The sequence below is a fragment of the Bufo gargarizans genome, chromosome 3 (assembly GCF_014858855.1).
Source record: "Bufo gargarizans isolate SCDJY-AF-19 chromosome 3, ASM1485885v1, whole genome shotgun sequence".
Taxonomy (NCBI): Eukaryota; Metazoa; Chordata; class Amphibia; order Anura; family Bufonidae; genus Bufo; species Bufo gargarizans.
Window position 1 is genome coordinate 96895977 of NC_058082.1, and position 72089 is coordinate 96968065.

At 44.3% G+C, this 72089-nt stretch overlaps 1 protein-coding gene across 1 annotated transcript; it reads right to left on the reverse strand.

Annotated features, from left to right (window-relative positions):
• Window positions 1–7733: 7733 nt before the first annotated feature.
• Window positions 7734–41265, reverse strand: TMEM106C (transmembrane protein 106C). Its single transcript, XM_044285714.1, has 8 exons — window positions 41133–41265; window positions 38690–38904; window positions 27255–27318; window positions 22924–23083; window positions 15198–15338; window positions 13035–13084; window positions 9875–9928; window positions 7734–8443 (listed from the first exon to the last, which is right to left on the reverse strand). The coding sequence occupies exons 2-8, from the start codon at window positions 38886–38888 to the stop codon at window positions 8329–8331; spliced, it is 783 nt and encodes a 260-aa protein (XP_044141649.1). The 5' UTR covers window positions 38889–38904; window positions 41133–41265; the 3' UTR covers window positions 7734–8328.
• Between the last annotated feature and the right edge of the window lie 30824 nt (window positions 41266–72089).

The window sequence follows — 72089 nt, forward strand, 5'->3', positions numbered from 1 at the left end:
AAGTTCTCTTAATACCCGGGAAATTAAAAATAGAGTGCGCTTACATATATACAGTACATTGTGCGGTGCAGGTGCCCGGATGTCCAGCTCCAAGAGCTGGTCCAGGTCAGTTCTGACACAAAAATAAAGCTCCCACCTTTCTGTTTTGGTGCAGATGTTTTAAGGGGCTGGCTGTGTACAATAGGGACACTGGGGTACCTAAAAGGTACATAAAGTATTTTGGTAAGTGCATGCCATTTTCATTTACAAGGTATTACCATAAAACCTCTTTAATGTCCAAAATTAAAATAAGATGGCAGAATGCTGCAATTACAGAAAGTTAAAAAGGTGATGTCCGGGTTACAGGTCATTAATGTCAAATTGGTGGGGGTCTGACACCCCACACCAACACCAATCAGTTGTTTCTGGCAGCTGCGGTGTTGGAAACTATACAGTGTACCGAGCTGGACGCAGAAGCCTCTGTACACTGTCCAGTGGCCATGGCAGGGCACTGCTACTCAGCTTCCATTCAAGTGAATGAGAGCATAGCAGTGGAAACTACACAGTGTATGGAGCCTTCTCCTTCTGCTCTGTACATTGTATAGTTTCTGGCATCACAACAGCCAAAACAGCTGATTTGTGAGGGTGTCAGGTGTCGGACACCCACCAATCTAAGCCTGAGGAGAGGACATCAATAACTGTAGCCCAGACATCCCCTTTAAACATACCACACAAGAAAAGCCCATGCTGAGTGTACACAGTGTTGCTGTGACATTGACCATTGATACACTTACTGATGACTAACACTGACATGTCAAGTGGCTTCAAAATAACTAAAATGAGGTAAGATCCTATAGGCGGATAGATAAACTATGTTACCTTCAAGCTAGAAACAGCTGAATAAGTGCTATACTGACCGGCGAGGCTTTTGAAGGATGCATTTGAATCCAAACAACAGAAGAGACATTTGCAGCATTGAGCATAGTGGTTATAAGTATTACATTCCTTGTCCACAATGTAGAGACTGCAGAGTCTGAGTGCCTGTATAACCACCGACATACCCACAGCAATAGGTACATTAATGCCCTGGCTTCCCCTTACTCTTTAGCCTGTGTCCAATGTAACCAATTTTGTTTCTTGCATCAATGCATCCAACTACTTATACTTGTTGAAAGAGAGAGATAGTCAGCCAGGAAATATTCATTTTGAAAACAGACTGGAATGCTATAAAAAACAAAAATAGTCATATACTCACCTTACCGATCCCCCCTGTTCCATTACTGATGCTGCTTCCCATGTCCTGCGCCTCTCTACTTCTTGCTCCCTCTCTAAATGGACATGTGAATTCTGCAGCCAATCACTGGCCGCATTGCTGACCAACTTACAGCAACTGATTGGCTGCAGCCGTCAATGTCCATGTCAAATGGAAGCTGGAAGCGAGCTCGCAGTCATACTCTCTTTAAAGGGCTGTTCCAGGATTGTACTACTGTCGGGCTATCTTCAGAATAGGCCACCAATATCAGATTGGCAGGAGCCAAATACCATGCACCCCCAGCGACCAACTGTTTCAGAGCGGCTCTGTTGCTGGAATTACACAGCTCTGGCTATTGTGTAGAGGATGGAACTGGTAACTGCAGCGAGGTTCCCTTTGAAGTGAATGGGAGCAGTGCTCCACACCAGGCATGCTCAACCTGCGGCCCTCCAGCTGTTTTAAAACTACAACTCCCACAATGCCCTGCTGTAAGCGGATAGCTGTAGGCTGTTCAGGCATGCTGGGAGTTGTACTTTTGTAACAGCTGAAGGGCCGCAGGTTGAGCATGCCTGCTCTACACAATGAACCGCTGTGTAGTTCTGGCGCTAGAAATAAACAGCTGATTGGTGGGGGTGCGGGCAGTCAGACCTCGCTCAGCGGAGTGATGGCCGTTCCTAAAGATCAATAGTATATAGTAAAATCCTGGAATGCCCCTTAAATTAGTGTTACCCACTTCTTGCCAATATAGCAGATGTAGGTCAACAAGAAGTAGGGGACAGATGGAAGCAAGTGTGATTCTGGGGTCACACTACAGTATTTGTAGCAAGGACCTGGGAAACTAGAGGATGTGTAAAAGGAGCTCTAGACACAAAATCATAGGACATTTTTTAATCAAGACAAAGGGGGTCATTTATTATACTGAAATATGCCTATATTAGGTGCATTTTAGGTGCAGATGGCGGTGCAACGGTTGCGCCACTATCTGCAACTTTTCCCTGCTCATGCCAGGTCTAAAACTGTGGGCGTGGGACGGGCTGGAAGGCCCATCTGATTCACCATTTTCTACACCCGTTTTAGACGTAGAAAACGTTCTAAATGTAAGGCCTCTTTCACACGACCGTTTTTTTTTTCCGTTTTGCGGGCCGTTTTTTGCGGTCCGTATACGGTCCGTATACGGAACCATTCATTTCAATGGTTCCGCAAAAAAAACGGAATGTACTCCGTGTGCATTCCGTTTCCGTATTTCCGTTTTTCCGTTCCGTTTAAAGATAGAACATGTCCTATATTTGGCCGCAAATCACGTTCCGTGGCTCCATTAAAGTCTATGGGTCCGCAAAAAAACGGAATGCATACGGAAATGCATCCGTATGTCTTCCGTATCCGTTCCGTTTTTTGCGGAACCATCTATTGAAAATGTTATGCCCAGCCCAATTTTTAATATGAAATTACTGTATACTGTATTTGCCATACGGAAAAACGGAACGGAACAACGGAACGGAAACGGAACCACAACGGAAGCAAAAAACGGAACAACGGATCCGTGAAAAACGGACCGCAAAACACTGAAATGGACATACTGTCGTGTGAAAGAGGCCTAAGACAGCTCAGAAGCTGGCGCTGGATGTGCCGAAGTTATGTAGAGGCCGCCACCTCTTCATATCTTCGGTGGATCCTCCACCGGCGTAAGGGGCTTTATTAAGACCGGCGACTAAAACACCAGTCTTAATAAATGTCCCCCTACAACTTTATTTTAGATGCACATGAAAAATACAAAATAGGTTGCAAATGTGGACACAACTCTTTAGAAGTAGAATAAACACTTTCACAACGTATTTAAAAAGGATCTGTCACCTTTCCTGACGTGTCTGTTGTAGTAACTACTTGCATTCCTCATGTCATCTATTCTTACAACTATGTTGTCATTAATTTATTATTTCTGCTGAGGTTTATGAATGAATTGCCAGCAGTCTGTAATAAAAGTACAACTGGGTGTTATCAGTTGGAGGGGGTGATGGGGGGGAGAGAAGTGTCCCTGTAAAGTCTGACACTATCCAATCAGTATTGCCAGTGTCAGACTGTGCAGGGACACGCCCCCAACTGGTAACACCCAGTTGTACCTTTATTGCAGACTGCTGGCAATTCATTCATACACTTCTAGTAGGAATAATAGAGGAATGCCACATAATCGAGTCATAAGAATAGATGTTCCAGAAATGTAATTACCTGGGAAATGCAAGTAGTTACACATCAGGAAAAGTGACCGGTCCTCCTTAAAATAAAGAATTAAGCACTTTTCAACACTATAAAGCCGGCCAGTATTTTTGTCTTTGCTAATTACTTAAATCTTACAATTCTTTACATTTTGTACAGTCTATGACCTAGATATGCTTTACCTATACTAGCAATAGATAAAAGTCAAATAAATAATACAATGTATATTTTTTTTGATTTGCGTTTTCTTTACTACATTGAAGGTATAATTATCACTATGCCTGAGCGAAAGTAAAACTCTCTCAAGAGCTAGTTCCTTTTTGTTGAAACTATGGTTTTATACAGTAAATTGTGTCCATTGGTCCGAACACAATTTATAGATTGCACAAAAAGCAGTGCAATCTGCAGGCAGCATATTATAGAGCAGGAGAAGCTGAGCAGATTTACCGTATATATAGTTTTGTGGGAAAAGATTCAGTAAAACCTGTAATTTATGCATTTCTATCCTTGCTTTTTCCACTTCCTGTGAACAGCTATCGGTACAGGAGGGAGGTGTTACCAGTGACTGGCCTCTATCTCTATACGCATGCTTTCAATTAACTGATGATCTATCCTCTGGATAGATCATCAGCTTCTGATCGGCCGAGGTCCGACACCCGGGACCCCCGCCGATCAGCTGTTTGAGAAGGCAGCAGCGCCGCGGCCTTCTCACTGTTTACCGCCGGGCCGCCCGCCCACTGACGTCACGACTTGTATCAATTAGAGTGGGCGGGGCTAAGCTCTGTTCACTTGAATGGAGCTTAGCCGCGCCCACTCTAATTGATACAAGTCGTGACGTCAGTGGGCGGGCGGCCCGGCGGTAAACAGTGAGAAGGCCGCGGCGCTGCTGGAGCGCTGCTGCCTTCTCAAACAGCTGATCGGCGGGGGTCCCGGGTGTCGGACCCCCGCCGATCAGAAGCTGATGATCTATCCAGAGGATAGATCATCAGTTGAATAAAAGTGCAGAACCCCTTTAAATCCAAGAATGATCTGCAGAAGATCATTCTAGGATTTATCTCTGGGACTGTGAGCCAGGGTCCGACATTGCTTGCATCCATAGATCCCTCTGAGACCTTTTCTCCTACTGATTGGGTACACCTATTTAGGTAAGGCTACTTTAAGATCTGCGTTATTGCTAGATCCGTCAGGGGATCAGCAAAAACGGATCAGTTCAATATACAACCGTCTGCATCCGTTCAGAATAAATCCGGTTGTATCATTTCCAAAATAAGACGGATCAGTCACTAAAACCACTGTAAGGCTTCATGCACACGACTGTGCCGGTTTTTGCGGATCCACAAAAAACGGAAGCCGCCTGTGTGCCTTCTGCAATTTTCCAGAACAGAAGGCAGTCAATATAAATGCCTATTCTTGTCCGCAAAGCGCGGACAAGAATAGGACAGGTTATATTTTTTTTGCGGTGCTGCGGAACGGAGCAACGGATGCAGACTGCACACGGAGTGCTGTCCGCATCTTTTGCGGCCCCATTAAAGTGAATGGGTCTGCATCCGAGACGCCAAAACGGCGGCTTAGATGCGGACCCAAACAACGGCCGTGTGTATGAGGCCTTAGTCAACGGGGAGGATCCTTTTTTCTTTTCTGTCCGAAAAAACAGATCCGCCTCCATTGACTTGCATTGCGTTTCATGACTGATCCACCCTGCACAGTATCCCATAACGCACACAAAGACGCTGCTTGCATTTGTGTGCGCACCATGGAAAGGAAACAAATCGGATTGCATTCTGATGCACTCCGTTCAAGTTCGTTCAGTTTTGTCCCCATTAAAAAATAAATAGGGAGAAAACGGAAGCGTTTTACTGTGGTTTTGAGATCCTGTGACAGATCTCATAACAGTTCAGCAAAACGCAGATGTGAAAGTAGCCTAACGTAGAGCTGCTCCGCTATGGACATCCCATGCATACTTATACACACAATGCTATCAATCACAACACCTCCTTCCTGTACCGATACGTGTCCACAGGAGGTGAAAAAAAAAACCATATCAATGTAGAAATTAAAGGTTTTATTGAATATTTTCCCACAAAACAATAATCAACCTGCTCGTCTCCCCCTGCTCTATAACATGGCGGCTGCAGATTGCACTGCATTTTATGGCGACAGGTCCACTTTAAAGACTATGGACACCTGGGCATCAAATATTTTTGGAATTGCGCACGCACACACATGCATTTTGCCAATTGGGTTTTTAATAAAAAATTCTCTTGTGTGGTTTCTACAGCTGGCACGTATATACATCCTGCAGCCAGCTGCAGAAAGCAGTTTTGTGATCAATCCTTCAGACTGGCTGCATAACAACTCGGCTTGGGTCTCCAGTACTTCTCTAACCTCTCCCGAACAATCTGACGTCGATTTATGACCAGGCCAGCCAGTTTGAAAGATGTATCACAGAATGGCTTTCTGCAGCTGGCAGTGTGGTGTGTATACATGCAAGCTGCACAAATCAAAGTACATCCAATTTGAAAAATATTTTATAATACATGCTACATTTCAATAATAAAAAATGATGCTAAATTGTTCATAGTCTTTAAAAACCATTTAAAGGGGTTTATGGGAATTTAAGGCTAATGGACTATTCTCAGGATAGGCCATCAATATCTGATGGGCAGAGGTCCAACACCCCAGACCTTCACAGTAGAATTACCAATTCCATCCAACACACAACAGACAGAACTGTGCAATTGTGTGCTGACTTTTAGCTACGGAGCTACTGTAAAAGGGTGATCAGCGGGAGTGCAGGTTGTGGGACCCCAACAATCCGATATTGATGGCCTAGTCTGAGAATAGGCCATCAATCCTGGAAACCCCTTTAAAGATAAAGTAAACATAACTGTCAGCACAAAGGTTAATACCACACATTCAGTGAGACTCCTACATTTTACATCGTAGACAAAGAAACATAATACTTCATGGGAACAAAATATTGCAGCAATAAGTACCTGTAGCTTTTATGGTTCAAGTACTGTGGCAGTTAAATTTTATTTAGCTTGGGACACAATGTGCTATTTATTGTGCTAAACAACGTGGCACTATGGGTCCAATTTAACCCATTAAGGTCAGGACGATGTATTACAGTAGCCATACATTTTTTAGGTTTCAGTTCACATAGCCCTATGAGGGCTTGTATTTTGTAATGGCACCATTTTATCCTGCCTAGGCTATAACAATACAGTGCTTACAGTGGTGCCACATTTATAGTTTCTCTTGTGTTTTAATACTTTGCCATGTACATCTTTGGGGGCATTTTTTTTTTATTGTATTGTACTCATTTTGAGCGAGAAATAATTTTTTCAATTGGTCTTTATTAAAAATGTTGAACCCCTATCCCTGTGCAGCCTTGAGTTTCTCTCCCTCTGCATTTTCACTCTGTCCCGTCAGGCAGCTCAGGTGATGGCTCCTTATCCCGGATCTCTGACCTCCTAAACACTCATTATAGCTCAATTTTTATCTTACTGATAAGAATGTGGTTTAAATAAGTGTTTATGACCTTTTAGTCATTTAGAGATAAGGTTTATTAGATGATCAGCAGAAAGTGAAAGTACCATTCACACAGCTAGACAAGCAGTTAACCCTTTGTGCTAGAATAGTTCAATACTTTAATAAAGATCAATTGAAAAAAATGTTTAGCCCAAAATGAGTAAAATGCTATAAACAAAACATGCCCCCAAAAGGTGTACATAGCCTTTAAAAAATTAAAATAAAACTTTGGAAAAAAATGTTTTGGGTTTTTTTTTTTGCTTCGCCATAGTCTGACTTTTTTATGACAATTATGATTTGGGATAAATATGTTTACATTTTTATGGTACTGGCATTTTAAAACACGCCGATGCAAATTATCTTTATTTTTTGTTGGTTTATTTTTATTTTGGGGTAAGGGTGATTGAATTTTTAATTTTTAATTTTTTTTAAACATAATTTAAAGAGGTTCTGCAGTTTGTTTAAACTGATGATCTATCCTCTGGATAGATCATCAGCATCTGATCGGCGGGGGTCCGGCACCCGGGACCCACACCGATCACCTGTTTGAGAAGGCAGCGGAACTCCAGGAGTACCACGGCCTTCTCTTGGTTTCCCTCATGTTCACTCGAATGGAGCTTAGCCGCGCCCAGGCCATTGATACTAGTCGTGACGTCACTGGGCCTGCGGTAAACAGTGAGAAGGCTGCGGCGCTCCTGGAGCGCCGCTGCCTTCTTAAACAGCTGATCGGTGTGGGTCCAGGGTGTCAGACCCCCGCCGATCAGATGCTGATGATCTATCCAGAGGATAGATCATCAGTTTAAACAAACTGCAGAACCCCTTTAACTTGCTTATCCCAAAGACTGTAATGAATTAACATTGCAGCCTATGGGAGTTGCACTATGTTCCTATGGACTGGCTCCTCTAATCACCATGCATCAGAACAGTTTGTGCCCCAGACACACACCGTACCAGGGAAAGCAGCTTAATATGCCAATCACAGACATCAGCCATGGGTATCTGCGGTTTAAAACAGCAGAAAACCAGTGGAAAGGCGCCTGATGCACTCAGGAGAGAGAGTCATTTTGAAACATCGGACTTCCGCTGTGCATGTATGGCGGATGTCCTGAAAAGCTTAATGAAATAAGATTTAAAACTGCGAATGTTCTGGTCTTTAATTACTACAAAACATTTTACAATTAATTAAAATAAAGACAAAGAAGGGGAGCACCAGTGCAAAAAAAGTGCCAGTGCAGATTCCAGTACTTTGTAATGTAAACATGAGTGCCAGGCTGGTGCAGATGTAGATTTATCATTTCTGTAGATGACTCACAGGGGCAAGACAGCATATTGCCGATTATGCTTTAGTTACTTTATAAAGCATGGTGGTCGGTGAATATTGTTGAATTTGCACCACAATCGATGTATTGGTAAGTCTCCAAGGAGCTTTGCGAGGTGTGCCCGACGTAAGAAAATTTCACCGATGTTCTGCAAGAGGGAAAGGACAAATTAGAAATCCAGTTTAAAAATGTTTCACCTCTGCACCACTCATAGTACATTTATAAAAATTGACATTTTTGGGAAGGTTCAGCCATACACAGAATGGTCTCGTCAACACTATTTGACAGCTATTGGCCTGTATGCAATACCGGGTCTGATCCTTACTTAAAAGGGTTGTCTGGAATTTGTTCTTTCCCCCTAAAACATTTTAAAAGGAGAGGGGGGGGCGTATCTATGCCTTTTTTTTTTTTGCTGTATTTTATGCCGCCCTTGCCAAGACTACTTTATGGGAGTGTGGTGAGGGTGCAGTGAGGCAGCCAATTCAACTGGCATAAGTAAGGACCGAACTCTACGGCAGCTTAGAGCGGCTGTAGATTTCATTCCGGCACACAGAGAGCCAGAGGAGACTGGCGTCTCGTCATAAATTACATTCCTCCTCCGGCAGTGCAGGAGCCATCAAGGCCGGCATGTGCTCAGATGTCTACATACTAGAACCTAATAAAAGCAGTACTGTCCCGTTCGATGGATATGGATACTATACAACGCTTTGGATTTGCCGCACCAAAATCTGCAGCTATTTAGTCATGTGTAAACCCAGGTTTAAAGGGCACAGAATGGCAAGATAAGGGCCCTTCTACAAGATCAGAAAGGATAAATACTCATTCCCGATCATTGCCCCATATTAAACATGCCACCATTCACTTGACAAACGAGCAAATACCCATTTGACTGGTGGTTGCATCTTTCATGCAGCTGCAAAATTGTCATTTATTGGCAACACACTGGCATGGTGCTGACAATTTGCAAACTGAATGGGGAAGGAATGATCATACTAATGACCATCCGTCCAACATTCGAGGTGCATAAGCCCATATACAACTGCTGATTGACTTGCATCTCGTCGATCTGGGCTGAATCTGGCCTCTGTAAAAGGAACCAAAAAACTTAAATCTCAGGGCCAGGATCAAAGAAACAATTATGAGGCTGATTATAGAACAATAAAAACCTACTATATCCTCATCAAGTAGTATTCAAAACTTAGAATCTATGAGCTCATAGACACTAAAAAACTACAGAACTCCAAAAACAATGAAAGAATTAAAATCTATTATAATTTTTTTTTTTATAAATACATAATATAACAATTGAAAAAACATCAGGAGAAATAAGAAAATAGGCTAGATGGAAAAGCCAATACAGGAAAATAGCTGGGACATCCACAAAATAATAACACTTCCATACTAAGATAAAACATGATAATATAGTGGTCTAATACTTGAACTGGATAATAGCAGTAGCATGGTAGCATTTTTAGGTTCCCTACACATACAAACTCTTTGTACATTCCAATAATCTGCCAAATACTTCAATATTAAGAAATACATAAAATACAAGTAAAACTAAATTAGCTGTACATACCGCACAAAAACAACAATGTTGTGCACTTTAACTGTGGGCAGTGTGCAGAAGTTACTGAAACAAAAGAAGCAAAAAAGGAAATTAAACAAGGAATATCCCTTCCCCTTACAAACATAATTATAGGCCCCTATTTATCAAAAGCAGTGATGAGCAGGGTGCTCTAGTGCAGACAGAAATCAGTCCTCACCTCTCCTGTGTTCTATCCTATCCCTTAGGCCAGTTTCACACCAGTTTCTGAAAGCTGCGGCAGGCTGTTTCCTGCCAGAGCTCTCTGGATCCGGCGTTGCCACAAGCTGCTGATTATATTGGGGACCGGTGGAAATCTGGCCGCAACCCAGCAAATATGCCAAGAATCGGTCAGACTAAAGCCGCTGCGCACAGTGCGATCTGCCAGGTTGTGGCCGGATCTTCGCCAGTCCTATTCTAGTTAATGGGGCCAGCGAGCATTCAGGCAGCTTCCAGCAATACCGGAACCAGAGAGCTCCAGCAGGCTGCTGGCAGATGCCGGAAACTGCCTGCCAGAGCTCTAAACACTAGTGTGAAACTAGCCTTGTACTAGGTATCTTCATGCTGCTCCAAGACCCTTAGCTACAATGCTTGAAACTGTGCTGCACATGCTCAGTAGTGAAGACCAGAGGGAGGACATTCACCTCAGTCATCTCAGAAAGGCAGCATTAAAAGGCATCGTCTGGGAATAAGTTACTTTTCACAGGTTACCACAGACTGCCTCTGCTATGGTTAAAAATCCTACTTCCCTACCCCCCGTCGCTCAGGTCCTGCGAGTTGGCTCCCGTGTATATCCATCTTCCGGTCTGTGGCTTGTTTACTTTCTCCACTGCAAGTGCAAAGTCATCTGCTCACTGCAGCCAATGGCTGGCTTCAGTAGTGACGTGCCTCTTTTGGGAAGAAAAGGATGCCAATGAGCTTTTAACAAGCTCTGCCTCTAATGCCATTAGATGTAAGGCAGCTATGCTATAAGTCAATGTTTGACCCTTTAAATAGGCTTGAGACATGACTCTGAGGGCGCTTTCCATGCAAGGAGAGATTGTAACCCCCAAATCCTCACCTAGGCATCTCACCCAGTTAAGCCAGTACTCTCTGCACTGGTGAGGGGCAATTAGCCCCAAAACAGCTGTCTGCAGATGGGGTGCTGGCTTATTTAATATCCTAGTCCTGTCTCAAGGCCTATTTAAAGGGTCGAACATTGACTTATAGGATTGCTGCCTTACTACTGGTGGCATTAGAGGCAGAGCTTGTTGAGAGCTCATTTGCATCCCTTCTGTGCCTCTTTTGGACACAGCTGAATCCAGTCATTGGCTGCAGCGGAGCAGGTATACATGCCCATGCCAGGGAGGAAGTAAACAAGCCGCAGATCAGAAGACAGACACACAGGAGCCAGTGCGCAGGACTGGAGCTGCAGGGAGCAGGTAAGTATGCATCTTGGCACCAGCAAGACAACCCCTTTAGGACAAGCACTGAATATAGCAGCTACACTTTTCACAAGTTTCTTCCATTCCCATATAATTCTCTGCATTTCCAGGACATACATATGCATCTATTCTAACTTTTTCTAAGGACAAATTCATAGATTTCTTAACACTTAAGTGTTTTCCAGTTTCCGTACAGGAATTAAAAAAAAAAAAAAAATCAGAAATTGCATTCCAATAAATATGTTTTGTGCTCCAGTAGCCCGATTACTTACATGATAGTAAGAAAAAGCCTGTTACCATTTTACTACTGTAAATTTGTGATTACTAAATTATTGGCCATTCATGAAGGAGTTGGGGTGTGATAAAATACAGGAATCAGAAGTCAGAATTTTGCACTGTAAAATAATTAAACTAAAATGATGAAAAGGTCTCGAGACCCGATAAAAACCTGATATCAGTATCTGCTGGGCAGTTGGATGCAGCCTATTGTTCTCTATAGGTAGCGATAAGACCATACAGCTCTTCAATCATTATTCCACACTCCCTAGTTGTTAGGTCACCTCCTGCCTATTATTGGGACCTGTCGCCTCTTTTTTTCTAAAACCTTTTCTTTTTCTTGTTGCCTGTCCCAAGCAGATACCAGCACTTTTCCCCCCTAATCTGCCCCACCTCTGTTTTAGCACCTAATATGTAAATGACCAGTAAAGGTACCAGGAGGAGGAGACCTCTGCTCTCCATAGTGGGCATGTTCTTCTTCCAGTCTGTGATGCTGTCCAATCGCTGCTGGGAAGGCGAGGTGCCGTTCTCGCGAGAACACCTATGTAAGCGAGACATTCTGGAGCCAAAGCCATTGTTAGAAGAGCAGAAGACACAACAGGCAAAAGATAAGAGGAACAGGCGATCTGGCACTCGGATCTTCCATTCCTCTACTCTTCTGCCCGTCGCATCTTCTCCTCTCGTCACAATGGCGTTATCCCTGGAATTACTTACATAGGGGGTTCTCACGAAAACAGCATGTCTTCTTCCTGGCTGTGAAGGAGCCTGCAGCAATTAGACCGTGGCACAGACAGGGGGAAGAATACACCCACTGAGGAGAGCAGAGGTCTACTCCGGGTACCTTTACTGGCCATATACATACTAGGCACCAAATCGGGGGAGGGGGGGGGGGGGGCAATGCAGCAGAACGGAGGAGCAGATTGAATAAAAAAATGCTGGAATCTGCTTAGGACAACAAGAAAAGATATTCGGTTAAAAAAAATTAAAACACCGACAGGTCCCATTTAAAAAAAATGTCCTAGAGCTGTCATGATCATGGCGATCTACACAGTTTTCTCTGGTATGTTCCATTATTTAGGAGCAAAAATTCTTATAAATACAGGCCAGGACGACAAAGAAAGCGCAGTTCTTTCATCCAGCTTTAGGGGAAGAGTGACAGGGGGTATATTTTTCCACTGTGCATTTAAAATGCAAGACCGCATCAAAACTTGAACAAACGTGGATAAATTTCAATGAGTCAAATCCATAGCAAATATGTGGCAAAGCTACATGATGGATTCACGGCCATCAAATCAACAGTGAAAAAATATGGCAAGCGTTAATCTCCCTTCTATACGGCAATAAACTAACAATTACCCAAACAGGCCTAGTGTCCACTAGTGTCTATTTTCACACGAATTAACGTGCCCCGTTTTCTATGTAGTGCTTTTAGAGCGTAGTCATTCTATACTTACTATAAATAAGACAGAATTCCACCTAACTCCAACTTCACTGTGAAATTCACCTAAAATAATAGAAATAAAAATAATTACCTCATAAAATCACTTGCATTATACTCTAGGATACATACATAATTTTGCAGAACTTTTCATGATCACTTTAATGATCACAAGCATAGCAGCTTAGGCCTATTGCACATGGCCGTATGGCTTTTTCAGCGTTTTGCGGTCCGCAAAGAATAAGTATGACCTCCGTGTGGATTCCGTATTTTGCGGAACGGAACATCTGGCCCCTAATAGAACAGTCCTATCCTTGTTCGTTATGCGGACAATAATAGGACATGTTCTATCTTTGAACGGAATGGAAAAACGGAAATAAGGAAACTGAATGCATACAGAGTACATTCAGTTTTTTTTTTTGCGGACCCATTGAAATGAACAGTTCCGTATACGGTATGCAAAAAAACGGAACGGAAACAGAAAAAAATAAAATAAACACGTTTGTGTGCATGAGGCCTTAATCAAATCTTATCTAGGTGTAATAAAATAAAAATACCATACTAATACATAGTATGTACGAAAATGGTAAAAAGTTCAAAAATAATTAAACTGAAACCCGACAGCTCGTTTATGTTATAGAAACCGACTAGAAGTGACTCTTGATGCTTTTTTGTAACTTGTAAGTTTGTAAAAAATGCACTTTTATTCTTGCTCTCCACATATGCAAATTTGTTTTTTGCAGTCAAGGAAGCCGGCACAAGCCTCCTCAAATTCAGGCTTACCCCTCTTACCCTCCCCCTCTTCCTGCATCTCCAGGCCAGGGGATGTCATCCCCTATTCTCACATGCTCCTGAGCAGACTCTGCTCGCTGTAGAGAGGAGAGCGCTCCCGCCCTACGGTGCATGTGTAGTGAAGAGCTAAAGCTTATCGCTATAGTGCACTATTTACTGGGCAAAAAATAAAAAAATAAATGGTTGCACACCATTATATATACAAACAATAGAGCTAAGAAATGAGGGTCATTCTAGATAAAAGTGGTACAATACCGACTATAAATGAGTATACATGAATAATGGAAGCTCTTAGCGCACATACGTGTCGGGCCCATCTACCAGGCGTCAAGGTGGCTTCCGCAGATCGGTCCCCATCACTAAAGAAACTGCCTCACTTTGGACTTACTTAAGCCTACAATATTCTATTTACTGGGCATGCACCATATAGGAGAGCGAACGGAGCTTGCCCGGGATCTCTTGAGAACAGGGAAGGAGGTTTCCTAGCCTGGAGATGTCAATCAGCATGTGGAAGAATGGGGGCAGGCAAAGCCTGACCATGAGGAGGCTTGGGCCGGCCTCCTTGACTTTAAAAAACTAAATTTGCATATGACAGAAGCAAGAATAGGAGTGCATTTTAGGCAGATTTACAAATTATATAAAGACATCAAGAGTCACTTCTGGATCACATAAACATGAAAAAGGCACGGTGGCCAGTTTCTATAACATAAATAAGTCAGGTCCCCCTTAAAAAAAAAAAAAAAAACACACAGTAAAGCAGCACTCCAAAAGCATTGCAATTAATTTTGTCCCAGCTCAGTTATATCCACACATCTCGATTGCTTTTCCACCTGTCCAGACCTTGCTCTCCTGTGTAGAAAGGAGGTCAGTGTGGCTGATTTCCTGTTAAGTACAGGGTTGCAGCAACATCTATGAAATCCCTCCTGGCAGCTTCCAGGTACTTCCCCTTCCCCACCAAGTTCCTCTGTACATCTCCCATATATAGTGCTGCTAAAGTATCATTTCTGCCCTAAGGGACCAGGAATGCAATGATGTAATAGGCAAGTCCATACAATGACTGCAGCTACAAAAGTTCCATGACATTAGCTGTGTGCAGAATCCCCAGTGTATTTCTATTAGAAATTTGCTGGAGTGTTTTTTCAACATCCAGTCTAACCTTTGCCTGTCCTGCCTATTCCCCCCGTGTTTCAATGTACTCTATGTTCTTAATTTACATTATTGTACTATTTTGCACAGATGTATTCACATGTAGGGTAAACAGCCTTCATGACTGATACTACATTAACAAAAACCTAAGAACAGTGTTACTCAAGCAGTAGTAGCACTAGTCATTAGACTTGTGATATATAGATGGCATTTTAACATGATAGTTATATGGTAACTATACCAGTTTCTCACTGAGCGGCTGGATGACAGACACGTTACTCTGCTGCTGGGTTCCAATCACTGTGTTCATGTACTGTACTTGGCTTATAAGACTGTCCACAGAGATTGAATAGAAGTTGGAATTTGTTATATGTAGAGTGCTCTGCAATTGAGAGGAAACAAAAGATCAGTCAAAATCCTACAAATGTTACCTAACCTTGAACTGTTGTCAAGCTTTTCAATGCGTGCACGTAATGCAAACTATTCTTTAGTGTTTAGCAAACGATTACACCAATAGCAATTCATCCATATACTTGTATTATAGGAATCGCTCTGTATACCATTGTGTAGAAGTCCATTCTCAAATGGGTAATTTCATTACTAATAACAGTCACAAGGATAGATTCTGCACTTTCCTTTTCAAACTCTAAATATCCCTTTCATATAGAAAACCGAGGGGCACTCTAACTAGAAAACACATGGAACTTTGCAGAAAGTGACAATATCAAACCCTTTATTTTAGGAATAATAGCAAAAAATAAATATTTTTTTAATAAATTATATACAGTACAGACCAAAAGTTTGGACACACCACCTCATTCAAAGAGTTTTCTTTATTTTCATGACTATGAAAATTGTAGATTCACACTGAAGGCATCAAAACTAGGAATTAACACATGTGGAATTATATACATAACAAAGAACACAAGAAACGGACATTAGACCAGTGGAAATCTGTGCTTTGGTTTGACGAGTCCAAATTTGAGATCTTTGGTTCCAACCACTGTGTCTTTGTGCGACGCAGAAAAGGTGAACGGATGGACTCTACGTGCCTGGTTCCCACCGTGAAGCATGGAGGGAGGAGGTGTCATGGTGTGGGGGTGCTTTGCTGGTGACACTGTTGGGGATTTATTCAAAATTGAAGGCATACTGAACCAGCATGGCTACCACAGCATCTTGCAGCGGCATGCTATTCCATCCGGTTTGCGTTTAGTTGGACCATCATTTATTTTTCAACAGGACAATGACCCCAAACACACCTCCAGGCTGTGTAAGGGCTATTTGACCATGAAGGAGAGTGATGGGGTGCTACGCCAGATGACCTGGCCTCCACAGTCACCGGACCTGAACCCAATCGAGATGGTTTGGGGTGAGCTGGACCGCAGAGTGTTGGCAAAAGGGCCAACAAGTGCTAAGCATCTCTGGGAACTCCTTCAAGACTGTTGGAAGACCATTTCAGGTGACTACCTCTTGAAGCTCATCAAGAGAATGCCAAGCGTGTGCAAAGCAGTCATCAAGGCAAAAGGTGGCTACTTTGAAGAACCTAGAATATGACATATTTTCAGTTGTTTCACACATTTTCGTTATGTATATAATTCCACATGTGTTAATTCATAGTTTTGATGCCTTCAGTGTGAATCTACAATTTTCATAGTCATGAAAATAGAGAAAACTCTTTGAATGAGAAGGTGTGTCCAAACTTTTGGTCTGTACTGTATAATATTATATATATTAGGGGTGCACCGAAATTTCGGCGGCCGAAAATATCGGCCGAGAATGCACCTAATCTGTTTCTGCCGATATTTTTACATATCGGCCGGAAATGGCGGGGAGGGACTGGGAGGAGGAGCTGGGGGCCGGTGCGTTCACTGTGCTCCGGCCCCCAGCTCCAGTAGTTATAAAATGTTGTACAATTAATAAGCATTCTATTCATTTGGCCCCCCTCTGCAGTATTACATTCAATACAGCCACATCCTACTCACAGGGCTGTGCTGGCCGGCCGGGCAGACGAGCGGCAGCGTCACGACCGACGTCACATGCCTGCGCCGCCTCCTTCATTCAGAAAGTAGGCCGGGCACATGACGTCAGTTGTGACGCTGCCGCTCCTCTGCCCGGCCGGCCAGCATTAAGATGACAGCCCTGTGAGTATGATGTGGCTGTATTGAATGTAATACTGCAGAGGGGGCCTCATGAATAGAATGCTTATTAATTGTACAACATTTTATAACTACTGGAGCTGGGGGCCGGAGCACAGTGAACGCACCGGCCCCCAGCTCCTCCTCCCAGTCCCTCCCCGCTATTTTGAAATATTTTCTATTAATCTATTAATTGTACAATGGGGGCTGTGGATGGCACTGTTATGGGGTGGGGGTCTGTGGATGGCACTGTTATGGGGTGGGTGGGGGTCTGTGGATGGCACTGTTATGGGGTGGGTGGGGGTCTGTGGATGGCACTTATGAGGTGGGGGGGTCTGTGGATGGCACTGTTATGAGGTGGGGGGGTCTGTGGATGGCACTGTTATGGGGTGGGTGGGGGTCTGTGGATGGCACTGTTATGAGGTGGGGGGGGTCTGTGGATGGCACTGTTATGGGGTGGGGGGTCTTTTAAAAGTATTTGGGCAAAAAGGCAGTTTCGGTTTCGGTCAAGGGGTATCCTGAATTTTCGGTTTCGGACCAGAATTTTCATTTCGGTGCACCCCTAATTTATATTATATATATATATATATCTCCTTATTGGAGTATTATACCCTACAAATAGGGACATTGATACAATTGAGACTATATATTCCCAGCAGAGACCGCATAGGATAATATCCTGGAAATGTATGTGAACTAAGGGAAAAATATTCAAACAGAGGTCTAATTATACTATGTAGTATTAGAATATCTGCAAATAGGGGGACATCTGTGAGAAAATATAGTCTACAGACCCAAGTCTTTAGTATGGTTTTTATTATTGTTCGATATGGTATATCTGTAAAGAATAAATCAAGGCAACTGGACGTACTGTAGATTTCTTGAAAACGTTTCACTCGTTCTTCCAACGAGCTTTCTCAATTCTGAGTGATTGTACAAAAAATTCTGGGAATAAATATGTAACTGAATCCACATCTGGTAATTATACCCAGCATTGGGTCAAGGGTGTTGATTCCATTATCCTAATTGGAGTCAGATATGGTATAATGTTCTGATATTGATATTCTTATTTTATTTTCTGCTATTATTCCTAAAATAAAGGGTTTTATATTGTCAATTTCTGCAAAAGTCCATGTATTTCTAGTTACAGAGTGCCCCTTTGTTTTCTATTTTACTATTTACAGCTTTTATACAGTATTGGGGGTACCGTGAGGTGTGCACCAGTCCACTATCTGGGATTTAGGTAGAGCCACCGTTCTTTTAAGAAAATACCACAATAAAATACATCGCAAAGCATAAAAAATGTTAATAGCATAAAGCTCAAAAGGATAGCTTATAAAGTGAGCAGCTAATACAATATACACAGTTTTGCAAATGCTTTTCCACAATCAGGGCCCAGTACTGTAGCTAGACAAAGGATCTTGTGCATTGATGTGGTAATGACTGGGGGGAGATTTATTAATACGACATCCTTTGTCTTAGAATGTGAATATGATGGGTTACATGCGCTTGCAGAGCTGCCTGGGGAGAAGGTGGGTGGGCTTCATTACACAGCTGTTTAGTGTAATATGAGGAGATCCTGCACCTCGTTCCTGTCAGGCTGCTCAGCCATGACATATCGGCAGGATTGCACCATTACCATCTCCTGTACAGCAGGGTTTCTCAGCTACAACAAGCAGTAATGTAGTGATCCTGTGTAAGATATACCATCACAGCCAAACAGCACAGTATATAGCAAGGCACTGCCTCCATCATCGCCTCAGACATCTCTGCAAGTAGACGCAACCAGTTTCTACTCAAATTCTAGGTTGGGTTACTGAAGTCCATCTTGTACAATTCCTTGTGAACCCCTTTAACACACCTCCAATCTGTAGACACACACTATATGGATAGAACTATTAGGAGACATTTCTCAATAATTGAATTCAGGTGTTTCATTCAGTCCCATTGCCACAGGTGTATAACATCCAGCCTCTAGCCATGCTGTCTGCCATTATAAACATTTGTGGAAGAATGGCTCGTTCTAAACAGCTCACTGAATTCCAGTGTGATCCTGTAATAAGAGGTCACTGCTGTAACAAGTTAATTCATGACATTTCTTCCCTACCATTCCTCAATCAACTGTGAGTGGTATTATTATAAAATGGAAGCGTTTAGGAACCAAAGAAACTCAGCCATGATATGAAGACCATGTAAAGTTACATAGCAAAGTGCACAGAAGTTAACAACCCTCTGCTGAGTCCAAACCTCCTCTGGCATTAACATCAGCACAAAAATTGGGCACCAGCAGCTTCATGGCATGGGTTTCCATGGTCAAGCAGGTACATACATGTTAGCCTTACATCATCAAGCACAATGCCAGGAATCAGAAGGAGTGGTGTAAAGCACTGTCACTAGACCCTGGAGCAGTGGGAAGAAGTTCTGTGAAGTGATGAATCACGCTGCTCTATCTGGCAGTCTGATGGACGAGTCTGCGTTTGGTAAGTGCCAGAAAAATGTTACCTACCAGACTGCACTGTGCCAACTGTAAAGCTTGGTGGAGCAGGGATAATGTATGAATGTATTTCAGGGGTTGTCCTAGGCCCCTTAACTCCAGTGAAGGGAAAATAATGCTTCAGCATACAAAGACATTTTAGACCAGGGGTGGCCAACCCGCGGCTCGCGAGCCGCATGCGGCTCCTCGGACCTTCACTTGCGGCTCTCAGAGGACCGCGGTCTCATCTACATATGCGGCTCGCAGGGGAGCGGGCGAGGGATATCGCCGGTTTTAAAAATAGCAGCACGGGAGAAGGAAGAAGAAAGCAGTCCCCTCCTCCTCCCTGCGCTGCTGCCGCTGCCACCAATGAGAATTAAGAGGGGAAGAGGAGGGGAGGGGCTGTTTACACTGGGGAATGCAGCATAGAGGCCAGGTGTCGGCTATGAGATTCTGCCGGCACCCGCCCCCTGTATCTGTATTAAAGGTTTTCATTGGTGGCGTAGTGCCCACCCCCCTTAATACCATGCAGGCCCGCGCTCTGACCTGCATGTCAGGTCACTATGGAGAGGTCGCCACAGTCTTCAGAGCAGCGGCAGCAGAGGTAGGATAAGCCACAGTTTTATTTTATTAAAGTACTGATCTGGGGGTCTTATCTGACATGGGGGTAGTATGAGCTCAGATAAGACCTCCAAATCCTCATCAGACCCACAAAATAAGCCTCTCCAGTGCTCACATAAGACACCCCATGCTCACATCTCCCCTATGTCAAATCACCCCTGAGCATCTGAGCATGGGGCGGTCACCTGAGCATGGGGCGGTCACCTGAGCATGGGGCGGTCACCTGAGCATAAGGCGGTCACCTGAGCATAAGGCGGTCACCTGAGCATAAGGCGGTCACCTGAGCATAAGGCGGTCACCTGAGCATAAGGCGGTCACCTGAGCATGAGGGTGTCATCCGAGAAATCTTGAAACACATTGTGAAAAACAAAGATTGCCAGAAGTCTCACTAAAGCTGTCTACATTACAGGTAGGAAAGGTGGTTTAAATGCACTTTTAAATGTTTGATAACTCAATTGCAGTAATACTGTCGTGTGCACGCATATTTGTGTAAACGGATAGCTCGTGGCTCCTGGCAGTCATACGATTTTTTTTTTGGCTCTTTGTGTCTGTAAGGTTGGCCACCCCTGTTTTAGACAATTGTACGTTACCAACTTTTCTGCACCAGCATGACTGTACCCCAGTACACAAAACAAGGTACATAAAGGCATGGGTTGGGCGAGTGTGGTGGGGGAAGACCGTGACTGGCCGCACAGAGCCCTGACCTCAACCCCATCCAACACCTTTGGGATGAACTATAACAGAGATTTTGAACCAGACCCTTTCATCTGATTTCAGTGTCTGACCTCAGAAATGTTCTTTTGGATGAATGGACAAATATTCCCCTCAGACACACTCCAAGATCTTGTAGAAAGCCTTAGTTTTCCGTGCGGGCGCGATGCGTGCGGTGAACGTATTGCACCCGCACTGAATCCTGACCCATTCATTTCTATGGGGCTGTGCACATGAGCGGTGATTTTCACACATCACTTGTGCGTTAAGTGAAAATCGCAGCATGCTCTATATTGTCCGATTTTCACGCGACGCAGGCCCCATAGAAGTGAATGGGAAGCGTGAAAATCGCATAGCATCTGCAAGCAAGTACGGATGCGGTGCGATTTTCACGCACGGTTGCTAGGAGACGATCGGGATGGAGACCCGATCATTATTATTTTCCCTTATAACATGGTTATTAGGGAAAATAATAGCATTCTGAATACAGAATGCATAGTAAAACAGCGCTAGAGGGGTTAAAAAAAATAAAAAATAATTTAACTCACCTTAGTCCACTTGATCGCAAAGCCGGCATCTCCTTGTGTCTCCTCTGCGCTGAACAGGACCTGGGGTGAGCTGCTGCATTAAATATCGGTTAAGGACCTTTGATGACGTCACTCCGGTCATCACATGGTCTTTTACCATGGTGAATCACCATGGTAAAAGATCATGTGACGTACCATGTGATGACAGGAGTGACATCATCAAAGGTCCTTAACCGGTATTTAATGCAGCAGCTCACCCCAGGTCCTGTTCAGCGCAGAGGAGACACAAGGAGATGCCGGCTTCGCGATCAAGTGGACTAAGGTGAGTTAAATTATTATTATTATTTTTTTAACCCCTCTAGCGCTGTTTTACTAAGCATTCTGTATTCAGAATGCTATTATTTTCCCTTATAACCATGTTATAAGGGAAAATAATACAATCTTCAGAACATCAATCCCAAACATGCGCGATTTTTCTCACGCGAGTGCAACGCATGACAATGTTTTGCACTCGCGCGGAAAAATCGCGCATTTTCCCGCAACGCACCCGCCTCTTATCCGGGCAAAAAAACTGACGCCCGTGTGAAAGAGGCCTTACAAGAAGAGTTGAAGCTGTTTTAGCTGAAAAGGGGGGGGCCAATTCAATATAAATGCTTATGGATTAAGAATTAGGGTACTTTCACACTAGCGTTATTCTTTTCCGGTATTGAAATCCGGTAAAGGGTCTCAATACCGGGGAAAAACGCATCAGTTTTGTCCCAATACATTCTGAATGGAAAGCAATCCGTTCAGTATGCATCAGGATGTCTTCCGCTCCATCCCTTGTACGGTATTTGACCGGACAAAATACCGCAGCATGCTGCGGTATCTTTTCCGGACAAAATCCCTACCACACTTGCTCGATCCGGCATTAATTTCCATTGAAATGTATTAATGCCGGATCCAGTACCAAGTGTTCCGGAAATTGCTGCATCACCGCAACCATCATATATTGTGATGTGCGACAATCTCTCACTTTCTTTACTTGGATTGCAGCTATAATCCAATCCAGAATCCAGTCACATGACCCTTTCCACTATATTCCTTATTACTACCTGTGACGTCACATCTATGAACCCCTGTCTTATTTACATAGGCAAGGAATAAGAGTGTTACTCCGATCCTCTGCACTGTCTATGGTGCCACCAGTGCTCTGCTTCACTACACAGAATGCAGATCTGAGGAACCCACTGATTCTGCATCCACAGGACGAATAAAGAAACCCCTATAGGAGGTTGGATCGTTAATATTCTACCATGCCTTTTTAGTAAGAAATTGAATAGGTAAATTCCGCCAATCTATAAAGGAATGCAAAGTGATATTTACTTGATTGGGTCCTCAAACAGCACAAATAAAACCAAGAAATCCGAATCATTAAAACTGGGGTAAGGAAAAAAAATATTGATGCAACCATCATTTATATTTTCAAGCTAGATAACCATTTTTTAACTGTGTACATACCGTCATTGCAAGGTTCACAATGTCATTCTCCTTATCAAACCACACTTGTACCATTCGTATGCCACCATCCTGGACAAGAACAGTGCGTGGAAATAGAAAAAACACCACCAAACCACAGATTAAGAGGCACAGCAGAACGGAGAGGACAACGTAACATTTCCTGTAAAAAAAAAAAATAAAAAAAAAATAATAATTAAAAAAAAAATTGTGCATTAAGATTTCAAAATTTTACAATAACCACTGGAGGAGTTAGAGGATTCTGCTTTTAACAAATATAGCTTATGCTTTGAAATTAAAAGTTATGCCACTTCTTACTATAATCTGTATCTTTCAAGATTCCATAAATGGTGGCCTTCATTTCTAGAAGATACTGTTGGGATTTGCTCTGGATTCAGCGCCAATTACAGTCACAGTACAGTTATCACAGTTCCCTATAAAATGCACTTTTTTCCACCAAAAGTGGGGGGGGGAATGTCAGTGCATCTTATGGTGTGAATACTAATAAGCGTGTCCGTTATAGATGAACATAGCACTCCCTGTGCTGGCTCTGTACTCACCGCTCCCTAGTTTTCTCCTGCAGGCTACGCACATTGTCCTGTGACCTGCGCACAGTGTGAGGACATAGGTGTGCTCTGTGCGACGTCGGGTCACAGCACAGCATGGCAGGAAGAGACCTTGATCTAGGTCTAATTAACATTGGGGGTCTGAGCAGAGGTCTTTTGGGGGCTCTGAGCTGGGACAATTAACATTGGGTCTGATCTAAAGTCTGCTGAAAAATATTGTTCTTATTTTCCTCTTCTAAAACTTAGGTGCGTCTTATGGGCAGGTGCATCTTATAAAGGTGAAAAATATGGTACTTTCATTGTTGGAAGTGGATATCCCTTTGGGCAAAGCCTAATTTTGTAGCTGCCCTATTTATTCCATAAACCAGGACACAGGTCTGATGGCGGTGAACAATTTTGCAGTAACTCCTCTCCATATACAGTACTTTAAGAATTAAAGGCTTTTCTGACAGCACTAGGGAGCTGTCTGAACTATGCAAGGTGGAGGAATTAATTATGTGAAAGCTTTCATTGACAAGTTAAATAAGCTCCGTCACCCAGATCAAGTCTGTATGCCTGGTAGGGCCGACGATGGAGACAAAAAACATACCTTAATTCTCATGTCAGCGGTCCGGTTAGGCAGAAAAAGCTACTTTTAAAATATGCTAATGAGGAATCCGAGCACTCGGAGGCAGGCTTATGCCTTCCAAGCACTGAGACGCTAAATGCTGGCCTTCGGCACCTAATCACGCCCCCATGGTCTTTTGATTGAGATCCGGCGCCTGTGCACATGTGCACCTATTTTCCGTTCTTCCAGGCCTGTGTGTGACGGCGCGTGCGCTCTAGACACACACGAGCCAGGAAGGACGGAAAATATCCAGGAAGCAAGTGTACAGGCGCGGGATCTCAGCGCTAGACCAATGGGTCTAGCGCTGTCAATCAAAAGACATGGGGGCATAATTAGGTGCAGAAGGCCAGCATTAGCAATGAACAGGGGCTTTGCAGAAGTAATGCTCGAAAGGCATAAGCCCGCTTCAGAGTGCTCAAATTCCTCATTAGCATATTTTTAAAAGTTGCTTTTTCTGCCTAACCGGACCGCTGATATGAGAAATAAAAGGAATGTTTTTTGTCACCACCGTCGGCCCTACCAAGCTATATGCCTTTGGTGAAATAGCTGTTTTTATTGTTCAGTAGAGTCTACTGAACAATAAAAACAGCTATTTCACCAAAGTCCACTGTCTGAGGTCGTCCTTTTGTGCGCCAAACAAATACCCTACTGTGTGCAATCGCACACAAACCAGCAACTTCTTACTTCACAGTCCCTAGGAGTCCCTGGCAACTCCACCTAAGGGACCGAACGGGTATTGGCAGCACCGACCTTTCCAAAATAACCAACGCCCCCCTATTTCTCCACGTGTACCTACCTTCACGGACGTTGAGCTCCAACCAGCACAACACCAAAAGGTGAGCACACTTCGACCATTACGCAGAACAACACAACCGCTACCCACCACCCTATGAGCGCCTCTCCCCTTTCTTTTCTCTCTCGCCAAACTGCTGCAAGCTATATGCCGGTAGGGTAGACTTGATCTGGGTGACAGAGACTAACTTTTACACACACACAAGTTTATTTGACTTGATCGATTACCTACATATTCTATTATGGATTTACAATCTATACAAGCAATTTTACTCTTTGCAGAGAGTCCTCTTTGTATTTCTACATATTCAACATATTTTTGTCTGTTCAATACCTGTAATGTGCATTAGGGTTGTTTCGATACCACAATTATGATTTGGTTTCGATATCATAAAAAAGTATTGTGATAAATCGATACCACGCGGAAAAAAGCCACCTGCATTTTCGCATTTTATGGAATGTCCAGCCCAAAACAGAACAGTCCGGTCCTATTTTTTGGGGGGACAAGGTGACTAAAGTCGCGCAGTTTTTATTTTATTTTTTTCTGTTACGGCGTCCACCGCATAGGACTTTTTTTAAATTTTAATAGTTTGTGTAATATGTTTGTTTATTTATTTTATATGTAAAATTAGGAAAAAGGGTGATTTATACCTAATATTTTGGTGTTTTTTTTTTTTTTACTTTTTATTTAATAACAATTTCTCCCCTTTACCTGGGATCGTTTAATCCCATTTCCTATTCACCCTAATAGAGCTCTATTGGGGTGAATAGGACTTCACACTCTCCCTGCTGCCCTGGGCTTTGTGCACACAGCAGCAGGGAGATTACCATGGCAGCCAGGGCTTCAGTAGCATCCTGGCTGCCATGGTAACTGATCAGAGCCCCAGGATTACTCTGCTAGGGCGCCGAACAGAACTGCCACTGCCACCAATAAGAAGGGGAGGGGACCCTGTGGCCACTGCCACCAATGATTTTAATACTGGTGGGGTTGAGGGGGAAGGGGCGCACTGAACCACCAATGATTTTAATACTGGGGAGGAGGGCGCACTGCGCTACCAATGATAACATTTAATACAGGAGTTAACTGCCGCTGATCGCAGCTCCTCGCCAGCACCTGCCTCCTGGATTTGTATTAAACGTTTACTTTCATTAGTGGCACAGTGCGCCCTCCCCTCTCTCCTCATTGGCGGTAGCGGCGGCACTGGGGGGAGTGAGAGACGGCTTCCTTCTCCCCTGTGCTGTTGAGATGAACACGGAGCGCGCTGAGAGCAGCGTGCTCCATGTTCTCTGATACTAGACTGCGCAATAGCAAAGCCTAGTATCGGAAAAAGGCAAATACCGGTATCGAGGTCGATACCAGAGAAAAGTATTGATTGCGTATAGAAAATTCGATACCCGAAACAACCCAAATGTGCACCCTCAACCCTGGAGTCAGTAGCAGGTACTGAATGGACCCCACACAGGCTGAGCTGATGAACCGCTCTAGATCACTGGCTGAAGCTTTCGCTGGAACAACTAGGATCAGAGGAGAATGTCGATCCTGACCACTCAGAGGGGTTATTCAACAGTATATCAGACCTCACAGAGTGGCCTACGGTGGTGATCATACTTTCCTAGTCCTGACTGCTGGGTTTGTCTCCATCACTCCCCGGCTGGCTATTCATCTCCCTGGTGCGCTGAAATCAACATTCAAGATTTTGTTTGTCACTACAAATGGCCATGTGATGCTAGGGAAGCAGGTCAACGTTGTGGCCAGCGATTGGCTGCAGCGGTCACTTGTGCCCACAACAACAGGATGTTGATATCACTGCATCAGGGAGATGAAGAGCCAACAAGGGAGTGTTAGCGCCCAAACCCATCGGCTGGGACCAAGTAAGCATGATCATCATCATCGCAGGTAAGCCACTCTATGGAGTTGTTTAATAACCCCTTTAACCGCCAGATGCTGTGGTCAATATCGACCACAGTACCTAGGCAGTTAGACAAAGGGAGAAGGAAGGACTCCTCTGTCACCATTGCTCACCTCCTGAACACAATGTTGGCGAGTTTGCTCTGCCATGATGGTGTGTCTATTAGACTGGGCCTAGGGCAGTCTAAGACAGAAAAAAACTGTTATAACCCAGCATGTTATTTTACATTCCCCATTGGCTCCTCAAAAAAGAAAAAGTAATTTTTATTGTTCCCAAAAAAAATAAAAAATAATAATAAATAAATAAAAATAAAAAATGTAGTGAGACCTCTGCTTTCAGTTACCCATTTTACCCCTTCTTCACACTCTATTAAATTGTATGATTGCCATTGGAAACATGCTTGTTTATTCATCAATCATTTCTTTGTATTTTAATAGACAGCATGCACGTAACACTTACGTCCTCTGGGGCTGCAGCCTTTGGTCGCTATATGGTATAAGTGCAACCAACTCATTCACTTGTTCTAAAACAAAGCACACATACAGAATTTATGTATAAAACAACAAGAATCAATATAGTCGAGAAAAGGGCAAAAGAGATAAAAGCCAAATAGTTAAGAGAAATATTAAAGGGTTGACCACTTCAGAAGTAAATTTCCAAAACGACCATATAGTTCATGCTGTGGCACAATTCACAGTATGTCTTTACCTCACCTGAGCACCTGTTGCCAAGGCCTATCCTGCCCGTCTGTGGCCTATGTAAACAGCACAGTGCCATGGCTTCCCTGTCCAGGCACTTTACCAGTTCAGCTACGTCCAGTGCCTCGGTAGAAGATGCAGCCATGGATGGCAAATAAAGCAGTCACGCGAGTAAGCCATTTAGTGCCTCATGGACGGGGCAGCCACAGCGTTGCGCTATTTACATAGGCCACAGGTGGATAGCAGAGGACTTCATAAAAGGAGATCAGGCGAGAGTAAACTCACAGCATGCTTTCCTTGTGCCACAGCATGGACTGTATGGCCTTTCCGGAAAAATAAAGAAAACAATAGGTGCACTGGAGCCAGTAGTGCCATGGCCATGTAGGCCCAGCCTCTGACGCACAATTTCCTCCAGAAGATTATAGACACACATGGTGGAAATCCGCAGAAAAATCTGCAGCGAAATCTCAAATGTGGATTTTTTGCATCAGCTGATTGGCTGCAGATTTAAAATCAACACCGCAGGTCAAGTTATGCTGCCGATTTTTGGGCAGATATCTTAAAATCACATCCACTAGTACCAGTATGTAGCATAATGCCAACATGTTCTGTACACCACCCGGCCTGGCTCAGCTATATACAAGGTTTGCTGTCTCTGAACAGGAGAGCTCTCATTCAGTGACAGCAAAGAGAACTTGCTGATCAGAAAGTTCTAGACGTTTTTCTTTATACAGAGATGAAGCTTTACTTACTGGTGCATCTCAATAGATTAGAATATCATCAAAAAGTTTATTTCATTCTATGAAAATCATATTATACAGATTCATTACACACAGAGTGATCTAATGAAAAAAAAGTCAAGTCAGTATCTCAGAAAGTTACATTACATAAGGAGCAATTAAAAAGAATGGTTTTTAATACAGAAATGTTGGCCTACTGAAAAGTATGTACAGTGTATGTGGCATGGCGATCAGCCTGTGGCACTGCTGAGGTGGAAGCCCAGGTTGCTTTGGTAGTGGCATTCAGCTGGTCTGCATTGTTGGGTCTGGTGTCTCATCTTCCCCTTGACAATACCACATAGATTCTCTGAGGGGTTTAGGTCAGGCGAGTTTGCTGGCCAATCAAGCACAGTGATACAGTGGTTATTAAAAAACGTATTGGTAATGAAATCATTATTTCCATAAAGCTTGTCAGCAGAGGGAAGCAGAGGGCATTGCTCTCCGAATCATCACTGACTGAAAACTTCACAGTGGATCTCAAGTAGGGTTGTAGCAGGTATCAAATTATCGATACTTTTGTACTGGTATTGATTTGATACCGGGGTGGCATTTACCCATACTAGGCTGCGCTACTGCTCTCAGCGCGCGCCATGTTCTCCTCAGCAGCACAGGGGAGAAGGAGTCTCTCCCTCCCCCCTGTGCCGCTGCTGCCAATACAAGAGAGAGAGGGGCGGAGGAGGGGAGGGGCTGTGGCCACTGCGCCACCAATGATGATAACTCACCCATTAATACAAATATAGGTGGCGGGTGCCAGCAGCAGACTCACATAGCAGGCACCCGACCTCTATGACAGGGAGCTGCGATCCGCGGCAGTTAACCCCCTTAATGCCGTAGATCACAGGTCCCTGTCATAGAGGTTGGGTGCCGACTATGTAGTTCTGCCGCTGGCATCAGCCGCCTATATATGTATTAAAAGGTTACTTATCTTTATTGGTGGCGCAGTGCGCCCCCCCTTCCTACAGTACTAAAAACATTGGTGGCACAGTGTGCCCCCCCCCAGTATTATAATCATTGGTGGCAGTGGCCACAGGGTCCCCTCCCAGTCTCTTCATTGGTGGTGCAGTGGCAGCTTCTGATCGGAGCCTCAGCAGTGTAATCCTGGGGCTCCGATCGGTCTTCAGTAGTGTTCTGGCTGCCATGGTAATCTCCCTGCTGCGGTGTGTACTTTGCACAGGGCAGCAGGGAGAGTGTGAGGTCCTATTCACCCTACTAGAGCTCTATCAGGGTGAATAAGTCAAGGGATGAAAAGATCCCAGGTTCTAGAGCCTAAGGGGGCTAATAGTCATTCAATAAATAAAAAAAATAAAAAAAAATTTAATTTTAAAAATAAACAAACACCAAAATATTAAGTTTAAATCACCCCCTTTCCCAATTTTACAAAACAATAAATAAACATATTACATATTGCCACGCCCAAAAAAGTGCGAACTAATAAAATATAAAAAAAATAAATAAAAATTACGCGATTCGACATTTTTTAGTCACCTTGTCCCCCCCCCCAAAAAAAATAGGATCGGACTGTTCGATTATGGGCCAGACGTTCCATAAAATGCGGAATGCACGCAGCTTTTTTGGGGTTTTATTTTTTTTTTTTTGCGTGGTATCGAATGGCATCGAGTATCGCAATACTTTTTTATGGTATCGAAATCGAATCCAAATTTTTGTATTGTAATAACCAATGTCCTGGATATGTTGTGTGTGGTAGCTCTTGAAGCATTGTCTCTAGCCACAGTTCACTCCTTGTAAATCTCTCCAAAATTCATGAATGCCCATTTCTTAACAGTCCTTTCAAAGTTGCCATCATCTATGTTGCTTGTGCACCTTTTTCTACCACACTTTTTCCTTCCACTCACCTTTCCATTAATATGCTTGGATACAGCGCTCTATGATCAGCCAGCTTCGTTAGCAATGACCCTTTTATAGCTTAGGCTACTTTCACACCTCCGGTGTGAAACTTTGCCGTGGCCGTTCCGGCAGACAAGTGGAGGATTGGCCGGGTACAAACTGCAGCATGCAGTGGTTTGTGTCCAGCTGGGCCTTAGCTTGTCTGCTGGAATGTGTATGGATCTCCGCCGAACCCCAATATACCGTCCACATCCAGCAGTGCTGGCTCCAGAGAAACAACCTGCTGGAATTCAAACCAGAGATGCGAACGTAACCTTACTCTCCTTGTGTCACGATACTAGTGGAATACTGCTGGAACCCAATGGCAGGGACAAGTCCTGTACACAGGAAGCACCAGAGTCTTGAACAGGAGGTTGCAGGACTGAAGGATGAAGCAGAGCCAGGTCAGACGAGCAATGGGTCAGGGCAGGCGGCACACGAACGTAGTCAGGTAATCCGTGTTGGCAACAGGAGGTAGCAGGATGTCACAGAGTAGCAGGGTAAACCGCAAGGAAGAGGAACAAACCAGAGAGCTAGTTCCAAGCAAGAGGACTGCACAAGCAGAAGTTAAACACAATACTTAAGCAATTAGTAACAGGCTTGAGAGGTTTAAATGTGAAACAGGAAGCAAGATGGCACCCAGCTGAGACACAATCCGCCATCTTAACTGAGGGAGAACTTGAGGGCAAGACAATCTGAACTAAACAGCCCTAACAGGATGATTCCCGACACCTTGTGTGAATGGGTGTTAATGACTGTCTGCTGGACAACTGTCAAGTCAGCAGTCTTCCTCATGATTGTGCAGCCTACTCAACCAGACGGAGGGACCATTTATATGCTTAGGAAACCGTTGCAGGTGTTTTGTGTTGATTAGAGTATGACACCATGCGTCTACAAACTTTTTCACAATATTCAAATTTTTTGAGATACTGACTTTTGGATTTTCATTAGCTGGAAGCCATAATCATCAACATTAATAGAAAGAAATGCTTGAAATAGATCACCATGTGTGTAATGAATCTATAGTATATATGAGTTTCACTTTTTCAATTGAATTACTGAAATAAATAAACTGAGATGCACCTGTAAATATACAACCCATAACAGGGTTGTTTCACTTCAGTAAGTGGCATTTATCATGTAGGGAAAGTTAATACAAGGCACTTACTAATGTATTGTATTTATCCATATTGCTTCCTTTGCTGGCTTGATTCCCTTTTCCATTAAATTATACACTGCTCATTTCCATGGTTATGACCACCCTGCAATTCATCAGTGGTGGTCTTGGTTGCACACTATAGTAGAAAGTGCCGTCCAGGACTGTAGGAGCTAACATAGGCTGGTGCTTTTTTTCTATAGCGTGCAAGCACGATCACCACTGCTGGAGTATAGCGTGGTCGTAACCCTGGAAACAAGCAGTGTATATAAATGAATGAAACCAGCAAAGAAGGCAATATGGACAATCACAATACATAAGTGCCTTGCATTAACCCCTTCACTACCAGTGCCGTACATGTAGGGCGCTGGAACAAAGTGAAAAACACTTGCGCATGCAGCGTGCGTCATGGCTGGCGGGTCTCCGCTGTTTCAAACAGCAGAGACCCGTGGCTAATGACAGTGACCAGCAATAATGCCGGTGAAAAACCCAGAAGCTCGAGTTTCCGGGCTTATCAACATTCTCTGCGGCAAATGAGGATGTCTGTAATTGATTTCAGGCACACTTTCCCCCTGGCGGATATTGCGGAAAGCACTCTGTTCTAATAATGAGCCGGAGTCTGTACTAGGCTTCCAGGCTCATTATTAGTATATGCCAGTTCAGGCCAGCAGGTAGAAGCACTGAACTGGGATATAGTGATTTCAGTACAGAATAAACAGAGCAATTTACAATATTCTTGATGATTGCAATTTGTGGTCCACTTGGGGACCTAAAAATCAAAGTTTGGAAAAATATATAAATTCAAGTCCCCCCAATAAAATAAATAATATAGTTATCCCATACGGTGAATGGTGTAACGGAAAAAAAATAAAAAAATAAAAATTCATTTTTTTTTTCACTTTATCTACAAAAAAAAAAAAAAATAGTGATCAAAAAGTCATAAACACTCCAAAGTGGTATTATCCAAAACAACAGATTGTTTAGAAAAAAAATGAGTCCCCATAGATCTCCGTACACAAATCTAAAAAAAAAAAAAAAAAAAAAAAAAGTTATTTTTTAATTAAAAACGCAAGAAAAACTACACATAAGTGGTATCACTGGATACACTGGCATGGAGAATGAAAAAGCACAAGTCAGTTTTACCACATAGTGAACGGCAAAAAAGTAAATAAAAATAGTAAAAGCTGTTAGCTCCTCCCCTGGCAGCTATACCCCCTCCAAGAGAGCTTCAGTTTGTGTACAAGCAGTAGGAGAAGCAAGCCAACCAAAGAAAAACACGTGGAACACCAAGCATGTCAAAGGACCCAACGGGGTTCTAACCAGCAACTGCCCCAACTGTGGTCGAACAACAATACTGGGTGGGTGCTGCTGCCCCCCAATGAAAAGCGAGAAAGATTTTACTGGCAAGTTATACAAAAATCTCCTTTTCTCGCCCATATTCATTGGGGGGGACACAGGAACCGTGGGACCAAGTAGCCGCCTTACACAACTGTGCAGCTGAAGTGCGATTGATCTGAGCCCAAGAAATCGCCCGTGACTCCCAAGGGCGAAACCCTGCTCCGGGCGCGGTATGCTTCAGCACTTGCAGACCGAATCCAACATGCAATTGCCACCTTGGAGGCCGCCAATCCCTAGCGAGGAGCCTCCGGAAGACGAAAAGGGGTTCCGTACGCCGGAAGGGACTGGAGGCTGCCAAATAATGATTAGAGCTCTGACAACGTCCAATAATGTAACTCTCTTCCGTAGGGTGTGAAGGAAGGACAATTTCTTCAATGATATGGAAGTCAGAGACCACCTTCGGGAGAAGAAGGAATGGGCCGGAGAACCACCTTATCCTTGTGAAGAACTAGGAAGGGTTTTCTGCAAGAGAGCGCCCCCAACTCGGACACCTGTCTGATGGATGCGATAGCCACAAGAAAAAACTACCTTCTAGGACAGGAGCCGGAGTGAGATCTCCTGCAAGGCCTCAAAGGGAGAAGACTGGAACGCTGAGAACTATATACAGATCCCAACGCGGCAAAGGACTGTATAGCGGAACCGTATGTGCCACTCCCTGAAGGAAGGTCTCCATGGGCACCAGAGGAAGCTGGAAAGCTGCCCCAGGACAGAAGCGCCAACACCTGACCCATCAAGGAACTAAGGGCTAAACCAAGGTCCAACCCCGATTGTAGAAAGGATAGGACCGTGGGGAGAGAAAAAACGGAGTGAGGGGATGTCCTGGCTTTCACAGAAGCCCAGAAAGGACCTCCAGGTCCTATAATAGATCCTGCGCGATGCAGGCTTCCTGGCCTGAATCATAGTGCAGATGACGTCCGCCAAAAACCCTCTCCACGTCAGAATGGCGGTTTCAACAGCCACGCCGTCATCTAAATGCTGATGTAAGACTAGATCCTGTGAAAGAAGGTCGCCTCTGAGTGGCAGTGACCAAGGGACGTCTCCTAAAAGGAGAATGAGAACGGTGTACCGCGCGTGACGGGGCCAATCTGGAGCGACAAGAATGCTCTCCATCTTGATCTTCTGTAGAACCCTGGGTAGGAGGGGCAAGGGGGAAAGAGAAAGGGGGGGGGGGGAAACGTAGGGAGGGAGAACCTCCGCCAAGGAGATATCGGGGTGTCCACGCTGCATGCTTCCGGGACGCTTGCTCGGGAGAGAAAGGTGGGAAGCTTTCATGTAGATACCGTTAGCACACCCGGACCAATGGAAGGAGTCCCTGTAGAAGGAGGGATGTGGAGGGTGCCACAGCCCACCAGTCGGGACCGGAGCGTGCCTGGAAATGGAACGCCACCAAACAAATACCCCGTGCAAATGCAGATGAAGGAAGGTGGTAACATAGGAACTTCCAAGGCATGCGGGGTGGCTATGAACCAAGAATAGGCTAGGTCTAAAGCCCATTCCCCGTCTGAGACCGGCGCTATACAGAAGTAGCCAATGATTAAGTGGCTGTGCAAAATCTCCGCCTGAGGAGGAAGCCAGGCAAGGGGAGTCACACTGTATTGCTAGCCCCATACCCCAGCAGAGGAGGGGGCCACCTGCAGAGGACATCGAATTTAGTGCTAGAAGAGTCCACCACCTGACGAAAGAGCTGTGCAGTAAGAACCCAAGTATGTAGTAGTAATGCAATACCGCTCCCACAGTAGTAGCCAGCGCTAGCCCAGTCAGTGCGAAACTGGGGGGGGGGGGGGGGAGGCCTGAGACTATCCGTAGAAGCCACGTAACATACAGCCCCAGTTAAGTAGAGCTAACCTTAAAAACGCTAACCTTCCAGGTAGGGCGCTGAACAGGAGCAACTGCCAAACTAGCGCCAAGGTAAGACCCTTATCTGAGGGGGATGTCCCACTGCAGCGACCACGAAATCGAGCATTAGCGAAAAGCTGCACCTGTGGAGGAGAACCAGAGTGCCCGCATAACCACTTTACAAAAGAAGGAGGAGTGGTGGATAGAGAATACAGAGTCAGTGAAACACTCAACTCGCTGGAACGTACTAACCATACAGGTCCTTCTCAAAAAATTAGCATATTGTGATAAAGTTCATTATTTTCTGTAATGTACTGATAAACATTAGACTTTCATATATTTTAGATTCATTACACACCAACTGAAGTAGTTCAAGCCTTTTATTGTTTTAATATTGATGATTTTGGCATACAGCTCATGAAAACCCAAATTTCCTATCTCAAAAAATTAGCATATTTCATCCGACCAATAAAATAAAAGTGTTTTTAATACAAAAAAAGTCAACCTTCAAATAATTCTGTTCAGTTATGCACTCAATACTTGGTCGGGAATCCTTTTGCAGAAATGACTGCTTCAATGCGGCGTGGCATGGAGGCAATCAGCCTGTGGCACTGCTGAGGTGTTATGGAGGCCCAGGATGCTTCGATAGCGGCCTTAAGCTCATCCAGAGTGTTGGGTCTTGCGTCTCTCAACTTTCTCTTCCCAATATCCCACAGATTCTCTATGGGGTTCAGGTCAGGAGAGTTGGCAGGCCAATTGAGCACAGTAATACCATGGTCAGTAAACCATTTACCAGTGGTTTTGGCACTGTGAGCAGGTGCCAGGTCATGCTGAAAAATGAAATCTTCATCTCCATAAAGCTTTTCAGCAGATGGAAGCATGAAGTGCTCCAAAATCTCCTGATAGCTAGCTGCATTGACCCTGCCCTTGATATAACACAGTGGACCAACACCAGCAGCTGACATGGCACCCCAGACCATCACTGACTGTGGGTACTTGACACTGGACTTCAGGCATTTTGGCATTTCCCTCTCCCCAGTCTTCCTCCAAACTCTGGCACCTTGATTTCCGAATGACATGCAACAGTCCAGTGCTGCTTCTCTGTAGCCCAGGTCAGGCGCTTCTGCCGCTGTTTCTGGTTCAAAAGTGGCTTGACTTGGGGAATGCGGCACCTGTAGCCCATTTCCTGCACACGCTTGTACACGGTGGCTCTGGATGTTTCTACTCCAGACTCAGTCCACTGCTTCCGCAGGTCCCCCAAGGTCTGGAATCGGTCCTTCTCCACAATCTTCCTCAGGGTCTGGTCACCTCTTCTCGTTGTGCAGCGTTTTCGGCCACACTTTTTCCTTCCCACAGACTTCCCACTGAGGTGCCTTGATACAGCACTCTGGGAACAGCCTATTCGTTCAGAAATTTCTTTCTGTGTCTTACCCTCTTGCTTGAGGGTGTCAATGATGGCCATCTGGACAGCAGTCAGGTCGGCAGTCTTACCCATGATTGCAGTTTTGAGTAATGAACCAGGCTGGGAGTTTTTAAAAGCCTCAGGAATCTTTTGCAGGTGTTTAGAGTTAATTAGTTGATTCAGATGATTAGGTTAATAGCTCGTTTAGAGAACCTTTTCATGATATGCTAATTTTTTGAGATAGGAATTTTGGGTTTTCATGAGCTGTATGCCAAAGTCATCAATATTAAAACAATAAAAGGCTTGAACTACTTCAGTTGGTGTGTAATGAATCTAAAATATATGAAAGTCTAATGTTTATCAGTACATTACAGAAAATAATGAACTTTATCACAATATGCTAATTTTTTGAGAAGGACCTGTATATGGTTCTCCACTGTATTGCAGAGGTGGAGAATTATCAATGAAACAGCCCCGGAGGACGATTTGGAATCTTTTATAGAGGTCCTTCACTGGATTGTGCAGGTGGAAATTATCAACCAAATGACCCAGAGGGTGGATTGGGAATACTTCAGCTGTCCTCCACTGGATTTGCGAAGGTGGAGAATTATCAAACAAACGGCCCCGGAGGGCGGATTAGGAACTATGAGAGGTCCTCCTTATCGGAGATAGGAAACGGCTCAATGTGGTACCACACAGACAGGGTGGTCCTGCGGTAGTGACGGCTGAGGAGGGGGACCCGTTTGGCGCACATCTTTTTTTTTTTTATTTTTTTATAAAAACTAAGATGCCGTCCTCAAGTGCACAAGAGGCAGGAAAGGGTTAAATTCCTCCACATTACTAACCTTGAACTAGGAGTAGATCCCCAGATATGCCGGCCTAAAGAGGTGGCTGGGCAGGAAGGGTTAAGGCCATTTTGAGGATCGGGGGCAGAGCTCTGCATGTTTCTGGGGGAGGGGGAAGTAGGGCGGGAGAATTCGCGCCAGAGTGCACCACCCCCTCCCCCCTACCAGGGGACAAAGTCTGCGGCCCAGCAGGCCGCAAAGCGGCGATCAAAGCCCCGAGCACAGCCGATTTTGGCATTGCGATCTAAGCACAGCCGATTAGGGCATTGCTAGCCCCTGCATTGGCCGGACTACAGAGACCTGAGCAGCGCGCAAAATGCACCCGCCCGGCAACGGACAGTGGGCTCCACCCCACGGGCTGCATGGACACCATTGCGGGCTGGAAGACCGTTGCGGTGCTAGCCGAACGCATGGCGGTTAACCCCCTCCAGAGCGGCGTGCCCGGCATCTGCTCCTGAAATGGGTGGATAATGTGGTAGGTGCAGTCTCAGGAAGTGATGCGTCCTGTCGAGGAGCGGGAGCATCCTGCGCTCCCCTCTGTGCTTGTGTGACTAAAATAAAAAATCTTCAGGAGCTACCCTGCAGAGCATGGAGGTCTTGCCTCCTATTGACACTAGAAAAAAACTGAAGCTCTCTCTCCAGGCTGGAGGGGGTATAGCTGCCAGGGGAGGAGCTAACAGCTTTTACTAGTGTCAGCGCCTCCTAGAGGACATAGCTACCCCGCTATGGTATTGCATTGTGTTCACCTGCGTAAGGCCTCGTTCACACCAGCGTTCAGCCTTTCCGTTCTCCTGCTCCGTTATAGGAGCAGGAGAACGGAAAGGACGGATTGGGCACATAACTGAGGCGAGCGGAGCTTACGGACCCCATAGACTATAATGGGGTCCGTTAGGTTTACGCTCAGAAAATGATTTTGGAGCGGAGACAAAAGTCCTGAACGCTGGTGTGAACTCAGCCTAACAGAGATAAAATGCTATTTACACTGCTCCATGAACGTATAAAAAACAAAAAAAACACAAAAGATAACAGAATTGTTCCTACCACCCCCAAAAGAAAAGAAAAGAAAAAAAAATAAAATAAAAATTAAATCAGTAAGTCCCGAGTACTCCAAAATATTATCATTAAATCAGTAAGTCAAAAGACAAGCCTGTGTATGGCTACATCGGCAGGGAATGCGACAACATGAAAAACTATTGTGCAAAAAAAGTAATAAAACAAAACTACATAGATTTGGTATCGCCATAATCATACTGACCCACACAGCAAAAGGAACATGCTAATTATGTCACACGGAAAATGTCCTAAATTTAAAAGTGCAAAGAACCAATAGTAGATTTTTTTTTTTCCATTACGACATGCCAAAATAATAAAAGTTAATCAATATTTTATATTAACACCAAAATGATGTTCCGTCAAACTACAACTCAACCAAAAAAATAAGTCAGCGTCAGAAAAAGAAAATAACTCAAAATCAATAATCGTTCCTAAAGTGAAAATATTATTTATTTATTTTTTCAAAACCACCCAGGGCTAGAAGGGTGAGCATAATTTAACACCTTATTTTTCTATCGTTCAATTTATTTTTTAATTTCTCTTCAAAATTTTTGTGTGCAGATCCCAAGTAATAGTAATCTAATGCCTAGGTCTGTACATTTCACCCCTTCCCCCATACACAGATTTCTGTGCCAACTGTTTATGTTTCTGCATCTGGCAAGTAAAGACTGTTACGACAATTTCCTGTCACGCTGCAAAGATCTGTAAGAAGCCACCGGCTTACTACAGGCGCTCTTTACCGGCTAGCCTCACACACGTATGTGGGTGCAATGGAAATCATTTGATTGTGGCAGCTCCTGGGAGAAACTTTGGATAAATCAGGAAAATACATGGGGGCCATACCTGTTGGAATGCACCCAGTTCCTTGGCAAGACGGGCACGTAATGCTGTCACGTCCTGTAAACTCGACATATGGAAACTGAGCAATGTCTTCTTCTCTGTCCTTTCCATCCAACAAATCGTCATCATCCTCAACATGCGAGCTGCCCGCCGGCCTCCGAGCGCTCACGTGGCTGGTATAGGCGGACATAATGGAGCCCATATTCTGTGTTCAGCATCTGATAAAAAATATAAATTGTGTTAAGCGCAGTCACAAAAAGACACGACTTGTACAGCCTAAGGCAAACAGCGGGTCCGCAATAATGCACTCCGCATCACGGATGTGGACCCATTCACTCAAATGGGTCCACAATAAGGAAGGTTGGTGCGGAACGGAGGATCTGAATCCCACGGAAGCACTACGGAGTGCTGAATGGGTGGGGATCCGTTGCGGCAGCCGCAACGAGAAGTGTCCGTGCATTGGGGACCGCAAATTATGGCCGTATAAGCCCTAACAAGCAATCAAATAAGCACATACAGGCAGGGGCGTAGCTAAAGTCTTGTGGGCCCTGGTGCAACAGTTCAGCTCGGGCACTGAGGGAAGGGGGTTCCCTCAGTGCTTTGTGGCCAGGGGCAGGGAAGCGCACAGCCTTCCCCCATGGCAAATTCTTAACCTAAAGCCTCATGCAGACGTCCGTGGAACACGGTCCGTGAGATACCGGACTGGCATTGACAACCGATGACTCAGTGCGCGCCTGCAATGCCAGTCCGGTATTTCACGGACCGTGTTCCACGGATGTCTGCATGAGGCTTAACCCATTCCCTCCAGCCAGAGGTGAAACTTGAAGATTCTGGGCCCGAGTGCAAAATCTATTAGAGAGCCCTCCCAGCATGCACTTTCTATCATACCGGTGTCATCTAATGTGGCACAAGGGTCATTGGGCCCCCTCAGGCTCCTGGGCCCGGTAGCGGCTTCTACCTCTGCACCCCCTATAGTTACGCCCATGCATACATGGTATTAAGAGATTAAACAGCAGCAGAGACAGAAAGAACGAGTGCTATGCCAAGTCAGCACATCTTACACAATGAACAAACCCAACACCCCGTGTGCAGAGCTACAGGCAGAAGTAAAGGGAACTGAACCTCACTGAGGCTGTGTCCACCATGCACTGCCGACATCTGAGCATGCATGTTATAGATGATCATGGCCGAGATAATAGTTTTACTTTTAGAATTCTTCCCCTTAGGTTTCCTGGGTAGTCGTGTATAGACCATACAGCGGGCACACAGAAGCTGGCAGAGCATAACTTAGAAGTGTAAGGCTCCATTCACATGTCCGCAACGTGTTTTGCGGATCCACAAAACACGGACAGCGGCAACGTGTGTTCCGCATTTTGCGGACCACACATTGCCGGCACTAATAGAATATGCCACTCTGGCGCAATTGCGGACAAGAATAGGACAGGTTCTATTTTTTGGGGAACGGAATTGCGAACCCCGTAAGTGCGGGTCTGCAATTTTGTGTCCGGGTGCTGCCCCATAGAAATGAATGGGTCCGCAATTCCGTTCCGCAAAACGCGGAACGAAATTGTGGACGTGTGAATGGACCCTAAACAGAGGTGGTCCGTGAAATGCCGACCCGCAAAAAAATAAATAAAAATATGCCGTCCGTGTTGCATCCGCTTTTATTTTTTGTGGACCCATTGTAACAATGCCCATTCTTGTCCACAAAACAGACAAGAATAGGACATGCTCTATAGTTTTTGGGGGCACAAAGGGGGGTCTTACTTATACTGGAAGCACTATGTGGCCATTGGATGGCCAGGTGGGAACTATGCATACTGACGGCACTGCAGCAGTGGGGATTTTAATTGTAAAAGAAATCTTAGCAAATTCATCAGCTGGTAAGCCTGGAAAAGATATGGATGACCTATCCTCAAGGGGCCCGGGGGGGCCCTCGCCAACGGTTGCGCAGTTGCAGAAGTGGCTGTTAAGCGGAGATGGGGCTAATGGGGTGAAGCTTAGCAGTACAACTGGGGCCCCTAGACATAACATTGACTGGGGCCCCAGAAACATCAAATCCGCCCTGCTTACAGTTCTAGAGAAAAAAAACTGTGAAACTTAATAAATAACATGTTAACCAGTAACCAGCAGCTTTCTGAATCGCTCACAGGTTCCATGTTTTCATTACGAGGTCACGTGATCTAACCCCGCCACTGCATTGGTCTGAGCTGCGAGAGGCCATGGACGCACGATTTACAGGAAAAACTATTTAGTCTGTGTTACTTTAAATTAACCCTTCTTACACCTCCTTTTTTTCACGTAGGAATTAGTTCTCTTTAAAAGAAAAAGAAAAGACACGGCTGAGGCAATGCTCAAACTGCAGGGACGGGAGCGAAGTGACGGGCAGCGCACTGTGCCCTCAGACTGGCGGAGGAGCGCGGGAGGGGGCAGCGCTGCCACTCACCTGCCGGCCAGCTGCAGGAGTGCCGGGAGCGCCCCAGGTGGTCAGGGGCCAGGAAACGCCGAGGCTTGGCTCACACCAGATAGATACAGCTGCCTAAAGGACCTGCGATGGTGTGATCATCACGTGATCGGTCACGTGTATGGGAGGGGCCAAACTAATACGGCTTGTTTATGTGAAGTGTCAGGAAGTGGCGAGAGAACTCATTGGTGGGGGGGGGACTTCTCAAACTGGTGTAACGGAGAACCTGTTTGGTTGCCCATAGCAACCAATCAGATTTCATCTTTCATTTTCCAGAGAATCTTATTGGTTGCTATGGGCAACTAAGGCTTCGTTCACATCACCGTTCAGCCTTTCAGTTCTCCTGCTCCATTTAGGACATAACTGAGCCGAACGGAACCTAAGGACCCCATATAGACTATAATGGGGTCCGTTAGGTTTCCGCTCAGAAGATGATTTTGGAGCTGAGACAAAAGTTGTGCACTCAGGACTTTTGTCTCCGCTTCAAAAATCTTCCTCTGAGCGGAAACCTAACGGACCCCATTATAGTCTATGGGGTCCTTAGGTTAGTTCGGCTCAGTTAGTGCCGAATACGTCCTTTCCGTTCTGCTCCTAAACAGAGCAGGAAAACGGAAAGGCTGAACGGTGATGTGAACGAAGCCTTGGCCAGTTTTTATTTACACCAGTTTTGATAAATCTGCACCATTGTACTTCATGGTTGTTAGGGGGAAATATGGGGATGAGCTTACTCTGTATATAAGATGCTTGCAGCAGAAGTGTGCATGTAGCAGAGCTCTGTGTGTTATGTGGAGGCAGGGAAGCTGACCTACCTACTTAATGTTTCAGTTGGTAAAATCCAGGCATAGAACCCCCCCACTCCACCCCGGGAACGCCCTACTGTCTGGGAGCACCCACTTATGGGGGGGGGGGGGGGGTTGTGTTAGCCCTACCTATTTTTGGTTTGGGACAGTGTGAATTTGCTGGGACTGACTCCGAAAATCAGGGACGGTCCTTTCAAATTCAGGACAGTTGGCGGCTCTGAGCTGCTGGTAGGGTTAGAAGCAGTTTGTGGCAGTTATCACCCCGCCGTATTGTAAGGCTGCGTTCACAGCATAGGTCTCAGAGGCTGCAGATTTGCCGTTGCCAATTTGTGGGCTTCACTTTGGCAGCGTTTTACTGTACCAGCAAAGTGGATGAGATTTTAAAGGGAGTCTGTCACCACAATTTGACATTATACTGTAGACCGCTTACATAGTGCTGGTAGCATAACTGTACATGAGTCAAATGGTACCTTCGTTGTGTTGTTCTGAAGTTTAACAGAGGCAAAATCACTGTTTTATTCATATGTAAATGAGGGCTCGCAAGTGCCAGGGGCGGTGTTCGGGCTGTAAGTGCCCAGGGGCGGTGTTCGGGCTGTAAGTGCCCAGGGGCTGGTGTTCAGGCTGTAAGTGCCCAGGGGCTGTGTTCAGGCTGTAAGTGCCCAGGGGTGGTGTTCGGGCTGTAAGTGCCCAGGGGCGGTGTTCGGGCTGTAAGTGCCCAGGGGTGGTGTTCGGGCTGTAAGTGCCCAGGGCTGTGTTCGGGCTGTAAGTGCCCAGGGGCGGTGTTCAGGCTGTAAGTGCCCAGGGGCGGTGTTCGTGCTGTAAGTGCCCAGGGGCTGTGTTCGGGCTGTAAGTGCCCAGGGGCTGTGTTCGGGCTGTAAGTGCCCAGGGGCTGTGTTCAGGCTGTAAGTGCCCAGGGGCGGTGTTCGGGCTGTAAGTGCCCAGGGGCGGTGTTCGGGCTGTAAGTGCCCAGGGGCGGTGTTCGGGCTGTAAGTGCCCAGGGGTGGTGTTCGGGCTGTAAGTGCCCAGGGCTGTGTTCGGGCTGTAAGTGCCCAGGGGCGGTGTTCGGGCTGTAAGTGCCCAGGGGCTGTGTTCGGGCTGTAAGTGCCCAGGGGCGGTGTTCAGGCTGTAAGTGCCCAGGGGTGGTGTTCGTGCTGTAAGTGCCCAGGGGCTGTGTTCGGGCTGTAAGTGCCCAGGGGCTGTGTTCAGGCTGTAAGTGCCCAGGGGCGGTGTTCGTGCTGTAAGTGCCCAGGGGCTGTGTTCGGGCTGTAAGTGCCCTGGGGCGGTGTTCAGGCTGTAAGTGCCCAGGGGCGGTGTTCAGGCTGTAAGTGCCCAGGGGCTGTGTTCGGGCTGTAAGTGCCCAGGGGCTGTGTTCGGGCTGTAAGTGCCCAGGGGCGGTCTGTCTTCTTCTCACATAACCCCTCCCCAGCCTGTTGTTTGGCACGCCCTGTAAGCCCCTTGCGTCAGCCCCAGTGTACTGGCCAAGATCCAGCCGGTGCATGCACACTGCATGGGGCGATGCTGCTGCCCACAATGGTCATCACAGTGGGCATGCCCGGGCCGGCTGTGAACTGCGCACTCGTGGGATCTCGACCATTAAAAACAATATTTGCTAAATAACTATACAAGTGCATGAGAAATTGTTAAAGTACCTGTTAAAGTACCATGTAGCATAGCAGGGCCCTTGCTATTATACAAAATACAATGAATAATAAAAACTACTAAAAATAAAAGAATAGACAGATGTGTAGTAGTCTTGTGCCCCTCTATAGTAGTTAGGACAGCTCTATGGTCACAAGTATTATACAGTCCTGATCAAAAGTTTAAGACCACTTGAAAAATGGCAAAAAATCATATTTTACATTGTTGGATCTTAACAAGGTTCCAAGTAGAGCTTCAACATGCAACAAGAAGAAATGGGAGTGAGGCAAAACATTTTTTGAGCATTCAATTTAATAAAAACAACGAATAAACTGAAACAGGCTGTTTTTCAGCTGATCAAAAGTTTTGGACCGCACCTCCAAAAAAACGCTAAACCCCTCCAAAACAGAAATCCAACTTCCAAACATGAACTCAGTAATGAGTAGCTCCGCCGTTATTGTTGATCACTTAAAAAATTTGTTTCGGCATGCTTGATGCAAGCATTTCCATGAGGTGAGTGGGAACATTTCTCCAAGTGGTGAAGATGGCCTGCACAAAGGCGTCCATCCTTCCCTTGCCATCCATCCCCAAAGGTTCTCAATTGGATTTAGATCAGGGGAACACGCAGGATGGGCCAAAAGAGTGAAGTTATTCTCCTGGAAGAAGTCCCTTGTCCTGCGGGCATTGTGTACTGTAGCGTTGTCCTGTTGAAAAACCCAGTCGTTACCACACAGACGAGGGCCCTCAGTCATGAGGAATGCTCTCTGCAACATCTGGACATAAAAATAAGGTGCCCAAGGGGATGTAAATGGCTCCAAGCTGCCGTTCGTGCCCAGCGCCGCCTCATAATCTTCTGTGACGCCTCCTGCTCTCTCTCTCTCCCTCCCCCCCTCCTCCTGCTGCTGTAAGGTTGCTGTGACGTCTCCTGCTCTCCCTCCCTCCCCCCTCCTCCTGCTGTAACATCGCAATGTGAGAGAGAGAGCAGGAGGAGTCACAGAAGATTATGAGGCGGCGCTGGGCACGAACGGCAGCAGGTGCGGGCGGCAGCTTGGAGCCATTTACATCCCCTTGGGCACCTTATTTTTATGAATGACAGGTTAGTAATAGCGTTTTTTTTGCAAAATGAGCCTACAGATTACATTTATAAGACCACATTAGGAATGGTTAAAGCTCCCTGAACATAACCATATTTTTATCTGGAGGGGGTGAAACCTGGTGACAGAATCCCTTTAAACTTTTGATCAGGACTGTACCAAGAACAATAGGTTAATCCAACGTTAGTGGTAGATCGATGGTTAGTTGTTAATGAATCCAAGTATGTGGCTCTAATTAATAAATGTTCGTTGCTGATGACCTCATAAGGTATTCAATTTTGGAATATCAGCTCAAATATATGTCAGTTCAAATAAATGGCTGTCTCACCACCTCCTCCTGTGGTTACGGACTCATGCACATGACCGTACTGCCGCAAAACACGGATGCCGGCCGTGCACTTTCCGCAACTTGCGGAACCGAACAGGCAGCCTATTATAGAAATGCCTATTCTTCTCCAGAAAACGGACAAGAATAGGACATGCTCTATTTTATTTGCAGTGCCATGGAACGGAGCAACGGATGCGGACAGCATCGGAATGCTGTCTGTATCTTTTGCAGCCTCTTTGAAGTGAATAGGTCCACATGCGAGCTGCAAAAATGCGGGTTGGATACGGACTAAAACAATGGTCCTGTGCATGGTCCCTGAGGCTGTAGGATCCTAATTGGGAGCAGATGCAGGCACGAGATGCGATGATGCGGTAATCTGTGGGACCGGAGTTGAGTCTAGCGTCTCTCTCACCGATGCACTCCATGTAGTCCAGCCGCTTCATGTAAAAGTGAAATACAGAGGCTCGTTCTCAGCACCTCCCACGTGGTATAGCTGCTTTAATCAGCGTGATCGATTTGCTGTTAATTCGGTACACCGGCTTAGTTCGTGCTGTTATTAAGCAGATGGGGGCACCATACGGTAATTCCGCATTAGACAGGAAAATCAAAATCAAATACAAGGCTCACCTTGTTGGGTTGTGCTATTGATAGGCACAACTCTAATGAATGCTCATCAAAGTGGGTTCCAAGATGTCATGCCCTGCTCAGGTTATGTGCAGAGGTCTGCCAGGTTAGCAGCACGTGTGTAGTTTTTTAATTTATTTTGGGTTTGGAGCTGAGCTGTATCCGCCTCCCTTCGGGTTCACTGGGTGGGGTCGTTTGTGTGAGTTCAAATTACACCCCTTCCCAGTATCCTGTGCGGGTTATAGCTTCTATCTTGCTCTGAGGAAACGTGGATTTGCTGTTTCTGCTCTGTTACAAGATAAGTTGGTTTTGGTTTCCTTTTGTGTTTTGTCTAGAGTGTTAGAGAGACACCTACCTCCTTCAGGACCTGAGGAAGCAGGCTGCCTCTTTCCCCCTTTCCACCATCTCAGGGACTTTAGGGAATATTCAGCCTCAGGCACGGGGGCACGTTGATTCCCACTTTTAGGGTCTGAACGTGGGCACAGAAGTCCAGGGAGAGCTGGTAGGGAATTGTCAGGAGGTGACCTTTATCCCCAGCTTCTGGCCTAGATGCTTGTTTTGAGGTTTTCTGTGTGTTTATTGTATCTTGAATCCTACCCACCGTGACACAAGAGCCCGGAGGGTGGTAAGTCTGCAGCCACGGATATAGTGTCTTCTTATCGGAGATGCCTGGAATCCCCAAGAAGATGCAAAGTTCCAGAGGAAACGCGTTTCGGGGAATCAGTCCCCTTCATCAGGTAGAAATGGCTGCACACTTATTTTTTTTGCGATACAACGCGTTGGTCTTTTGCGCCATGGGACATTTTCCTCTGGAGGTTTGCTGTTATTGACGTGCATGGATTTTTGATATTGTAGTTGGCAGACCCTTTGGGGATGGTGGTTAGGTAGTGGTTACTACGCCGGGCACATTTCAAAGTTAAACTTCTTCCTCAGTGTCAGTAACCATTTTGTCAGTCAAAGATGGCGTGGAATTCTTCTAGTGTTAGCTAAAATGTGGTGTGGATTAGAAGGTGAATATACTGTACAATAAGAAAGAGTAATGTATAAACAGTATACATAAACATCATGTTTTCATTAGAACAATATGTTTCATGATGATCTATGTCAATAAAACTTAATTTTTACAAATGTGTTTGTCAATGCGTTTTTTATGCTTTTTTTTTCTTTTAAAGCATTTTTTTATGTCTTTCTATTCTATCTATTGCATTTATCATGACTTATCAATTAAAGGGGTTGTCCAGGTTCAGAGCTGAACCCGGACATTTCCTAGTTTTCACCCAGGCATCCCCTCTAATATGACCATCGGAGCATTTAATGCACCAAATTCTCTCCATTGCCCTGCGCTGTATCGTGCAGGTCAAGGGCTGATTGTTTATATTTTTAACACTGCTAGGCGGAGGCTTCCGCTTAGCAGTGTTCCTGGTGATATCACCGGCACTAATGGGTTGGCTTGAGTGCTGCCCTAGTCTGTAAAAGCCCGCCCATTAGTGCCGGTGATGTCACTGGGCTCCCTGCTAGGCGGAAGCCTCCGCCTAGCTTACTTATGGAGAACCCTGTACATCATCGGATCTCCAGAAAAAGCATTTGTCCTGCTCGATTCAGTGCAGTGCAGAGAAGAGCATCAGAGCATAAAATGCTCCGATGCTCGTATCAGAGGGCCTGTCTGGGTGAAAACTGGGATATGTCTAGGTTCAGCTCTGAACCTGGACAATCCTTTTTAACCGCCTCCGGACCACCTAACACAGGATTGCGGTCCGGAGGCGGTGGATTCATTTCTCCGTGACGCGCCGGCGCATCATCTTGCGAGATTTCCTGTGAACGCGCGTTCACAGGAACGGCAGGTAAACAAGTGCATCTACAGCCTGCCAGCGGCGATCATTGGCTGGCAGGCTGTAGATGCGATTTTTTTAACCCTTGAAAGGCATATCAGACGCTGTTTTGTTAACAGCGTCTGATATACCTGCTACCTGGTCCTCTGGTGGTCCCTTTTGCTTGGATCGACCACCAGAGGACACAGGTAGCTCTGTAATAAGTAGCACCAAGCAACACTACACTACACCCCCCCTGTCACTTATTAACCACTGATCACCCCATATAGACTCCTTGATTACCCCACTGTCATTGATCACTGTCATGTTCTATAGGCTCTACAAAAAACGCAGTGTTCGCCCGATCAGGCCTGATCTTGTGCGCACACTTACGTTCAGTCCGCCCCACCGCAGTGACAGAATTTTTTTTCTGATCACTGCAAAAACACTGTAAAATCGCTGCGGCGCTATAAAAAGTTCACTTTTGAGGGGCATGGCGAGTTCATAGAAGAAATTTTTTGGGGGCACAAGTTAGCGGAAATTGTAAGAAAAAAAAAATGTTTTTTTTTTATTTTTCTCTTACAAAATCATTTTCCGCTAACTTGTGCCCAAAAAATATATATTCTAGGAACTCACCATGCCCCTCACTGAATACTTTGGGATGTCTTCTTTCCAAAATGGGGTTACTTGTGGGGTATTTATACTGCCCTGGCATTTTAGGGGCCCTAAAGCGTGAGAATCCAAATGCCTAAAAATGCCCTCCTAAAAGATGCTCATTGGAATTTGGGCCCCTTTGCGCACCTAGGCTGCAAAAAAGTGTCACACATGTGGTATTGCCGTACTCAGGAGAAGTCGGGCAATGTGTTTTGGGGTGTATTTTTACATATACCCAAACTTTGTGTGAGAAATATCTCTGTCAAATGACAACTTTGTATAAAAAAATGGGAAAAGTTGTCTTTTAGAGAGATATTTCTCTCACCCAGCATGGGTATATGTAAAAAGACACCCCAAAACACATTGCCCTACTTCTTCTGAGGACGGCGATACCACATGTGTGACACTTTTTTGCAGCCAAGATGCGCAAAGGGGCCCAATTTCCAATGAGTACTTTCAGGATTTCGCAGGGCATTTTTACAAATTTGGATTCCAAACTACTTCTCACGCTTTAGGGGCCCCTAAAATGTGAGGGCCCCACAAGTGACCCCATTTTGGAAAAGAAGACACCCCAAGGTATTCCGTGAGGGGTATGGTTAGTTCATGTAAAATTTTATTTTTTGTCACAAGTTAGTGGAATATGAGACTTTGTAAAAAAAAAAAAAAAAAAAACATTTTACGCTAACTTGTGACAAAAAATAAAAACTTCCATGAACTCACTATGCCCATCAGCGAATACCTTAAGGTGTCTACTTTCCAAAATGGGGTCATTTGTGGGGTGTTTCTACTATCTGGGCATTGTAGAACCTCAGGAAACATGACAGGTGCTCAGAAAGTCAGAGCTGCTTCAAAATGTGGAAATTCACATTTTTGCAACATAGTTTGTAAACGCTATAACTTTTACCCAAACCAATAAATATACACTTATTGCATTTTTTTTTATCAAAGACATGTAGAACAATAAATTTAGAGAAAAATGTATATAGAAATGTAGTTTTAATTGAAAAATTTTACAACCGAAAGTGAAAAATGAAGTTTTTTGCAAAAATTTCTGTCAATTTCGATTAATATAAAAAAAAGTAAAAATGTCAGCAGCAATGAAATACCACCAAATGAAAGCTCTATTAGTGAGAAGAAAAGGAGGTAAAATTCATTTGGGTGGTAAGTTGTATGACCGAGCAATAAACTGTGAAAGTAGTGTAGTGCAGAATTGTAAAAAGTGGTCTGGTCATTAAGGGGGTTTAAGCTAGGGGAGCTGAGGTGGTTAATATATGATCAATCGACAGACTAGTCTTCAAACTTACATCAAAGGTTTTCTTAATACCTGTTAATATCCCTTAAGGATAGGATGGTCAGGGATTAGAAATACATGTAATGTAAAATAATGTAACTGCGTAATAAATAATGTATACTGTAAATTAGTGTATAGGGTGGGTTATCCCCCCAGGGAGGAGACAACAGAGTGCTGGGAAAAACAGCCTGACTGATTTTTGATTCCGCTCGGGACATTCTCATTATATGGTTCCCCCCTCCAGTAATGTTTATTCTGTTCTAATGCTACAAATAAGAGACCTGATGGATCGCTTGGACAGGGAGTATTTCTCACAACCTGTCCGAATATTCTAGATGTGTTCAGCTACTTTTTTCTTCAATGTGCGTTTTATTATGTCCTATATATGTTTTCTTGCACAAACACTCAATCATATAGATGACATTCATAGAGCATTATGTCAGTGCTTGTGTTCCCATTATTCTCTCCATTTTTTTACAGAAGGTGCTATCTTTATATATGCAAACTGAAAAGAATAACGTGGTATTAAACAAGCAGGAAGTGCTCAAACCCACATGCAGTTGTGCATGCATATATATACAGGGGAGCAAATCCTGCACTTGTGGCCCGTTGCTAATGATGATCCCCAGCAAAAATGCATACAGTGGAGGATGACTGCAGTGAACCACAAGTACCACAATAGACATCCTACATAAGATAGCAATTATGTGGATCTGATAATCAATATAACAATATAACAAAATAATAGCAAAGACAGGTGCACTCTGCGGTCTTACTAAACCCCCCCCCCCCCCTCCCCCCAAACAGATTTTAAAATTGAGAGATTAGCCAACATGTCCTACGGTGTATGACATGTCTGAGCCCGAGCCCGAGCACCGCGCCAAGGTTTCTCAAGTAGCTCTCAATTTTAAAATCAGTTTGAGGGTTTAGTAAGACCGCAGAGTGCACCTGTCTTTGCTGTTATTTTGTTATATTGTTATATTGATTATAACATCCACATAACTGCTATCTTATGTAGTATGTCTATTGTGGTACTTGTGGTTCGCTGCGGTCATCCTCCACTGTATGCATTTTTGCTGGGGATTGTCATTAGCAACGGGCCACAAGTGCAGGATTTGCTCCCCTATATATATATATGCACAACTGCATGTGGGTTTGAGCACCTCCTGCTAATACCACACCATTCTTTTCAGTTTGCATTCATAGAGATGCCTGGAGGTGTATAAACTCCAATTTAAATGTGCCTGCTTTCCATCTACAGGCTAAATTTAGGTGCACATGTGAGGCCTGGGCCTTATCAGCCAGTCTTGAGTGGGACTCACAGACTCCTCCCTCCTCCCATTGTTTGTGAGTCGGCCTCATGCTCCTTTAATTTGCCCACTGGCTCCTGGTATTGCCCACATGGCCCAGGTAGGTGAGCGTTAGGTCCCGAGCTACTTGAGAAACCTTGGCGTGGTGCTCGGGCTCAGACATATCCTACACCGTAGGACATGTTGGCTAATCTCTCAATTTTAAAATCAGTTTGAGGGTTTAGTGAGACCGCAGCGTGCACCTGTCTTTGCTATTATTTTGTTATATTGTTAAGGTGCTATCTTTAGGCCCAGACTTGATGCTTTAGTTAGTATATATGATTTGTGGAACTTCAGATAATAGGCAACCTATAGTTTAATCGTTACATAAGTGATGTCAATGTTTTTTTGCAATATTTTCTATTGTTTTATATTGCGAATTAAAAGGCAGAATCAATCAGTGTACTCCTGTTTTTCAGTTTTTGTTGTTTTGAAGTTGCTGGACCTATCTATATGCAGAGTTTATAATATTTGTTGGGTAATGTTTGTTGAGGAAGTGCTTTCAGTACAATTGTGTTTTAAGCGGCGGAACTGACCCGTAGCAATAATAATTAACTATCTTGGAAGATGGCAGTTTGAATAATGACTACAGCTGTTTTGAGCAACAGTTTTTTGATATATGCTGCTTATAATCTTAGATTCCCTGACAGAAATCAAGGGATCTAAGAATTCTACTTGAGATCTACTTATATGAGGGGTAAATGTTAAATTATAATCATTTGTATTAATATCCTTCAAAAAGTTTTCTAGGGCATCTTCAGATTTTTTCCAGATGAAGAATACATTGTCGATATATCGATGCCAGAGTACCAGGTCTTCTCCAGCCGAGGCTCGATGGTTTGTTGTTCCCAGTGGGCCATAAAGATATTAGCATAGCTGTGGTGAACCTGGTACCCATAGCGGTCCATTGATCGTAGAAGAAATAATTATGATTAAGTATACATCTAACCCATCCAGAATGAAATTGATCTAGTACTCAGTTGATATCTGTCCATTATCTTGTAAGGTTTGTTGTGTAGCTAATGTTCCCTGTTGGTGTTCAATACTTGTATGTAATGAAAACCAACCAAGAACCGCTATGTAACATAATATTATGTGTAGGTCCATAACTACAAAGCTGAATCATCAAAACCACACATGAGCAAATCACAACCCCCCCCCCCCCCCCCAAGGACTTGATCCACACAAAGATCACACCAATAGGTGGGATGTGATGAAGAAATACATCTGACCCCAATATTTCTGTTGTATTTTAATGACCCACAATTAGTATACAATCAGGGGCATACAGTAGGTATTGTTCTATATGAACAGATATTAAACCCTTGCAAATAGTATCATAAATAAGTCCCACATTCGTCCACAATGGTCCAAATGGACACACAAGGCTATCCAAATATGCAGGCGACAAATAATAACATTACATAGCATGGGAGAGCATACAGACCAAGAGCTGGGGGGGGTGATAGACCCCCGACGTACATTTCGCCAGAGGAAGCGCGGCAAAGCGTACGACGGGGTCTATCGCCCCCCCCCAGCTCTTGGTCTGTATGCTCTCCCATGCTATGTAATGTTACTATTTGTCGCTTGCATATTTGGATAGTCTTGTGGATCCATTTGGGCTATTGTGGACGAATGTGGGACTTATTTATTGTGGGGTTTCGCTTTGGTAGACAGGATTAGCGGACGCAGTATAGAGGCGACAACAAGTTCTTTGGATCAAACAGTTCAGTGTTTTATTCACACTTTAGGCAAGTGACAAAATAAGCAGTCATAATCGAACAAAAAGTCACCTTGCGGTGTTGGTGTTAATTCACACCATGCGGCAATTCTGCCTCAAAGAGTCCTTGACCATAGCAGCACCAACCTGTTTTCACCCCAAACAGGTAGCAAGACTTCATCCAGACACAAGGCTCCCAGATCCCAACACAGAGACATGGCTTCTGAGCCCAGCTGCCTATTTAAGGAACTTAAAATCCGGTCCGGTATTTGAGGTTGTCACTTGCTCAACACCTTGTGCATGGATTATTTTAGTACTAATAATGAAAAACAATACAATGGTGAATGAAGAACACACAGGATAAAAACGAAACACCACTAGGCAATGTGTACACCAATACTGACAAGGTCACAGAGATACTACGTAATAAGTAAATAACCCAAAATGGGCATATAATATATGGACCCAGTCAGAGCCGTCAACACGATATTAAAACCAGATACAGTACATCAATATAAAGTGCAAAGTACATGGATAATATAATGAACGGTTACTGAAAAAACAATGGCATAAATACCTAAGTGGTCATCCAGAGAGCCCCGACTCACGTTTCGCGTAAGCTTCCTCAAGAGGTGTATATGCAGGTAATGCTAATAGGGTGCCTTTTATAGATAGATAACTGATTAAAACTATAAGCAGCTGAGAGAAGACATAACACATGTGTGGCCACACACGGAAGAGAGGTGCGTGCGCCTCACCGTGTCACTTCCGGTAACCAGGAGGAACGCACCTCGTCGTGAGACGCAATGCGTCACTTCCGGTTGAGCAAGACGGAGGCGAACAAACACTTGGGCATATGTATATAGTTGATATAAAGTAATAGAAATGATTGCACTGGGGCTACCAACATCATAAGAAAAATATAAGCAAAGTGTACGTGATAATACAAAATAATATAATCAGCCATTCCAGAAATGCCTACAAAGGGCATGGAACGCAGAAACGATCACATGACCATTGGAACGCATATACCAGAACACCAAAAAATACAGTGCCATAAGTAAAGCTAGTGAAGAACAACAGCAACAATATATTAAATCAATATAGAGAGTACACAACAATATATGTATATATGTAAAACGTGAGTGATTGGACATAAAACCAAAGTTTAAATGGATGTATAATATAAACCTGAGCACTAATGGGACAGGAGTGCATGTGATCAAAAAAGAAAGATGGTGTGTGTGATGGTGCAACACACTGAGAGCACATGTGTGCGCACACACACAGGGAAAGTGCAAAAAGTGCATATACGAAAAGTGAAAAACAGTGAAATAGTGTGAAGAATAACTGTGAAGGATAAAGAGCAGCCACACCTAAATAACTAATAAAAAGACATAATAAAAATTCACAGAGATAAAACAAATATGTAACAAATACATACAGGTAAGGACCTGGTCATACCTCCAAATTGATAAGGCCTAAAAGCAACCATGTGTGAATGTATTCTTTTACAGATTCTACCGGTCAGAAGACTTATCAAATTACCCATACGATCACCTGTAATACCATTGTCTATACCAGTCTATGCTGCGAGTTGTCCATGTGGTCTTCAATATGTGGGTCTCACCTCACGCGAATGGAAGTGCCGGACCAGAGAACATGTATTGGGGATACAGTCTGCTGCGAATGAGGAGGATGATACCTGTCTCAAGAGAATGCCAAGAGTGTGCAAAGCAGTAATCAAAGCAAAAGGTGGCTACTTTGAAGAACCTAGAATATGACATATTTTCAGTTGTTTCACACATTTTTTGTTATGTATATAATTCCACATGTGTTAATTCATAGTTTTGATGCCTTCAGTGTGAATCTACAATTTTCATAGTCATGAAAATAAAGAAAACTCTTTGAATGAGAAGGTGTGTCCAAACTTTTGGTCTGTACTGTATATAGCAGTGCCATCCACAGATCCCCCTCCATTACAGTGCGTCATCCACAGATCCCCCATAATAGTGTCATGCACAGACCACCATTAGTTCAAAACCCACCAAAAGCACACCTTTTGGTTAAAAAGATATTTTTTCTTATTTTCCTCCTCAAAAACCTAGGTGCGTTTTATGGGCCGCACCGGCGAAGGGTGAAAAATACGGTAGTAATCAAGTTAAACTAATCTGGGATATTATTTTAAAATATATAGTATGCCCATACTTGAGGAAGATTTGACTACCAAGACATTGTTTCAGAATGGTTGTGATGTGATTTATAAACGACCCCGTTCATTGGGACAAGTTTTGTCCCCTAGTTTATTTTCCTCTAGAACTTCATTACACACCACATGGCTGCGCGCTATTGGATTTTTATTGATGTGGTTCTCATCTCTGTAGGGTATACAAATTTGCACAACCAAGTAAGTAGTTTACTAAGGCCTCTTTCACACGAATTATACAAATTGTGTCAGGGTGCGTTCAGTGAAACTCGCACCATTTTGCAAGCAAGTTCAGTCAGTTTGGTCTGTGATTGCATTCAGTTGTTCCGTTTTTTCCATCGCGTGCAATGCGTTTTGATGCATTTTATAACAACTACTCCTAGCAATGATCAGTGAAAAATGCATTGTACTCGGACTCACTTCTATGGGACCAGGGCTGCGTGAAAAACACAGATTATAGAACATGCTGTGATTCTCTCGCAGAACTGATGCGTGGAAAAAATCGGTCATTCTCCATGTAATAACAGTTCTGGAGCGGCTATTCTTATGGCTCCATGTTGTGCCATTGCTGTATTATTTCTGCTAGAAGTTATGACTGAATTGCCAGCAGTCTGCAGTAAGGGTACAGAGGGGAGGTAACCAGTGTGGGTTGTGTCCCTGTACAGTTTCAATCAGTGCTGCCATTGTCGGACTATGCATTGTCAGACTATACTATAAGTACACCCCCCCAACTGGTTAATACTCCTCTGTACCGTTACTGCAGACTGCTAGCAGTTCATCCATAACTTCTGGCAGGAATAATAAAGGAATGGTACAACATAGAGGCATAAGAGCAGATGCTTCAGAATTATTATTACACGGGGAATGCATGTATCTCTTGAAACGGGCATGTCAGGATTGGTGACATATGCTCTTTAATACAATAATTGGGTAGCAGTATCATTATTGGGGCATTGTAGGCGGCACTATTACTAATGATAGCACTCTGAGAGAGAATTATTGCTATTGGTTGGACTTTTATATTACTATAGGGCGACTAATCTGTATATCAGTATATTTTCTGTGGTATAATATTTGGGGGCATAGGGGGGCACAGCAGGCAGCACCAGGATAATAGTGTTGGGGTAGCAGGGTGGGAGGAATTTGATAATAGAAATGTGAGGAACCTAAGATGTCTATTTGGTGAACTCCGCAGAGATGAGAAAGAGATCATGGGCCGAATGGAGAAGATGAGGACAGAAAATGTCTACATCAGAGGAGCCGTCACCTGAGAGGCACTGGATGTGAGAGGTAAGTGATGCTGTATGGTACAGTATGTGTGGTAGTGCTGAATGTAATGTCCACCCAGCAAGTAAAATATGTTTTTCAAGCCAGGGGGTGTGTGGTGGTGGGGGGACAGGGTGGATACTTTCCAAATATGGCACATATGCATTGGGGCGTGGGCCCGGATCTTTTGAGACCCTAGCAATGCCCCTGGTACAAGGTGTATTAGGCCTGGGCTACACTGCGACTTTTGGTAGGGTGACTAAGTATTGAATGACAGCTGCAGTCCACAAGATTGCGAGTGTATTCATCTGGACTGCAGTTGTAATCAAATAGTTAAAATCAATCCGTCACGCTACAAAAAGTTGCAATGTAGCCCAGGCCTTACAGTTCAACAACAGCCTAGATGCTCCATAATCTGCTATGTTGCTTTTATCTCCTATCCAAAGGCTCTTTGTACAGTTTTACTGCTGTCATTAGAGCACTTTGTGCAATGACTTTGCATATGCGATATATAGGTTAATCTCTGACCAAACAAAGAAGTTAATGAGTCTGTTTTCATTTTGTGAACTTACACCTTTGGGGCAACTTTTCTTTCTCCTCTCTGCACATTAAATAGGACCTGGCACCTCTCCCGACATCTCTGTTGTAGTAACTACTTGCATCCTCTTAATATCAATTTTGGAGAATCTATTCTTATGACTTTATGTTGTGCCATTCTTTTATTTATTCTGTCTAGTGCTGAGTCCCACTCGACACTGCTGGTTGCTTTGTAAAGGTTTTGCAGTGTCTTGCTATTGCTAGTATAATAATAATGTACCGTATATTTAAACTTGTGCTGCTGCGTGATACACACACTAAGGGCTCATGCACACGACCATATGTATTTTGCAGTCCGCAAAAAAATACAGATGACATCCGTGTGCATTCCGTATTTTGCAGAATGGAACAGTTGGCCCTTCATAGAACAGTACTATCCTTGTCCGTAATGCGGACAATAATAGGACATGTTCTATTCTTTGCGGAACGGGCATACGGAAACGGAATGCACACGGAGTAGCTACACGGAACGGACAATGAAAGAAAATATGTTTGTGTGTATGAGCCCTTAACAAGCCCCTCTGACTTACCAAAAAAAGAGATTGTATCTCATGGAGAAGGTTGTCTCATGGAGGAACAATAACAGCCCTCGAGGATAGCAGACTAATGGTAGAATGGACAGGTTGCAAAAGACTGAGGAGCACTTATACATATTTAGCAATAAACCACAGTATAATTATGCAGCATCGTGAGTATTAAAATAAACTGTAGAAAATAAAAGGGGCATACAAATGACAGAGAAATTAATGTATACATATTATAAACAACAAAAAAGAAATGGTTAGATGGATGCAAGAAATCAAATAAGGTTGGGTTTACACCAATGCTACCAATTAGTATTCTTTTGTTCCATTATATGAGCAGAACAATAAAACGAATGGAAGTGCCAGATCCAGCACTGAACCAAATTCCTGGATCTGGATAGCTGAACCAAACGACTTTGACTACACCACATTGACTATAATGGTGTGGGTGTCCATTTTCCATTTGGGAGTCCGCTCTTCAGATGGAAAAAAAAATAAGCCCTGCACGCTTTTTGACTGGACCTACAATGAAGGCTTTTAACAGAGCCTGTCTCAGATGTGAACTAAAGGGCCCTTTACACAGGGCGAGAATTAAAAAGATCAGGCATGCTCAACCTGCGGCCCTCTAGCTATTTACATGCACCAATCTCCTCCAGAGTATGGCGAGGAGTGATCGTTAATGTCATTGCTCTTCCCCATACAGACTTGTTCTTTCCTGGCAGCAGATCGTGCACAGCACCATCTTCTGCCGGGAAATGAGGATTTTTAAGCTGCGCTAAAGATCCAATTACTAGTTTTCCTCGTTGATTGGGTAATCGGCGGTATGTTTACAAAGCCTGATCATCGCTAACGAGCGGTTTTATGAACGCTCATGATCTTTTCCAGGCATGCTCAACCTGCGGCCCTCCAGCTGTTGCAAAACTACAACTCCCACAATGCCCTGCTGTAGGCTGATAGCTGTAGGCTGTTCGGGCATGCTGGGAGTTGTAGTTTTGCAACAGCTGGAGGGCCACAGGTTGAGCATGCCTGTTATACAGTTTGGACTTGTAGTCCTACACATACAACATGCTGCAGTCTCCCAGCAGTCAGACATTTCACTCAGGGCAGCTCTTTTATTCTCTCCCTTAGCAGTGCAGGGGGAGGGGCAGAGATTGTTTTTATTGCATGTAAACAAAGGGCCAGAAAAGAATCAGGGAAATGAGGAAATATATATATTTTTTTGCATAAAACTTATAGATCATATTTTCAGTTATAGATCAGATTTTCAGTGCTATATAATTTTTTTTCATAACTCGGACAACCCCTTTAAGGACCAGGCCATTTTTTGCAAATCTGACCACTGTCACTTTAAGTGGTGATAACTTTAAAATGCTTTTACTTATCCAGGCCATTCTGAGAATGTTTTTTTCGTCACATATTGTACTTCATGACACTGGCAAAATGAAGTAATAAAAATCATTTTTATTTATAAAAAAATACCAAATTTACCATAAATTTTGAAAAAATAGCAAATTTCCAAGTTTCAATTTCTCTACTTCTATAATACATAGTAATACCTCCAAAAATAGTTATTACTTTACATTCCCCATATGTCTACTTTATGTTTGGATCATTTTGGGAATTACATTTTAGTTTTTGTGGATGTTACAAGGCTTAGAAGTTTAGAAGCAAATCTTGAAATTTTTCAGAAATTTTCAAAAACCAAATTTTTAGGGTTCAGGTCTGAAGTCACTTTGTGAGGCTTACATAATAGAAACCACAAAAAAAAAATACACCCCTCAAGGTATTCAAAACTGATTTTACAAACTTTGTTAACCCTTTAGGTGTTGCACAAGTGTTATTGGCAAATGGAGATGAAATTTGAGAATTAAAATATTTGGGCAAATTTTCCATTTTATTCCATTTTTTCCAGTAACAAAGCAAGGGTTAACAGCCAAGCAAAATGCTATATTTATTGCTCCGATTCTGTAGTTTGCAGAAACACCCCATATGTGGCCGTAAACTACTGTACAGGCACACAGTAGGGCGTAGAGGGAAAGGTGCGCAGTGTGGTTTTTGGAAGGCAGATTTTGCTGGACTGGTTTATTTACACCATGTCCCATTTGAAGCCCACCTGATGCACCCCTAGAGTAGAAACTCCATAAAAGTGACCCCATTTTGGAAACTACGGGATAAGGTGGCAGTTTTGTTGGGACTATTTTTAGGGTACATATGATTTTTGGTTTATCTATATTACATTTTTGTGATGCAAGGTTATCAAAAATAGAATCTCTGAAATTTCATCTCTATTTTCCATAAACTGTTGAGGAACACCTAAAGGGTTAATAAAGTTAGTAAAATCAGTTTTGAATACCTTGAGGGGTGAAGTTTCTTAGATGGGGTCGCTTTTATGGAGTTTCTACTCTAGGGGTGCATCAGGGGGACTTCAAATGGGACATGGTGCCCAAAAAAAAAAGGCCATCAAAATCTGCCTTCCAGAAACCATTCGGCGTTCCTTTCCTTCTGTGCCCTGCCGTTTGGTCATACAGCAGTTTATGACCACATATGTGGTGTTTCTGTAAACTGCAGAATCAGTGTAATAAATATAACATTTTGTTTGGTTGTTAACCCTTGCTTTGTTACTGGAAAAAAAAAAACAGATTAAAATTGAAAATTTGGCAAAAAATTGCTTTTTTGGCACAGTTTTTATTTTATTTTTTCGACCGTGTTAATCTGAGGGGTGAGGGGGGGTATTTTTATAGTGCAGATTCTTACGGACTCGGAGATACCTAAAATGTCAACTTTTTAAAATTTATTTATGTTTTACACTATATTATCTTTTTATAAACCTCAAAATTTTTTGGGTATCTCCATAGTCTGAGTCATTTGTTTTTTTTAACTTTTTAGCCGATTATCTTAGGTAGGGGCTAATTTTTTGCAGGATGAGAGGATTGTTTTATTGGCACTATTCTGGGGGGCATATGACTTTTTGATCACTTGCTATTACAATTTTTGTAATATAAGGTGAAAAAAATAAAAATAAAATTGCACCAGTTTTATTTTATTTTTTTAATTGTGTTCATCTGAGGGGTTGGGGGTATTTTTATAGAGCAGATTCTTATGGACGTGGCGATACCTAATATGTCCCAAAAAATTTCTCAAGTCTGAGAACCAGTTTTTTATCCGATTGTCAGTGGCTAAATTGGGATATAAATTTAGTACTCCATGGAAGTGTGGTACTCCCTGAAGCAACCAATAATGCAGAGGCCCGGATGATCGGGGCATGTGTAACACTGAGTAGTGGTGTCCTTCCGTATCCCCCTCCTGTGACACACTCTGCACTTTTTTGGGGTCTGTCCCTTCTTTCCAGTATGGGGGACCACACCTGGAAAGTGTTGGCCAGGGACGATCCGGGCGCCTCCAGTTCCCGAGGTACTTCGGCCTGCTCTTTCACGGTCAGAAAAGGGCCTTGAGGACTAACTCATAGGACTGAAGGAATTTCCCTGTGTTGCCAGTGCTCCGGGACAGCACAAATGAGTTGTACAAGGCAACCTGTACCAAGTAGACCGCAACTTTTTTGTACCATGCCCGGGTTTTGCGCATGGCGTTATATGTCTTGAGGACTTGATCAGAGAGATCAACTCCTCCCATATAACCGATCAACGATGCAATTGGGCTTGAGGACCTTTGCCGCGGTACCTCGCACAAGGACAGGGGTGATGCCGTTACCATGAATTGTGGACAGTACAAGGACATCCCTCTTGCCCTTATTTCTGAGCACGGGTCGCACCCCTGGGGATAGGTACCCGGAGGGGGTAAGTAAGGAGGCTGAGTTGATTTTTCCGCACTGTCCCACAAGCGGATGTGGATCTGGCGGCGAGAAACTGGAACAAGGGGATACTAGTATAAAAGTTATCCACGTGGTAACTCTTATCTAGCAGTGGTTGCATAAAGTCCCACACAAGTTTCCCGCTAACACCCAGAGTGGGGGGACATTCTGGGAGTTAAATACGTGAATATTGCCCCTTGTACACACGAAACTTGTAAGTGTACCCTGAGGTACTCTCACAAAGTTTGTACAGCTTCACACCATTTCTCGCCCAGCTTAGAGGGAGCATACTGGCGGAAAAGGAGTCTCCCCTTGAAAGCAATGAGAGACTCATCAACCGCGACCTCCCTTCCAGGTACATAAGCTTGTAAAAATTTTGGGGGGAACATGCTGCATTATCTGAATAATGCAGGCATTTCCGGATGGCCTGAAACCGGGAGCGTGTCATGGCCGTACTGTAAAATGGGGTCTGGTAGAGGACGTCCCCACTCCAGTAATGCCTTACACTAGGTTTCTTGACTAGGCCCATGTGCAGCATGAGGCCCCAAGATGTCCTCATCTCGGCTGCACTAACCGGAGTCCAGCCACCGGGCCTAGCCAAAAAGGAGCCCAGGTGTTGAGCAGCAAACTGTTGGGCGTACAGGTTTGTTTGCTCCACCATTAGATTTACAAAGTGGTCACTGAAAAAAAGACTAAAGTAGTCATATTCAGTGAAGCCCACTGTGGAAATCTGGATTCCTAGTTGGCCTACAAAATCAGGAATCACGGGCTCAAAACGCTCTGGGGTATACCAGACAAGTTCACCGGCAGAGGGGTTCCCGTGGACTTAACTAGTGGGCTGGAAAACTAGTACGAGCCCCAGAGCTGCTCGTACTAGGGTAAGCCACAGAGTCCCTAGCATGGCGATCCCCTTGCTCTGCCTGGTGGCGTCTCCACCTCCTTGGGGGCTCATAATCATCGCTAGATGATGAGAAGGACGCGGGTGACAAAAGGAAAGTGGGGCATCCTCATCCTCACTGTGACTCTCGAAGTTGGAGGCAAGCTGGGCATATGCCTCCTCATCCGAGAACATCCAGCGGGCCATAGGGGAGTGTGTGTGCGTGCGTGCGTGCGTGCGTGCGTGCGTGCGTGCGTGCGTGCATGAAAAAAAATAAAAAAAGAACAAAAAAATAAAAATATAAAAAAAATGCAAAATCGCTGATCAACCATCCGAAGTTGATCAGCGGTAGGGTGTGCGATGCGCTAACAGTGGCCGGACGCTAAGAGTGCCGGCCACAGTCAGCGTACCTGGCACATGTCCCATCTGCATGGCTTCTCCTCTGTGTGGTCCTGGTATCTTCTCTCTGTGTCATGGAAGGTGTACAGGAAGCAAGACAATGCAAAATGAATATATGACTCACTGGATCCAAAACTAAGGAACAAAAGGTAGACCCCTGCATAAGACCTGGCACTCTCCCTGACTGCTCAGCCTATGCGAAAAATCCCAATGGTGGATGATCGTATATCCACGTACCTCGACTATATACCACCTGAACACCCTACAATAGTGAGGGGACACGACCACCGGCTCCCTACACTAGACACGGAGGGAGTCAGGGTCACCTGGGATCCAGCAAACAGAAAATCACAAATAAATGTACAGCACTTATCTTGTAGAAGGCTGGAAAATAGGATCAGCATGCACACACACTCCAGGAAGTTGTATAAGCCGCACACTAATGCATTATGGGGAGGAACTTAAAGGGATGCAATCAGTCCAACTACATGACAGCTGAGAGAGGCTAACGAGATGAGGAACTGAAATTCAAAACAAAGAAAACTCAAGGAGGAGGTTCTGAAAGGCCTCTGTCAAAACTTCTCAGCTGTCTGGTTGTGACACTCTGCTTCGGACAATCACTGGTTTGAGGACAGTATTTTTCACCGTCTAAGACGCACCGGCCCGTAAGATGCACCTAGGTTTTAGAGGAGGATAATAAGAACAAAATATATTCCATTACACCTCAGGTCAGACCAGCAATCAGACCCCCATTGTTAATCAGACCTCAGATCAGACCCCCAATGTCTCAGATCAGACCCCATGTCAGTCATCAGCCTTCCATGTCAGCCATCAGCCCCCATGTCACATTTCTCCCCCTGAAAGCCTCATGTCACATTTCTCCCCCTCCATGTCACATTTCTCCCCCTCCATGTCACATTTCTTCCCCTCAAGGCCTCCATGTCACATTTCTCTCCCTCCATGTCACATTTCACCCCCTCCATGTCACATTTCTCCCCCTCCATGTCAAATCACCTATGTCACATCAGCCCTCCATGTCACATTTCTCCCCCGCCATGTCACATTTCTCCCCCTCCATGTCACCTTTCTCCCCCACCATGTCACCTTTCTCCCCCTCCATGTCACATTTCTCCCCCTCCAAACCCCCTCATTTTTAGTTTACATCACCTCCTTCATGTCACATCATGATCACATCATTACCCCCCCCCCCTGCCCGGAAGGCCCTGGCCCCATCCATGATCACATCATTTCCCCCTATTGTGTCACATTTCTCCTCCCCCCATGGCACATCATCCCCCCCCCCCGCCCGGATGGCCCTGGCCCCATCCATGATTACCCCCTATTGTGTCACATTTCTTCCCCTCACCCCATGGAGCATAATCCCGCCCAATTCGGAACCGTTCAAATGACCTACCCTAACAAGTCCTGACCCATAGGAAAGATGGCTGCCTACCGTGCAGAGTAGCCATCGTACCCTGGTCACAGAGCGATTTCGCTCAGGGACCAGGTGTACACAGCTCCGTAGCTGTACGGCGCAGGGATTTATGACCCACTTTCCAGCGCCGTACAGTGGGGGACTGACTGTCAGCACCTCTTTATTGTTGACATTGTTCTGTACACCTGTACACTAAATGATCATATTAATTATTATATACCATTCAAAATTCAATTCAGAACCGTTCAAGTGACCTACCCTAACAAGTCCTGTCCTGTCCTGTCTTGACTCCTGCTGCTGCTGGCTGCCAGTGCAAGTGCGTCTGGTCTAATCTTGCTGACGGCTCCCTGTGTCTGTGTGAGTCAGACACAATCAGTCAGCTCGAGCATCGCCTATAGTACCTGCGCTACCCGCCGCCGCGGCGCCGCTCACTCTAGTCACGCCCCCGCGGCAGGCTGAGCCCATGTGAAAGTGTTGCCTTGACTATGAGCGGCCGGCACACGCAGGCTGGGGACGGGCGGGTGGACGGACGGCGGCGCTGCGGCACAAATAAAAATAAAAAAGGGCGTTCATTTTTCCGCCCTGCGCAGGGTGCGCCTTATGGTGGCGCTTGCCCTGGGTATAAGACTATTCTATTTAAAAATTCAGTTAATATCTGATGTCTCTGTAGGCGTTCTAATTGGTGGGAATGAGGAATCTGCTCTGTTTGGATGAATAAAAATTGAAAAGAAAAAACTATTGTGGGTTAAAGGTACATGTTTAGACATACTTATGTTTGGTACAATCATTCACCACATTCCACTTATGCTTAATTATCCTTGGCTGGAGTGTTTGCATTGTGTGACTTATGTATTAGAATCTACAAGGGCCCTCAAATATATCACATATAACAAAGAGCATGTTAATATAAAGTTATGAGCAATAAAGAAATCTGATAATCTGATTAGGAAATCTTCAATAAATAATTTCAAAGTGTATTTATAGGGGAGGTTAAAAACCAAAAGTGTGGCCACAGAGAATCTTTTGAACAGGTTTGATTGAAAATCAAAATATGTAGGTGGTATTTTTATAGAGCAGATTCTTACGGACTCGGAGATACCTAAAATGTCAACTTTTTTAAATTTATTTATGTTTTACACTATATTATCTTTTTATAAACCCCAAACATTTTTGGGTATCTACATAGTCTGAGTCATTTGTTTTTTTAAAGTTTTTAGCCGATTATCTTAGGTAGGGGCTAATTTTTTGCGGGATGAGAGGATTGTTTTATTGGCACTATTCTGGGGGGCATATGACTTTTTGATCACTTGCTATTACAATTTTTGTAATATAAGGTGAAAAAAATAAAATAAAATTGCACCAGTTTTATTTTATTTTTTTAATTGTGTTCATCTGAGGGGTATTTTTATAGAGCAGATTCTTATGGACGTGGCAATACCTAATATGTCCCAAAAATTTTTCAAGTCTGAGAACCAGTTTTTTTATCCGATTGTCGGTGGCTAAATTGGGATATAAATTTAGTACTCCATGGAAGTGTGGTACTCCCTGAAGCAACCAATAATGCAGAGACCCGGATGATCGGGGCATGTGTAACACTGAGTAGTGGTGTCCTTCCGCATCCCCCTCCTGTGACACACTCTGCACTTTTTTGGGGTCTGTCCCTTCTTTCCAGTATGGGGGACCACACCTGGAAAGTGTTGGCCAGGGACGATCCGGGCGCCTCCAGTTCCCGAGGTACTCCGGCCTGCTCTTTCATGGTCAGAAAAGGGCCTTGAGGACTAACTCATAGGACTGAAGGAATTTCCCTGTGTTGCCAGTGCTCCGGGACAGCGCAAAAGAGTTGTACAAGGCAACCTGTACCAAGTAGACCGCAACTTTTTTGTACCATGCCCGGGTTTTGCGCATGGCGTTATATGGCTTGAGGACTTGATCAGAGAGATCAACTCCTCCCATATACCGATCAACGATACAATCGGGCTTCAGGACCTTTGCTGCGGTACCTCGCACAGGGACAGGGGTGATGCCGTTACCATGAATTGTGGACAGTACAAGGACATCCCTCTGGCCCTTATTTCTGAGCACGGGTCGCACCCCTGGGGATAGGTACCCGGAGGGGGTAGGTAAGGAGGCTGAGTTGATTTTTCCGCACTGTCCCACAAGCGGACGTGGATCTGGCGGTGAGGGACTGGATCAAGAGGATACTAGTATAAAAGTTATCCACGTAGTAACTCTTATCTAGTAGTGGTTGCATAAAGTCCCACACAAGTTTCCCGCTAACACCCAGAGTGGGGTGACATTCTGGGAGTTAAATACGTGAATCTCGCCCCTTGTACACACGAAACTTGTAAGTGTACCCTGAGGTACTCTCACAAAGTTTGTACAGCTTCACACCATTTCTCGCCCGCTTAGAGGGAACATACTGGCGGAAAAGGAGTCTCCCCTTGAAAGCAATGAGAGACTCATCAACCGCGACCTCCCTTCCAGGTACATAAGCTTGTAAAAATTTTGGGGGGAACATGCTGCATTATCTGAATAATGCAGGCATTTCCGGATGGCCTGAAACCGGGAGCGTGTCATGGCCGTACTGTAAAATGGGGTCTGGTAGAGGACGTCCCCACTCCAGTAATGCCTGACACTAGGTTTCTTGACTAGGCCCATGTGCAGCACGAGGCCCCAAGATGTCCTCATCTCGGCTGCACTAACCGGAATCCAAGTATATAGTGGAAAAACCGGCACTCTACATCTATCAATAATGCTAAGGAGGCAGTATGTGGGATAGTAAGATATGTATTTATTTTTGTAAGGGTACGTTTTAGGAGTGGGAAATAAAGAGGTAGAGGTTCTAAAAATGTGGAGGTCCAAAGGATGAGGTTCTCATAAATAAAAATAACAATAAGAATGATGTTTTGCCATATACAGCGTTGCAGATACACAATACCAGAGATATGTCAAAAAATATACCAAAAAATAACAGGAGTAGCAAAAATAGCAAATATATGCAGAGTGGAGGTGTGGCACTGCAGTAATTATTTAATAGCGGTTTTCACCTTCCGTGGGTACAGTGAGTGGTTGTGTCCATTTGTATGTAGTCCATAAAAATTGTCTGTCTATACCTCCGGTCTTGGTCACATAGGAGGTATATAATATATGGGTAGAGCGGTGAGAAAATAAAAAGGGTAAAAATATATATAAAATACAAAAATGTAAAAATATAAAAATATATGTAGTAGGTCAGTCGGGTGCTGTACTTAGTGTGGCGTCCCACACATTAAGGGAACTGCACCCTGACTGTTTACCTTTCTTTGCGAGGTGTCCTGGTTGTTGGAGCAGCCTTGCTGCGCTCTGCAGTGTTTGTTTTCCCGGTCTTCTCGGCGTGCCACGTGGATATGACGTCACTTCTTCGGTGTCTCACGTGTCTTAGCCGGACTTGGTTTTAAGTTTTTCGTTGGTGGTCTTTTTTGATCCGGAGGATTCAGATGGGATTCGTTGCTCGGAAGCGCTTCCAGAATGAGGTTATTGGCAGGTTTTCAGAGGGAGGTCACCAGACGCGTTTCGAAGGACTACGCTGCCTTCTTCATCAGTGGTAACCGGAATCCAGCCACCGGGCCTAGCCAAAAAGGAGCCCAGGTGTTGAGCAGCAAACTGTTGGGCGTACAGGTTTGTTTGCTCCATTTCTCCTCCCCCCCATGGCACATCATCCCCCCCCCCGCCCGGATAGCCCTGGCCCCATCCATGATTACCCCCTATTGTGTCACATTTCTTCCCCTCACCCCATGGAGCATAATCCCCCCCGCCCGGACGGCTCTGGCCCCATCCATGAGCACATCATTACCCCCTATTGTGTCACATTTTACCCCTCCCATGGCACATCATCCACATTGTTCCCCCTCCCTCCATCATGTCACAGTCACACAAACTAGCGCCAGAGCAGAGGCGCTCAGGCTTAGCATGTCATTCAATAATGTGTTAAAGCAATTACAAAACAACAATCATTAATATTGGGGGAGGGAGAGGGTGACACCCCCTCCAATATTAATGATTGTTGTTTTGTAATTCATTTTTTTAAACACATCATTGAATGCCGTGATAAGCCTGAGTGCCTCTGCTCTGGCGCTAGTCAGTGTGTGCTAGCCTGGCGCTTTGCGCTCATCTCATCATTTTGAAATGATTTTTAATGATCATATTAATTATTATATACCATTCAAAATTCAATTCGGAACCGTTCAAGTGACCTACCCTAACAAGTCCTGACCCATAGAAAAGATGGCTGCCTACCGTGCAGAGTAGCCATCGTACCCTGGTCACAGAGCGATTTCGCTCAGGGACCAGGTGTACACAGCTCCGTAGCTGTACGGCGCAGGGATTTATGACCCACTTTCCAGCGCCGTACAGTGGGGGACTGACTGTCAGCACCTCTTTATTGTTGACATTGTTCTGTACACCTGTACACTAAATGATCATATTAATTATTATATACCATTCAAAATTCAATTCAGAACCGTTCAAGTGACCTACCCTAACAAGTCCTGTCCTGTCCTGTCCTGACTCCTGCTGCTGCTGGCTGCCAGTGCAAGTGCGTCTGGTCTAATCTTGCTGACGGCTCCCTGTGTCTGTGTGAGTCAGACACAATCAGTCAGCTCGAGCATTGCCTATAGTACCTGCGCTACCCGCCGCCGCGGCGCCGCTCACTCTAGTCACGCCCCCGTGGCAGGCTGAGCCCATGTGAAAGTGTTGCCGTGACTATGAGCGGCCGGCCCACTCAGGCTGGGGACGGGCGGGTGGACGGACGGCGGCGCTGCGGCACAAATAAAAAAAAAAAAGGCCATTCATTTTTTTGCCCTGCGCAGGGTGCGCCTTATGGTGGCGCTTGCCCTGGGTATAAGACTATTCTAGTTAAAAATTCAGTTAATATCTGATGTCTCTGTAGGCGTTCTAATTGGTGGGAATGAGGAATCTGCTCTGTTTGGATGAATAAAAATTGAAGAGAAAAAACTATTGTGGGTTAAAGGTACATGTTTAGACATACTTATGTTTGGTACAATCATTCACCACATTCCACTTATGCTTAATTTTACTTGGCTGGAGTGTTTGCATTGTGTGACTTATGTATTAGAATCTACAAGGGCCCTCAAATATATCACATATAACAAAGAGCATGTTAATATAAAGTTATGACCAATAAAGAAATCTGATAATCTGATTAGGAAATCTTCAATAAATAATTTCAAAGTGTATTTATAGGGGAGGTTAAAAACCAAAAGTGTGGCCACAGAGAATCTTTTGAACAGGTTTGATTGAAAATCAAAATATGTAGGCTTTGAAACAAAATTTCTGGCTGCCACCATAGAGTCTGTTACATATTATAGTCCAAACCATAAGAATTTGCATAATGACCAAACAAGCAACACATGCCATCAATTTACAAGAATTGTTTTGTTTGAAACCTATGTCTCATGTCAGGTTCACCTTTCTCGTCTCAAATTCACCCTGCGGCCTGCTATCAAAACTCCAAGTACCAACCCGCACTCATTTTCAAAAACTGTCTGATAATATTCCATTCAGCAAGATTATATGAAATGAAACTTGGGTCTCATGGGTCCCTATGAGTAAAATCCAACTTTCCAACAAATCTTGGGATTTTACAGGGGAATATGGCCAAGCCAGATATTCATCCATAGACAGCTCTTTTGGGGTGCTTGCCCCTTGTCAGTACAGAGTAGGATTCTGGCTGGCTGGGTGCAATGCCTTAAATGTATACTGACAAGAGGTATCGTCAAACCTCAAAGCTTGTTGGAAAGTTGGATTTTGACTCATCGGGATCCACTTCCAAGAGGTGGCACTGGTGAGATGGTTCTCTTCTTTTGGAAGATAGCTCTTTGCATATTACTTTGCCTTGGAGCATTGACAATAAGTCTCCTTACCATGGAGTACCTAAAAAAAAGCCTTATGGAAGCTTCAGCACCCTGCCTAAGGCTTATTCAAGGCATTGCACCCAGTTCCGATGAGGGGCAAGTACCCTGAAACAGCTTCTACAGATGGATATCTGGCTTGGCTATGTTCCATTGTCAAATCCCAAAGGCTTGTTGGATAGTCAGATATTCCCTCATGGGATGTCTCATCCCAGAGGTGACGCTGCTGAGAATGTTCTGTTCCTTGGGAGATACCTGTTTGCATATTCGTTTCCCAAGGAGAATTGCCAATAAGTCTCCATACTACGGAGTACTTCCAGTAAGTCTCCCTGGTCTCTTTAGGGAGAATCAGCACCCTGCCTAAGCTAAATATGTCTTAGTAAAAGTTAGCCCTTATTTGGATTCCAAAGCAGCTCCTATAGAGCCATCTCACATGATAATCAAGTGACCAGTGTACCCTTTGAACATGATAAATGTTAGAAATACATTTGTGGTTATTATAAATAAAATACTTTTCAAATAAGCCCATAAATAAATTCACCAATTAGCTGTTCGCCGAGTCTGTTTATAAATTAAGCCCACTAAGGGAGCCTCAGTTGCAGATTCCGTTAAAAAGACTGGATGGAAAAACTGTCCAGTGAAAAAACAGGATTCAGTGGAGTCAATGGAGTCTGTTCAGCTTTCTGTTTAGGGAGCAGAACAGCAGAAAAAAATAGCTGTGATGTGAACCCAGCCTCAATCTAGTTTTAAAGTTATTCTAGCAGTACATGACTTTACGTGAATTTTCCCTCATTTGAAGTACTGTGATTTTTTTATGGTTTTACATTTCCAGATTTATGACATCGTTGGATTATACAACAATGCAGAAGTAAGACATTGAGAACAAAATTCGAATTAAAGGGTCTCACTGCAGCAAATAGCATTTATTATGTAGAGAAATTTAATACAAACCACTTACTAATGTATCGTTATTATCCCTATTGCCTCCTTTGCTGGTTAGAGTCATTTTTCCATCACATTATACACTTCACCTTTCCGTGGTTTACGACCACCATGCAATCCAGCAGTGGTGGCAGTGCTTAGATACAAAGGAAGCAATATGGATAATAATCAAAGAAGAGTGAAGTATTTAAAACTTTGATTCGACTGCTTCGCTGAATCTTGCACAAAAAAAATCGCTTTGTAATGAACTACTTCGTCATGAAGCTTTTTTCTTTGTAAGTAGTGGGTGCGATGACAGGGAGCAGCAATAATAACAAAGTGTTAAATAAAAATAAAAAAATCACACTTACCTCATCTATTTGCTCACGACAGGCCGGCTGCTGCCATCTTGATGGAAGATCAGGGGCGAAATCTCGCACTGCCTTGATGACGTCATATCGGTCGACGTGGTGACATCAGACATCACCGCGCACTGGATTTTGTGTGAGATCTTCATGAGGTATGTATGATTTTTTTTGTTTTTTCAGGTAAAATCGATTTGCTACCAAGAAGCACGAGGAAATTTGGCTTTGCAGCGAATCTAATTTATCCTGAAATTCGTGGACTTCGATCAACACAAATAACAATACATTAGTAAGTGGCTTGTGTTAACTTTCTCTACATGATGAATGCCACTTGCTGAAGTGAGAGAACCCCTTTAAACCATTCAAAGAACATATTATGCGCTACATTGATCTTGAATGCATATTCTGTATGCTATCTAGCTAAACAGAACAAGACAAAATAAACTTAATAAAAAAAAAGCCTGTACAAAAATCACAAGACTGGGATGGAAGAGGGGGAAGGAGGAAGGGAATAAGGGGTTGTCACTGGGCTCGGACACTGATTATAGTAATGCCCTTACAGAGGTAAGCTGCAGTGTAAAGCAGGACAAACAATGTTTCTCTACATCAGTGCATGAAGCTGACACAGACACTTACTGTACCTGAGTGCACAGAGGAGAGCATGGCGATGTGAAAGAGTGAAGATTCAGGTTCATCTGCAGAGCCGAGAGAGTAGAACTCTGCATCAGAACTGGGGGTTCAGCACTGGAAATGAGGGGGTTATTCACACTCAAAACACATACTGTATTACTGACAGCACAGCCACATGTCACCTAAAGCCATCGTTTCCGCAGAAGTCACTCTCAGCATCCTCTACACTGTCACTTGCAAGTTGCTTGCAGAGGAATGAAATCCCGACTCCCATGGCACAGGACACGAAAGTTTCTTTGCTGGGCGCTAGGCAAGCCAATCAGCAGCAGGTTCTGCAAGCACTGCTAATGCTGATTGGCCAGCCCAGCTCCTAGCAGCGAGACAACATTTCTATTTATTTTTTTCAAGTAGAATCTGTATAAGGCCCCATGCGCACAACCATATCTGTTCTGCCATCTGCAAATCGCAGATGTGGTCCATGTTACATCCACTTTTTTTGCGGACCTGTTGACTTCAATGGGTAGGTGTTCTGGAGATAGTTTCTGTCAATACAAAACTTTCCTCTATCCACAGAAAATCTGGAACCACCACTGATCACGAGAACTGAATCCTGTGCCCCCTTATAAATGAAGTGGCAGGTCGAGCGTGCACATAGCTACAATGTTCGCTCTCTATGGGACTGCTGGAGATAGCCAA

What these genes read in the sequence shown, in the direction of transcription:
- TMEM106C (XM_044285714.1), bottom strand. Translation starts at nt 38,888, where the DNA reads ATGGGCTCCATTATGTCCGCCTATACCAGCCACGTGAGCGCTCGGAGG. An exon ending in AGGCTGCAGCCCCAGAGGAC is followed by an intron (nt 23,084 to 27,254) that starts GTAAGTGTTACG and finishes TTTTTTTTACAG; the next exon opens with GAAATGTTACGTTGTCCTCT. An exon ending in AACATTGTTGTTTTTGTGCG is followed by an intron (nt 8,444 to 9,874) that starts GTATGTACAGCT and finishes TCCCTCTTGCAG; the next exon opens with AACATCGGTGAAATTTTCTT.